The sequence below is a fragment of the Manis pentadactyla genome, chromosome 12, assembly GCF_030020395.1.
Source record: "Manis pentadactyla isolate mManPen7 chromosome 12, mManPen7.hap1, whole genome shotgun sequence".
In the NCBI taxonomy this organism is placed as follows: domain Eukaryota; kingdom Metazoa; phylum Chordata; class Mammalia; order Pholidota; family Manidae; genus Manis; species Manis pentadactyla.
The window spans coordinates 25538543-25610631 of NC_080030.1; the positions used below are offsets into that span (position 1 = coordinate 25538543).

Below are 72089 nucleotides of genomic sequence, written 5' to 3' on the forward strand. Positions count from 1 at the left end.
ACTAAGCAGAATGTCTTCAAAGTTCATTCATGCTGTAGCGTGTGTCAGAATATCCTCCCTTTTAGGTTCAATAAACTCCCATTGTCTGTGTACCATATTTGTTCATCCATTCATCAGTTGATAGGCAGTTGGGCTGCTTCTACTGTGTAGCCATTGTGAATAATGCTGCCATGAACATGGGTGTACAAATGCCTGTTCAAGTCCTTGCTTCCATTCTTTGGGGAATACATCTAGAAGTGGAATTACTAGATCATAAGGTAATTCTACATTTCATTTTTTGAGGAAATGCCATATTGTTTTCAACACAAGGTCATCTAAAAAGTTAAAATGAAAAAAATAAATTTATCAGTGCATGAAAACAGTGAATTCTTTAATGATGAAATATTTTTAATGAACAATAAAATGGAGCAACATATTTACCTAGAATTTGAGGTTGAAATCTCATTTATTCCACTGACAGTACAGATCACTCAGCAGACAAGTGCTTTACCCAAGAAATTGTAATTTCTCATAACTCTATCAAACGTGAAGTATCATAATTTCAACTCATGATCCTATGAAGTAAAAAAGTGCCCTGAACCTATTGAGATGAAATAGTAAAGGTGTTCAAAAATCTCAGGTCTGTCTGCACTGATGACAAACAGAAAAATGTTTAAAAATTCTATATCAGACGTGCAGTTTGAAATAGAATGAAGATTAAGAATCAGGAAACATTCAGGGGATCTTGAATGAAACATCTGATTGCATTTTACCATTATTTAGGTTTCAGATGTAGAACATAGTGACACAATAATTTAATATATATATTTATATATGTTAAATGTACCTATTATTTATTTCCATGGCAATACCTGATAATCCACTTGAGAGTGGATGATAATGTGTGAGAATTTGATAATCTTGACTGGGGGGTACATATTGATGTATATAATAAAAGTTAAGAATCATGATATCCATCAGCTTGGAAATGGAGACTTGAATCGTGATATGCAGTATAGAACACTCTACGATATTTAAAATGATGAGGCAAAGTGAGCGTCAGTAATCTTATGTTTAGTTAAAAAGACAATCATTAATGCATGCAGGGCATGACTGTACAGACAGCTTTAAAAGGCAAGAATGATTTATCGATTTTGCAAGAATAGTAGCTGATATAAGAAAAAGTGCTGCAGGATAATGGATATCAAGCTACTACAGCATTTCCTGCAGGGAAGGAAAAGAACCCAAATTGTACAAACCTCAAATGTACATTCTTCTTACTGCAATAGAAACACCTATAGGAAGGATATGGCATAGAGTGTGAATTTGCTAATGTTGACTGGAGGGTACCCAGTCCTCTGCCACCATTCTCTGCACTTTTTAATGCTTGAATAATCCCTCATAAATAGACTTATCAAAATCATTTAAAATGTATTTAAAATGTTTGCATGCTACAGAGTTTATATCGAGCAATTGTATCTACTAAAGATTTTCATTGCTTGTATTGATTCACATATCTAGTTTATTTTAGCAATTAATTTATTTTTATTGCCTTATGTCCATGCCAAATGGAAATTGATATGTTTGTCTTTCCTTCCTTTCCCTGTAATGGGGGATGCCTGGAGGGACTTTCAGCACAACAACCCATCCCTGAAATGGGCAGTTGGCACCCTAAGCATGTCCTCTCTTTCTTCCACTTCCTCAGCTGGCCACACCTACCTGGTCCATCCTAAGAGTGGAACATCCCAGCTGCTGTGGTTCATGGGAGAAAAAAAATCACAATGGGAAATATCACTATGCAGGTCCCATCCCAGGTACCATTGTGCTAGCTTGTCTAACCTCTTCATTTCTTATGGTTATGAGAGTTCTCAATATACAAACAAGAACACTGGTCTTCTTTCAAAAGTTGATGAGTTTTCTCCATTCACATAACAAGTTCTGGGGCCAGGATTAAACTCACATTGACTGATTTTATATTATACCAAAAAACTGGTTCTCTGATGGCCACGGTGTCCTCAGGAATCAGAAAACCTTGAGTGCACAAGACACACCTGTTAGGATGCATGGAGCTGGTGCTCTCTTACAAGTCTGTGTCTTCCCAGGACAAATTGTCATTATTTCTATCTACCTTTTCAGACTCCTATGCATTTCATCTTTCCCCATCAGCTGGGTTTGTTTTAACTATATGTCCTTTCTTGCATAAAGCTAAGGTCCTAAAGATGAGACAGATTTTGTAATTTCATTCTTATATTTTTGATTGCTTCAAAATGTTGAATATTCTGAAGGAATAAACTCACGTTGTCTTTATTCTGCTCCCATGTCTTGCCACAGTGTGTCAGACAGTCATTATCAATAGAATTTGGGCTGATTAAGTGAGAAGAGTGTAGAGAAGGAGAGAGACAAGAAGGGTAGAAGATCAAATCTTTCCTGGATTCCTGGTATGGATGAGCATGTTTCTATAACAGCAGCCCTCAATCATTAGCATAGGTCAGCAATATCTGAAGGACTTGTTAAAGCAGGTTACCGGCCAACAGCCCTGGAGCTCATCAGTAAGATGAAGTGGGATCCAAGGATTGGCATTTCTAACAAGTTCCCAGCTGCTCCTTTTGGTCCATGGACCATGTTTTATTTTCTTGTCACCCAATATTTTCCATAGACTCATTAACTACATGGATCCCAGAAAACAAACATATATTTCAGATTTCCTCCTTCTAGGATTGACAGAGAATCCAGAACTGCAACATTTCCTCTTTGGGCTCTTCCTGTCCATGTACCTGTCACCATTCTGGTTAAGTTGCTCATCATCCTGGCTTTCAGCTCTGACCCCCTTCTCAACACCCCCATCCATGTACTACTTGCTCTCCCACCTGTCCCTGGATGACATCTGTTCAAGCACAACCACAATCCCCAAGATGCTGGTGAGCATAGAAGCACAGAATCAGCACATCAGTTACACTGAATGCATTGCCCAGGTCTGCCTTGTCCTGATTTTTATCAGTTCTGAAAACTTTCTCCTTGCAGCAATGGCCAATGACCACTATGTGGCCATCTGCCATCCACTGAGGTACATGGTCATCATGAATCCCTGGCTCTGTGTTCTGCTCATTCTGCTCTCTCTGCTCCTTAGCACTTGGAGTGCCCTGCTCCACAGTCTGATGATGCAGAGGCTCTCATTCTGCAGGGACCTGGAAATCCCCCACTTCTTCTATGAACCTGCTCAGGTCACCAAACTGGCCTGCTCTGATACCCTCATCAATAACCTCCTGATATTTGTTGTGTTTAGCCTATTTGGGGATGTTCTCTCTGGGATCATTTTCTCTTATGCTCAAATTATCTCCTCTGCTTTGCTAATGTCAATAGGAGTAAAGTATAAAGCCTTTTTACCTGTGGGTCTCACCTCTCAGTAGTTTCCTTGTTCTGTGGAACAAAATTATGGGTGTACATTAGTTCTTCAGTTACTAACTCTTCCAGGAAGATTGCAATGGCTTCAGTTATGTATGTTGTTGTTCCTCAAATGATGAACCCCTTCATCTACAGCCTGAGGAACAGGGACATGAAGCAGGCCTTTAGGAAACTCATTAGGAGGCAACCTCACTTTGGTGATGTGTCATCATATTTGGATCAGGTTTCTAAAATGAGTAAAAGGGGAAGTTTTCTGTTCTAGAATTCCTAATTCTTCAATTATCCAGATCTTCTAAAATGAGTAGAAAACTTAATGTCTAAGAACATTCCAACTTGAAGCTTCAAATATGATTTTGCTGTTTGTCTATCTTTGATTTTTGACAAATGACTTCAGGTTTTTGTGGTCATCTATAGAGGTAGAACTTGAATCCTCGTATCCTGTTACAGTCATTATGCAGGACGACATTCTTAGAATAAAGTGGAGAAGGTGGAGAGGGGAGGGAGAGGCTATAAGCAAGACTGTGGTCTTAGGTAAAGACTTACCTCTTCCTTATTCCAAGACCAGGACCATGTGGATTTCTCTCCAGACTTAGGCAAGGGAGCCTACTTTCCTAACCCAAGTTGTTAATTGCTTGACGTCGTCTCTATTAAACTCTGCCTCTCTGGAGCAATATGTGAATCCACCACATACAGATTCATCATTATAACATTGATATAGTTAGATTATCTCAGTGTTTTGAGACAAATATGAGATTTGTAAACTTCAAGTTGAAGATGTCTTTGGTTCTAGCAAAATAAAGATAATCTGTTTCCAATATTCTTACACAAGAAAGAGAGATACTTTTCATTTTATGGACTTCAGAGTTTTGGAATATATGATGATAAGAGAATAGGGATTCATTCACTTCTCCATGAGGTTGCTTCATTCTGGGACTACCTGAATAGTGTATACCTGGTGGTAGCACCTACTTGAATAAGACTACCTGGTGGCAGCAGATGCAGGTGTCATATTTGGTCGTGATACCCAGACGACAGAAAACTGACTGTTCTCCCCTGGGTCATTTGATAACTAACTTGTCCACAGTGTCACAATAAGATAGCCCCTCAGTCTGACACTGAGAATAGACTCACACACCCCTTCTTAATCTAATTACTGGTGTGTGGAAAACAACTAGTGTGAAGGTCTTAGACTGACTAATCGGGTTAATTCCTGTGGGGCAATAGTCATACCCATTACAGGAATTTAACACAATAACTAACTCAATGGTACTCAAGAACATTTTACTGGTATCATAGGTTTTCATATTTTGTCCATATGCATAAATCTTATAATCCTTTTACACTCACATATTTTTACCATCTGCTTCAGTGTTTAGGTTTGTTTACCTTTATAGTGGTATTTTCTCATCTGAGTAATATAATCTGATCTATAATTACTGAGTAGGCAGGGTAATGGTTGTTAATCTTTTTTCTGATATCTTAGTTGCTCTGGCTCCTTCCCACTGATTCATTGAGAAGAATCAATCTGACCTTTTACTGATCACTTTAGTTAACACTTCTTACTATATTACCTACTCATCCTTGTGTAGTCCACACAGAGAAACATAATTGAGTGAAATGAATGGAATGACTGAAGTCTTATACCCCTGGCTCCATGATTACAGTTCTTCAGCAAAATTTTATGATATATCTTTATGAGGAACACAGTGTTTTTTGTGGAGGGGATGTTGAATGTTCTGAAGCTAGTATTACAACTGGAGAAAAGAAACTGATAGGATTAGATGCCGTCATTTTCCACAATTACAGAAATGTGGAACCAGAAACATCTTTCTGGATGTGTGTTAAGGAGAAAAAAATGGAGATCTCCCTGGAAAAATCAAGAAAGAGCCCTTCATGCGTGTGGAAGGGAAATACTGTTTCAGCCCCGCAATCAGTGGACAGCTCCCTGTCTGCTTCCCTTGGTGTCTTCTGTAGACTTTCCTCCACTGACATTCATAGAACACCTGCAGCAATGGATAACCTGGGGCCCTTGTTTATACCACAGGTTTCCATATCTCACCCAAGAACACCTGAGTGCTGGGGATGGTGTCCAAAGGATGAGTTTTTAAATAAGCACTTTGTGAGTTTCTGATGCACTCTGAGGTCTGAGAAATGTGACTTAAGTATTAAAAGAACATGGGAGGATGTATTTTTATTTTGGAAGATGAAAAGCCTTACCTTGATTTTACTTGTTGAAATATCAAATATGAAGTGATATTTAAAACAGATTTCTAGTTCTTAAATAGTAGCAGTATGATGAAAACAAATATACCCATTACCAGGTTAAGAATTAAAGCATTGCCCATACCTGAAGAATTTCCTCATCAACTTTCCTTTCCCAATCCAGTGATAACTACTCTCCTGAATTCTATGTTTATCATTTTTTGAAGTTCTACTAGGTTGAATTCTATGAAATTAGCAGTATTTTATCATGTTTACTCTCCACACTGGCATATTCATAGACTCAACCACATGTCATATATATCCCCATACACCCCTGTATATATTGCTATGCTAGTTATTAACTCTGTTTTAAAAATAATTTCCATCTTTTTGAACTTACTAAAAATTTATCTTATGGTTTGAATTCTGAGTCTGGGTTTTGTTTTGTTTCTGTTTTTGTTTTTGCATCATTTAGCCACCATGTTTCAAACCTGTTGTTGATGGTAGCCCTAATCTGTTCACTATCTGTGCCATGTAAGTGTCTATAATGTAAGGTTCTATCACAAAATAGTATCTTTTCTGATGTGGATAGAGATCTAGGTCATTATCTGCTAATACAAATATTTCTGTTTGAATAATCTTATACATGTATCCTGGTAGAAATGAGGCAAAATTTTATATTAAGAGTGGAGTTATTCAGTATACAGGAATACTTCCCCTCTGTAGTGCCAAAGAGATTTTCTGGGAGTTTGAACCAGTTTTCATTCCACAAGACTCTTCTGGAGATCTACACTATTTCTACCACATTTTCCTTAACTCTAACAATCAAGAGATTATAAAATATTATCTAAAAAATAATTTATGTTTATCTTACTGAGATTCGGAATATTGTCATATGTCATAGGCCATTTAATTTTATTCTGTGAAATATTTGTTTACAGGATTTCTATTGCCCTACCTATTTTTTTCATTCATTTTTAACAGCTCATTGTTTAATTGAGATAGTACATTTTTCTTAGCTATATGTATTGAAAACCACCTCAATAGATTGTGGTTTGTCTTGTAAATCTTTCTTAATGTGTTTTCAGTGAACCTAAATACCGAGTTGTAATATAGTTTAATTTTCCAATATTTTACTTGGTGGTTTATTCTCAATATATCTGGTTCCTACCAGCCATACTTCCCTCAAAATAAAAGATTTCTCAGTTGGGCTTGTATATTTGAGGCACAAATCCATTTGTAGTTGAATTTTATCTTTGAAGATAGGATACTATACTTACTTATGTCCCCATACCTTTTAATCAGTTCATCTATTTACTATAATCCCTCTTCAGCAATAGATAACCTATCCATTTATGTATTGGTTTTTCTCTGGGCTCTCCCTCTGGCCAATAAGTCTGTCATACCTCTCTCTGTCTTAATGACTGTATCCTAACAGTCAGGTACAAAACTGTTATAACAAACAGGCCCAAAATCTTATGGTATGTCCTCAAAGTCACATTGTATCACATACTGAGTGATCTTCTGACAATTTGCAATTTACTGCAACAATATTGACAACCAAGAACCATAATTCCAACCCATGGTCCATCATATGACAAATAAAAGTGTATTGAAGCCACTGATTTCAGAAAGTGGAAGTGAAATACTAAAAAAGAGAATCAATGCCTGTTACATCTGAGTACACAGAGTATAGAGGCAATTGATAAATACAATACTGACCAGCAGACTCATTAGTCAGTGAACCATACACAAAATTAGCCTTTAGTTTTTAAATTTTGGGGTACATTTCCTATAGCATCAATGTATTTCTCCAGGTAATATATATCCACGCATATAAGGAAACTATATTTTTGAGCTGATATATAGTACCAGTCTTCCTGATACTGTTATTAGAACAGGGTTGCACTTAAATGTTCCTTTGAAGCAAAGGATAGAATCTAATAACTGTAGGAAGATATACTTTGGTGGGCAGGTGACTTGAAAGCCATGAGCTAAACAACATGAAGGAAGAAGATGGCGTTTGTTTGCCTTCACCAGGTAAGAGATCAGACAAAACCAAGTTATTCACCTTTGAGCTTTGCTCTTCAAGTATTTGTGCTGTCCTGTGATCACATGAGTGTAACATGTTTGACTAATGAGGAATTTAGGATATTGAAGTCCCAAGGGACACAGAGACTGCAAATAGTCTTCCTATGACCACCCACTCAACAGTTGTGCCCAAGTCATATGCAACACACCTGAGCCTGACCCCAGTTACCATGATTTCTGCACCGAAACCCAACTGCTTCACTGTCTTTCCACGCTCCTTGAGTACATAGCTTTCCATTTTCGCCTTCACATACAGGAAATAACTAAATGCCATTCCTTATTTTTGGCACCCAGGTTATCTGGAAGTCCCTACTTTCTGTTTTGTAGGATAGACAGGTCTTTCTTCACCAGTATCGCTGGAGGGAACTGTGAGACAAATACATGTAGAAAATAGAATAGACCACCTGAAAGGTGCCTACCTAATGGTCTATCATGTTTTCCTGAACCTGTTTTCTTCTGCCTTTGCACCTTTCCATTGATTGTCCCTTGATAGCAAACATTTGGGGGCTTTTAAATTAAATACCCCTAGGAGTTTGAATTTTACTGTATCTTAGCTGAAATCATAAATACATTTGTCCCCAACCCATAAACTCTGTTGTCACACTGAAAATTGAATTCAGGAATCCTTATGCCAATAAGATAGAGATGCCCTTGCTGGTACTTAAAACAGCAGCTCAGGATTCACTAGCAAAGGAGTACGTGTACCTGTGTGCATTTTATGTTATGTGGAGATAGACCTGGCCAGGGAAGAGGCTAGATGGTGGTGGGTACCTGGCCTCAAACAATCAGGGATCAGCCTTCAGAAATTCCTCTCTTGGGTTGTCTTTGTCTATAAGGATTTGCAGAGCCCAGGGATCACAGTGACATGAAAAATAGTTGTCTAATGAGCAGTTGTCTAATGAGCTTTCAATACCAGTCCCCCAGGGATGTAGAGACTGTAAGGATTCAGCCCGTGACAACCTCCGTGAGCAGCACTTACCTAGTCAGGAGGCACACACCTGCGCTCCATGCTGGGATGACCTTTCCTGACCAGGAGCCTCCTGCCTCACTTGGTGTCTCTGCCCTTCCTGAGGACAGACCTTGCATCTTCAATATCTAGGTGGCATGTGAAGTGTTGTCCTGCACTGAAGCCAGTCAGGTAACTTAAATACTTTGGTGAGAACAGATGTGTAGTGCACCTGCATCTATGGGAAGCAGTGAGAGGGGTACAGACATGAAATGATCAGAGCCAAGCATCACATGGTCCCCAGCCTGTCTCTCTTCTCACTGACAGGTTACCATGTGCATTTGTACCAACAGCTTGTCCGTTCTCAGTTTGTTGATCTTCAATTTCTCTATAAAAGGTAAGAACAATTCTGGTCATTCAGAAACATATTGACTGCTGTATAACTTTCTGACATTGACTTGAGTCCTGGTGTGGTCATGGGAAGGGCTTTAGTTAGCTTTCTATTTTGCTACATTCCTGGATCTTGATACACCTCTTCCCAGAAGTGTGCTTGTATTACTACCATAGCTGGGCTAGAGGATGCTGGGAGATATCAGAATAACAGACTCATCCAGCTGCTTTCCGCATACACTTGCTTCTCTTTATAAAATTACCAAGAATTATATATGAAAACAGCTAAGATAGTGTAATACATTATTGAAAATACGACCACCCCTCCATTCATTCCAGAATTAGCAAATGTGGACCTTCTGCTGTATCATCTTCAGGTCTTTTCATGAAGTAATGAAATTATGTGCTTACAGAAGTTCCATCTCCTGTATCCCTGTATCCTTTCTCTGCCTTTCCAGAGACCACATCATCTGGAATGTGCATGTACCCCACGGGCATGCCAAATATACTGTAGAGTTCTGTTTATATAAAGCTTTCAAATCCAAAACAATGCAATTTTATAGAGCAATAATACCGAGCATAGTAATTTCAGGGGAATAACATAGATGAAGATCATGTAGTGGTTCCTTAGAAAAAAATAGGTATCAAGTTATGTCAAATACAGGATGTGTGGTCTTCACAGGTACCAGCATTATTTAACACAATAAAAACATCTGGAATGAAGACGGTGTAATGTGTAAAGTTTATCTTATTCACTGCTATTTACTTAGTCCTTCATTGTTATCTCTGTTTCATTTTTATTGAATAATCCATAATAAAACTTAACCTGAACAAGAGTCATATGCTCATTTCAAATGAATAATGATAAACCTGAGGCTCCTCTACTCCCTTCCTACATGATAAAGTTCCCAGCTAATGTTTCAGCTCAGTCTCTTCTCTGACATCTGTATTCAGCTCAGTGGGAATACTCTCTCCTTTCACCATATTTCCAGAACTTACCCCACCCCAGTACTTCCTTGTAAGGAGTAAAACATGCAGAATGCTCATGTTCATGACAGGAAAAATAACCCACAGTAGGAAAGGTGAGGATGAGGGTCCCATATGCTTGAACACCATGCTGGATGTCTTCTATTCATGCCTCATCATGGTAATGTACTCATGAGTTTTGATGAGCATTCACATTGTGCTGATTGGGACATGAAGCACTTCATACAAGTGAGCAATTTTCCCTATTTACAAAGCAAGTGTGGGTCTGGATTGAATTGAGGGTTTGAGTCTAAGTAATCCACCCAATGATGAAGGCTGTCATGAAGACACATCTCTTCTCCAGGCAATGAGGACCAATGCTTTAAAGAAAATAGCCTAATAGGATGCTTGATTATCTTGAAGATATTGTTTAAGTCTCTTACATGGTAATCTTTTGTCTTCCAAAGGCCAAGAATTGTTATTTTAGTCTCATTTATAGAAGAATACACTTTTCTTTTTCTCTCTCATTTAGCTGTTGTTTCTTTTTGATGATATTCCACCTGTCTCCTTGGGGAGGAAGTCCCCCTGGGATGACACAGATTCTCATTCACACTTACCAAGCTTCTCCTGGAATTAATAAATACTGCAGATGAAAGCATTTCCATGAAGGATCTTATGAGCTTCTGGTTGATAGGCAACATTTACCAGTCTTTTTCAAATGTAGAGTGTTTACTTGTATAGATGCTCTGACCTGCTACATCCTACTTCATGGGTATACGTGGACATACTCTATAGACAAGGTAAAAGGTTTGTGGCATGGCTCAGGAAGAAAAACTATAATTTTTTAGGGAAATTATGAAATCTGAAGTGTTGGTTTAGGAATGCCAATGCTGTATCATGCAGAGGCATTAACAATGATCATTCAACAGAGTCAGCTCAGCATTCAGATGATCTAAGATAATACTGAGTCTTTGACATGCACTGTGCACTTTGTGTCCCTGAGGTAACTTCACTTTCCCTGTTTCCCCGTGGATAAGCCTAGTGAGAATGTGTTCTAACACACTGCGATTTAGCAAGCCTTTCAGGGGACTCTGAGGCATGCAAATGTTTGGCTGCCCTACTCTGCAAGTGAGCTTGGAGAACTTCATTTTCATCATTCTCTTTGAGGCAATAAATATTTCTGCAGGAAAGACCATATCATGTGTTACAGTTTCTTCAGTTCAGCACTTAAGCAGGGTGTGAAATGGAGGTGGTAATTAATAAAAATTAGGGACATAAAGGAGTGGAGGGAGGTGAGAGATGGGGATGGAGGTGGAAATTAGCAGAAGGAAGGGTGAATATTCAACTGGTTTCACAATATACAGAGTTTTCTTTGTTTTTATTTAATCACTTGACAAACTTTAGCATACATGAAACCAACTGGAATATTTGGTCAACTTAGATTCCTGGTCTTCACCCCAGAGTTTCTGAGCACTAAGCCAGTAGTGGCATGAAGAATTAGCATTTCTCACAACATCCTTTGCATTGCTGCTGGTGCTCATCTGGGGACCATTTATATATTTTTTGTTTTCACTGTGTATTCCCATCAGATTCCTTAAATACATGGAACCCAGAAATCACTCAGATATTTCAGAATTTCTTCTTCTGGGATTGACAAAGGATCCAGAACTGAAGCCCCTCCTCTTTGGGCTCTTCCTGTCCATGTACCTGGTCACCATCCTGGGAAACCTGCTCATCATCCTGGCTGTCAGCTCTGACGCCCACCTCCACACCCTCATGTACTTCTTCCTCTGCAGCCTGTCATTTACTGACATCTGTATAAGCACATCCACAATCCCCAAGATGTTACTGAACATCCAAGCACAGAATCAGCACATCAGTTACGCAGGCTGCCTTACCCAGATTGGCTTTGTCCTGGGTTTTGGTGGATTTGAAAGCTGTCTTCTTGCAGCAATGGCCTATGACCACTATGTGGCCATCTGTCACCCGCTGAGGTACATGGTCATCATGAACTCCTGGCTCTGTGTTCTGCTGATTCTTCTCTCTCTGCTCCTTAGCACTGTGGTGGCCCTGCTCCTTAGTCTAATGGTGTCACGACTCTCTTTCTGCACAAACCTGGAAATCCCCAACTTTTTCTGTGAACTTGCTCAGATCATCAAATTGGCCTGTTCTGATACCTTCATCAATAAAATTGTGATTTATTTTGTGGCTGGCCTCTTTGGGGCTCTTCCCGTCTCTGGGATAGCATTCTCTTATGCTAAAATTGTCTTCTCTGTTTTAAGAATGCCATCAAGAGAAGGAAAGATGAAACCTTTTTCCACCTGTGGGTCTCACCTCTGCATTTTTCCTTGTTCTACGGGACAGTATTTGGTGTGTACATTAGTTCTGTCATCAGTGAGTTTTCCAGGAAGATGGCAGTGGCTTCAGTGATGTACATTGTGGTTCCTCAAATGATGAACCCCTTCTTCTACAGCCTGAGGAACAGGGACATGAAGGAGGCCTTGAGGAAACTCATCAGAGGGTTATCTTCTCTCTGTTTTTATGCCATCTACTCTAGAATCAAGTTTCTAAAGTGAGGGAAATTGATAGAACCACGAGGGAGCCATACTAACTGATTTATACCAAATTTTTTAATTTGTCTACAATAGTGAATGGCCAAGGACATTTCAGTTGTGGTTGACACCTGATTTTGCTTTCTGTCTATCTCCATGATGTTTTACACTTGATTTCTGTTTTCTAAATTTAAGTGCTTTGCTCCAGTTCTATGGAAGAAGAGCCTGAGGCAAAGGTTCTAGTTTTTTTTTTCTTGATCACTCATAGAAGAAGGAATATTGCTAAAATTACGTTGGAAAGTGAAAGTATTGAAAGAAGGCTGTGGTCATAGCTAGAGACCGGCTTCCACCTGAACCATGGTGTGTCATCCAATGACACCTACAGGATTATAGTGGAGTAAGGGAGCTGACTCCTCACATACCTATTTAGAAATGAATTAGACTGGTCACTGGTAAACTGCCTCTTTATGAAGAACAATGGCATCTACCATACTCAGTTTCATTATATATGAAAACTGCATAGTTAAATTATCTCAGTGGGTTTACATGATTGGGAGATATTTAAACTTCATCAGACGAATTCCTCAGTTCTGGTAAGAAAAAGTATCTCTATCTCTAATATGACCCAACTATAAGAGAGTTATCTCTCCTTACAGGGACTTCAGAGGTGGGGAATGTCTAAGACTTGGGGAGCAGGGATCCATTCAGTCCTTCATGTGTTGTCTTCTTCTAAGAATGGTTCTGCTAAGGGTCACCAGGTGGTGGCACCAAATGAAGAAACATCTGAAGACATGATGCCAGGAACAAAAAAACTGACTGTCCTTCTGAGTCATGTGATTAGAGAATTTTCCATGGAGTCACCTAGAAGATAACTCTGCAATGTTGAGTAGTGACCCTCATCACATCCTATTTGTCCACATCTTATTTCCAGTAAATTATTGTTCTATGTTGAAAGGGTGAGTGCATTTACTTTAAATTAGAGTCTTTGTGGAGGACGAGCTTCTCCCAGACTATCTGGGTTCAGCACTAAAGAGAACGATACATACCCTTTTGAGAAAGACAGAAGAAGAAAGCACCCAGAGAAAGGGAAGATGTAATGTAACTGAGGTGTCACGAATTGGATTCATGCAGCCATTATTTGATCCTTTCCTCCCCCCATTATTATGATAGAATTGACACTTAAAAATGTGTAAGATTGAGGGGTACAATGTGTTGCTGTGATATCTTTATGTTTAGCAAAATTATTACCACCATAGCATCAGCTAAAATCTCTAAGCTCTCACAATGACCTCTTTTGAAGAAAAATTTCTCTTTTAGAGAAATATTTGAGACCACATCAGTTCTATCCCCTTAGCAATATTCAAGAGCCCAAAATACCAATAACACAGCATAAAACCATCATGGTGCACATGAGATCCTCATAAACTAATCCTATACCTGGAAGGTGGTACTCTATGGTGAGCATCTCCTTACTTCCTCCAGCTCCTTTGTAACCACCAACTCTACTGTTTCTATGAGTTTGGTTAGTCATTTATCTGTTTACTTAGTATTTATTGAAATACAGCTGATACACAATATTATACTGGTTTTGGGTGTACAACCTGGTGGTTCACAGCACATGAGTTTGACTCTTACTTGTCCCATATGACAATGGGGCTTTAGGTGCTTTTGGTGTCATATAAAAACAATCATTGCCAAGAACAACATGAAAGAAACATCCCTGCATGTTCTTTTATAATTCTATGGTCTCAGGTCTCATGATGCCTTTAATCCACCTTAATATAATTTATGTGGGGGGTGTAAGATAGTGATCCAATCTCATTTCATTGCATATGGTGACCCAGGTTTCCCTAAACCATTTATTGAAGAGACAATCCTGAACCCACTGAGCAATCTCAGTGCCCTTGTCAAACACTGGTTGGCCATGTACATGTGGGTTTATCTGTGGGCTCCTGCTTCGGTTACATTAGTCTATGAGTCAGTTCCTATGCCAGGACTATTCTGCTTTCATTAATCCAGCTTTGTAAAAGAGTTTGAGAATAGGAATCATGATGCCTCCAGCTTTGTTTCTCTCAAGATTGCTTTCACTATTCAGGCTCTTTTACCACTGTAATCAGTTGTAAGTGTCCAGGTCAGTGGCATTAATCACACTCACATTGCTGTGTTTCCCTCACCACCATCCATCCATACAATTCTTCATCTCCCAAACTGAAATCAGTACGTATTGACAGTCCACCCTGGTCCTCTTGTCCCCAGACCTTGGCAATCTCATTCTAACTTCTGGGACTGAATTTCACTACCCTTGGAAGTAGAATCAGACACTATATATCGCCTTATGACTTAATTTACTAAGAAGAATCTCTTAAACGTTCATCCATGCTGCAGCATGTGTCAGAATTTCCTTCCTTTTAGATTCAATAAACTCCCATTGTGTGTACCATATTTTGTTCATCCATTCATCAGTTGATAGGCAGTTGGACTGCTTCTACTGTGTAGCCATTGTGAATAATGCTGCCATGAACATGGGTGTACAAATGTCTGTTCATGTCCTTGCTTCCATTTTATGGGGAATACATCTAGAAGTGGAATTACTATATCATAAGGTAATTCTACATATAATTTTTTGAGGAAATGCCATATTGTTTTCCACACAAGGTCATCTAAAAATTTAACATAAAAAAATAATTTATCAGTGCAAGAAAACAGTGAATTCATTAATGATGAAATATTTGTAATGAAAAATAATATGGAGTAACATGTTTACCTATAATTTAAAGTTGAAATATTATTCACTCCACTGAGAGTACAGATCTACCAGAAGACAAGTGCTTTACCCAAGAAGTTGTAATTTCTCTTAACTCTATCAAAGATGAAGTGGCATAATTTCAACTCATGATCCTATGAGTAAAAAAGTACCCTGAACCCATTGAGATGAAATAGGAAAGGTGTTCAAAAATATCAGATCTTTCTGCATTGATGACAGTCAGAAAAATGTTTAAAAATTATACATCAGAAGTGAAGTTTGAAATAGAATGAAGATTGAGGTGGAGCCAAGATGGAGGCGTGAGTAGAGCAGCGGAAATCTCCTCCCAAATCCACATTTATCTATGAAAATATAATAAAGACAACTCTTCCTAGAATAAAGACCAGAGGACACAGGACAATATCCAGACCACATCCACACCTGAGAAAACGCAGCGCTTCCCGAAGGGGGTAAGATACAAGCCCCGGCCGGTGGGAGCCGAGCGACACTCCCCCCAGCCCTGGGCGGGAGAAAAATAGGCAGAGCAGGAGGGAGACGGAGCACAGGACTGCCGAACACCCAGCCCCAGCCATCCGGGGCAGAGTGCAGACACAGTGCATGCGCAGGGGGCACTGGATACAAGGGAAACAGTGCAGCAAGAACAGTGAGTGGGCACCGGAGGCCGGGCACCGGAGGACACCAGAAAAGAGAGAGACCTTTTTTTTTTTTTTTTGCTGTTTTGTTTTGGCGAGCACTTTTTGGAAGTCTTAAAGGGATAGGGACCCCAATATTAGGAAAACAGGGCAGCAATACCGGCGTGCAGATGCCTGAGGCTGGCGCCGGAGAATAAAGAAAAACGAGCGGCCACTTTATTTTGTGTGTGCGTGTGTGTGTGTGTGTGTGTGGTCTTGTTTTGTTTTGGCGGGTGGTATTTGGAAGTCTTAAAGGGGCAGGGCAGGACACTTAATCCAGAGGTAGTGAATCCGGGGATCTCTGGGCACACTAACCCCTGGGCTGCAGGGAGCAGGGAGGCGCCTTATGGAGATAAATAGCCTCACAGCCACTCCCCCTCCAATGCGACTCCACCACTTTGGAGCAGCAGCCTGAGCCAGGCCACGATCACAGCAACAGCGGAGATAAACTCCATAGCAACCGGGCAGGAAGCAGAAGCCCTGTCTGCGCACAGATGCCCAGCACAAGCCACTAGAGGTCGCTGTTCTCCCAGGAGAGGAGGGCCACAACCCAACAAGAAGGGAAGTTCTTCCAGCCGTCTCTCGTCCCAGCTCTGCAAACTATTCCTATCACCATGAAAAGGCAAAACTACAGGCAGACAAAGATCACAGAGACAACACCAGAGAAGGAGAGAGACCTAACCAGACTTCCTGACAAAGAATTCAAAATAAAAATCATAAACGTGCTCACAGAGATGCAGAGAAATACGCAAGAAAAATGGGATGAAGTCCGGAGGCAGATCACAGATGCCAGAAAGGAGATCGAAGAAATGAAACAAACTCTGGAAGGGTTTATAAGCAGAATGGATAGGATGCAAGAGTCCTTTGATGGAAATGAAACCAGAGAACAGGAACGCATAGAAGCTGACATGAGAGAGATAAAAGGATCTCCAGGAATGAAACAATATTAAGAGAACTGTGTGACCAATCCAAAAGGAAAAATATCCGTATTATACAGGTTCCAGAAGAAGAAGAGAGAGGAAAAGAGATGGAAAGTATATTTGAAGAAATAATTGCTGAAAACTTCCCCAAACGGGGAGAGGAAATATTCGAACATAACAGCGAAATACACAGAACTCCCAACAGAAAGGATCCAAGGAACACAACACCAAGACACATAATAATTAAAATGGCAAAGATCAAGGACAAGGAAAGAGTTTTAAAGGCAGCTAGAGAGAAAAAGGTCACCTATAAAGGAAAACCCATCAGGCTAACATCAGACTTCTCAACAGAAACACTACAGGCAAGAAGAGAATGACATGATATATTTAATACAATGAAACAGAAGGGCCTTGAACCAAGGATACTGTATCCAGCACGACTATCATTCAAATATGATAGTGGGATTAAACAATTCACAGACAAACAAAAGCTGAGGGAATTTGCTTCCCACAAACCACCTGTACAGAACATCTTACAGGGACTGCTCTAGATGGGAGCACTCCTAGAAAGAGCACAGCACAAAACACACAACATATGAAGAATCGAGGAGGAGGAATAAGAAGGGAGAGAAGAAAAGAGTCTCCAGACAGTGTATATAACAGCTCAATAAGAGAGCTAAGTTAAGGAGTAAGATAATAAAGAGACTAACCTTGAACCCTTGGTAACCACAAATTTAAAGCCTGCAATGGCAATAAGTACATATCTTTCAATAGTCACCCTAAATGTAAATGGACTGAATGCACCAATCAAAAGACACAGAGTAACAGAATGGATAAAAAAGCAAGACCCATCTATATGCTGCTTACAAGAAACTCACGTCAAACCCAAAGACATGTACAGACTAAAAGTCAATTGATGGAAAAACAGATTTCAGACAAACAACAGAGAGAAGAAAGTAGGGGTTGCAGTACTAATATCAGACAAAATAGACTTCAAAACAAAGAAAGTAACAAGAGATAAAGAAGGACACTACATAATGATAAAGGGCTCAGTCAAAAAAGAGGATATAACCATTCTATATAAATATGCACCCAACACAGGAGCACCAGCATATGTGAAACAAATACTAACAGAACTAAAGGGGGAAATAGACTGCAATGCATTCATTCTAGGAGACTTCTACACACCACTCACCCCAAAGGATAGATCCACCGGGCAGAAAATTAGTAAGGACACAGAAGCACTGAACAACACAGTAGAGCAGATGGACCTAATAGACATCTATAGAACTCTACATCCAAAAGCAGCGGGATATACATTCTTCTCAAGTGCACATGGAACATTCTCCAGAATAGACCACATACTAGGCCACAAAAAGAGCCTCAGAAAATTCCAAACGATTTAAATCCCACCAACCAACTTTTCAGACCACAAAGGCATTAAACTATAAATAAACTGTACAAAGAAAGCAAAGAGGCTCACAAACACATGGAGGCTTAACAACATGCTCCTAAATAATCAATGGATCAATGACCAAATCAAAATGGAGATCCAGCAATATATGGAAACAAATGACAACAACAACACTAAGCCCCAACTTCTGTGGGACACAGCAAAAGCAGTCTTAAGAGGAAAGTATATAGCAATCCAAGCATATTTAAAAAAGGAACAACAATCCCAAATGAATGGTCAAATGTCACAATTATTGACATTGGAAAAAGAAGAACAAATGTTGGCTAAGGTCAGCAGAAGGAGGGACATAATAAAGATCAGAGAAGAAATAAATAAAATTGAGAAGAATAAAACAATAGCAAAAATCAATGAAACACAGAACTGGTTCTTCCAGAAAATAAACAAAATAGATTAGGCTCTAGCGAGATTTATTAAGAAGAAAAGAGAGTCAACACAAGTCAACAGTATCAGTAACGAAAGGAAAAATCACGACGGACCCCACAGAAATACAAAGAATTATTAGAGAATACTATGAAAACCTATGTGCTAACAAGCTGCGAAACCAAGGAGAAATGGACAACTTCCTAGAAAAATACAACCTTCCACGACTGACCCAGAAAGAAACAGAAAATGTAAACAGACCAATTACCAGCAATGAAATTGAAGCGGTAATCAAAAAAGTACCAAAGAACAAAACCACCAGGCCAGATGGATATACCTCGGAATTTTATCAGACATACAGGGAAGACATAATACCCATTCTCCTTAAAGATTTCCAAAAAATAGAGGAGGAGGGGATACTCCCAAACTCATTCTATGAAGCTAACATCACCCTCATTCCAAAACCAGGCAAAGACCACACCAAAAAAGAAAACTACAGACCAATATCCCTGATGAACGTAGATGCAAAAATACTCAACAAAATATTAGCAAAGTGAATTCAAAAATACATCAAAATGATCTTACACCATGACCAAGTGGGAATCATCCCAGGGATGCAAGGATGGCGCAACATTAGAAAGTCCATCAACATCATACACCAGACCAACAAAAAGAAAGACAAAAACCACATGATCATATCCATAGATGCTGAAAAAGCATTTGACAAAGTTCAACATACATTCATGATAAAAACTCTCAGCAAAATGGGAATAGAGGGCAAGTACCTCAACATAATAAAGGCCATCTATGATAAACCCACAGCCAACATTATATTGAACAGCAAGAAGCTGAAAGCATTTACTCTGAATTCGGGAACTAGACAGGGATGCCCACTCTCCCCACTGTTATTTAACATAGTGCTGGAGGTCCTAGCCACAGCAATCAGTCAAAACAAATACATACAAGGAATCCAGATTGGTAAAGAAGAAGTTGAACTGTCACTATTTGCAGATGACATGATACTGTACATAAAAATCGTAAAGACTCCACCCCAAAACTACTAGAACTGATATCGGAATACAGCAAAGTTGCGGGATACAAAATCAATACACAGAAATCTGTGGCTTTCCTATACAATAACAATGAACCAACAGAAAGAGAAATCAGGAAAACAACTCCATTCACAATTGCATCAAAAAAAAATAAAATACATAGGAATAAACCGAACCAAAGATGTGAAAGACTTACACACCGAAAACTACAAGTCACTCTTAAGAGAAATTAAAGGGGACACTTACAGATGGAAACTCATCCCATGCTCGTGGCTAGGAAGAATTAATATCATCAAAATATCCATCCCTCCCAAAGCAATATACAGATTTGATGCAATCCCTTTGAATCTACCAGCAACATTCTTCAATGAACTGGAACAAATAATTCAAAAATTCATATGGAAACACCAAAGACCCGAATATCCAAAGCAATCCTGAGAAAGAAGAATAAAGTAGGGGGGATCTCACTCCCCGACTTCAAGCTCTACTATAAAGCCATAGTAATCAAGACAATTTGGTACTGGCACAAGAGCAGAGCCACAGACCAATGGAACAGACTAGAGAATCCAGACATTAACGCAGACATATATGGTCAATTAATATTTGATAAAGGAGCCATGGACATACAATGGCGAAATGACAGTCACTTCAACAGATGGTGCTAGCAAAACTGGACAGCTACATGTAGGAGAATGAAACTGGACCATTGTCAAACCCCATATACAAAAGTAAACTCAAAATGGATCAAAGACCCGAATGTAAGTCATGAAACCATTACACTCTTGGAAGAAAACATAGGCAAAAACCACTTAGACATAAACATGAGTGACCTCTTCTTGAACATATCTCCCCGGGCAAGGAAAACAACAGCAAAAATGAGTAAGTGGGACTATATTAAGCTGAAAAGCTTCTGTACAGCAAAAGACACCATCAATAGAACAAGAAGGATCCCTACAGTATGGGAGAATATATTTGAAAATGACACATCCGATAAAGGCTCGACATACAGAATATATAAAGAGCTCACACGCCTCAACAAACAAAAAACAAATAATCCAATTAAAAAATGGGCAGAGGAACTGAACAGACAGTTCTCCAAAAAAGAAATACAGATGGCCAACAGACACATGAAAAGATGCTCCACATCGCTAATTATCAGAGAAATGCAAATTAAAACTACAATGAGGTATCACCTCACACCAGTAAGGATGGCTGCCATTCAAAAGACAAACAACAACAAATGTTGGCGAGGCTGTGGAGAAAGGGGAACCCTCCTACACTGCTGGTGGGAATGTAAGTTAGTTCAACCATTGTGGAAAGCAGTATGGAGGTACATCAAAATGCTCAAAACAGACTTACCATTTGACCCAGGAATTCCACTCCTAGGAATTTACCCTAAGAATGCAGCAATCAAGTTTGAGAAAGACAGATGCAACCCTATGTTTATTGCAGCACTATTTACAATAGCCAAGAATTGGAAGCAACCTAAATGTCCATCAATAGATGAATGGATAAAGAAGATGTGGTACATATACACAATGGAATACTACTCAGCTATAAGAAAAGGGCAAATCCAATCATTTGCAGCAACATGGATGGAGCTGGAGGGTATTATGCTCAGTGAAACAAGCCAAGCGGAGAAAGAGAAATACCAAATGATTTCACTTATCTGTGGAATATAAGAACAAAGGAAAAACTGAAGGAACAGAACAGCAGCAGAATCACAGAACTCAAGAATGGACTAACAGGTACCAAAGGGAAAGGGACTGGGGAGGATGGGTGGGTAGGGAGGGATAAGGGGGGGAGAAGTAGGGGGGTATTAAGATTAACATGCATGGGGGGGTAGGAGAAAAGGGAGGACTGTACAACACAGAGAAGGCAAGTAGTGATTCTACAACATTTTGCTATGCTGATGGACAGTGACTGTAAAGAGGTTTATAGGGGAGACCTGGTATAGGGGAGAGCCTAGTAAACATAATATTCGTCATGTAAGTGTAGATTAGTGATAGCAAAAAAAAACAAAAAAAAAAAGGGCATTTCCTGTGTGGTAACCTCCAATGAGTTCTACACAAGGGTATAAAGGGCATATAAAAGTGTAGGCAAAGGGTCTGTTTGTGTTTATACAGAGGATCAAAGCCTAATTTGGCTACCCCGAAAATGAACTAAGATACGATATGAAAAAGAACTTCCAACATCTGCACTCTCTGGAAGACTCATGCCAGAAGATGATCATCAAAAAACCCCAACAAAGATCCACGCACTGCTACAGCTGTAGATGCACTCATCCCACCAGTTCCTGGACTTGCCATGGGAATGAGGAAGGAGATATCTAAGCTGGCCTGTGCATACAGTAAAACAACAAAATTGGACTGGATCTATACTGTTGGAACTCAACCAAGAATTTGGAGAAGTGCAAATTGTAGCGCTCCAGTCTTACAACTACAAACTATTTATTGTTAAAAGAACATATGGCATGTGAACAGTCCCCAGGAATGGGTTGTTTTAATTTGTCTGATTTCTCTCAGACTGTTCAAGTTCATTTGGACAATATCCACCATATCATAGATAAGTTTTCACAAATGCCTAAGGTGCCTAACTGGTTTTCTTGGTTTCACTGCAGATGGCTGGTAATTACAGATATGCTTTGGTTATGTAACTATACTCCTATTATGTTAATGTGTGTGTGCAATTTAAGTAGTAGCTTAAAACCTATACATGCTGAAGTTACTCTACAAGAAGATATATCAAAGAAATAATCAATCTTCCCATGTTTTCTTCCGCCTGCTACTTCTATAGCTTTTCTTCTTCCTTCCTAATTACAACCCTTAAATAGAATTCGTGCCTCATATCAAATTTACCGAGTATCATAATTCTTCCAAGTGGTAAAGATACCTCAAGACAAATGCTGGGCATAGAAGCCACAGGGCATAAATATGCAAAGAAGTAAAAAGCTAACTTTTTCAAACAATAAGGCTTCTCTCTCACTTACCAACTTCACATTTCCCTGTATGGCCCCGGAAGATGACTGGTTAGCCAGAGACGGGTAAGATTCCTCAAGGGAGGAACAACCTAAGGCAGGCACAGTCGCAGGGGGGCCATCAGGTGAGAAATTGGGGATCAACAGAGGTGAGGCTTAGAACCTCACCCCCCCGTTCTGAGAGAAATCTTCTGCATACGTGGATGTTTTATTGCCCTGGTCTAGCTTGGATTAACACATAGTCTACAGGCACACACCTGATCATCTACATGTGCTCTCTTACAACACTAAACTATGTTTTCTACCTTTATCTTGTATCTACCTACCACTTCAGCATTTTATTAAAAATAATAATAATAAAGAGAGAAATGTGGTATCCACATATAAATCAAGTATAAAAACCAAATGAGTATTCATATTTGAACTGACTGTTTATAGTTCATAATGCATGAGCAAAACCGAAAGTTTCTGTGATGACTGCCCTTGTACTGTTCACTATGTAACTTATTCATTATGTAAGAATTTGTTCTACATGTAAAAACTTGTTTGTTATGCCTCAGAAGATTGGAGACTGACAAAAATTAGGGTTGGGGTGGAATAATGATTGTGCATTGAGCATTGACTCCCCTATACAGAATTTTATTGTCGTTAACAACCATTTGATCAATAAATATGAGAGATGCCCTCACAAAAAAAAAAAAAAAAAAAGGACAGACTTCCAATGGTAAAATAAATTAGTAACCAGGATGTAATGTATAGCATAAGGAATATAGTCAAGATATTGTAACAGCTTGGTAAGGTGATAGCTGGAACCTAGAATTATGTATATAAATGTTCTACCACTGTGTTGTACACTTGAAACTCATGTAATGTAATACTGTGTGTCAACTACCCTTCAATAAAAAATAATTATTAAAAAAAAAAAAAGAAAGAAAAAAGAATAGAGGAAGAAGAATAAGAAGAGAGATAAAGAAGGAATCATCAGACTGTGTTTATAATACCTTTGTAAGCGAGTTAAGTTAGATGGTTAGATAGTAAAAAAGCTACCCTTGAACCTTTCATAACCATGAATCAAAAGCCTACAATGGCAACAAGTACATACCTTTCAATGATCACCCTAAATGTAAATCGACTGAATGCACCAATCAAAAGACACAGAGTAATAGAATGGATAAAAAAGCAAGATCCATCTATATTTGCTTACAAGAGACTCACCTCAAGCCCGAAGATATACACAGACTAAAAGTGAAGGGATGGAAAAAGATATTTCATGCAAACAATGGAGAGAATAAAAAATGTGTTGAAGTATTTGTAAAAGACAAAATAGACGTCAAAATAAGAAAGTAAGAGATAAAGGCAATTACATAATAATAAAGGGGGCAGCCCAATATGAGGATATAACCATTATAAATATCTGCACCCAACACAGATGCACCTACATATGTGAAACAAATACCAGGAATGAAATTGAAATGGAAATCAAAAAACTATCCAAGAACAAAACCCTCAGGTCAGATGGAGACACTGCTTAATTTTACCAGACATGTAGAGAAGTCATAATACCCATTCTACTTAAAGTTTTCCAAAAAATAGAAGAGAAGGGAATACTTCCAAACTCATTGTATGAAGCCAGCATCACTTTAATACCAAAACATGGCAAAGACTCCACCATAAAAGAAAATTACAGACCAGTATTCCTGATGAACATAGATGCAAAAATACTCGATAAAATATTAGCAAACCAAATTCAAAAATACATCAAGAGGATCATACACTATGATCAAGTGGAATTCATCTCAGGGATGCAAGGATGTTACAACATTCGAAAATCCATCAACATCATCCACCACATCAGCAAAAAGAAGGACAAAAAACACATGATCATCTCCATAGATGCTGAAAAAGCATTTGACAAAATTCAACATCCATTCATGATTAAAACTCTTAACAAAATGTGGATAGAGGGCAAGTACTTCAACATAATAAAGGCCATAAATGACAAACCCACAGCCAACATCATACTTAACAATGAGAAGCTGAAAGTTCTTCCTCTAAGATAGGGAAAAAGACAGGGATGCACACTCTCCCCACTGTTATTCAGCATAGTACTAGAAGTACTAGCCACAGCAATCAGAAAAAACAAAGGAATAGAAGGCATCCAGATTGGTAAAGAAGATGTCAAACTGTCACTATTTGCAGATGACATGATATTGTACATAAAATAACCTAAAGACTCCAGTCCAAAACTAGGAGAACTAATATCTCAATTCAGCAAAGTTACAGAATACAAAATTAATACACAGATATCTGTTGCTTTCCTATACACTAATGATGAACTAGCAGAAAGAGAAGTCAGGAAAACAATTTAATTCACAATTGCAACAAAAATAACAAATACCTAGAAATAAACCTTACCAAGGAAGTGAAAGAACTATACTCTGAAAACTACAGGCCACTTCTAAGAGAAATTAAAGAGGACACTAACAAATGTAAATTCATCTCATGCTCTTGGCTAGGAAGAATTAATATTGCCAAAATGGCCATCCTGCATAAAGCAATCTACAGATTCTATGCAGTCACTATCAAAATACCAACAGCATTCTTCAACGAACTGGAACTAATAGTTCTAAAATTCATATGGAACCACAAAAGACCCCGAATAGACAAAGCAATCCTGAGAAGGAAGAATAAAGCAGGGGTATCTTGCTTCCCAATTAAAAGCTGTACTACAAAGCTGCAGTAATCAAGACAATTTTTTACTGGGCCAAGAAAAGACCCACAGACCAGTGGAACAGAAAGAATACAGAGTCCAGATATTAACCCAAACATATACAGTCAATTAATATATGATAAAGGAGTCATGGATATACAATGGGGAAAGGACAGCCTCTTCAACACCTGGTGTTGGCATAACTGGACAGCTACATGTAAGAGAATGAAACTGGATCATTGTCTAACCCCATACACAAAAGTAAATTCAAAATGGATAAAAAACCTGAATGTATATCATGAAACCATAAAACTCTTAAAAAGAAACAGACAAAATCTCTCAGACATAAACATGATCAACTTCTTCATGAGCATATCTCCCCAGGCAAGGGGAAGAAATGCAAAGATGAACAATTGGGACAATATCAAGCTGAAAATCTTCTGTAAAGCAAAGGAAACCACCAATAGAACAAAAAGGTGTCTTACAGTATGGGAGAATATATTCATAAATGACAGATCCAATAAAGGGCTGACATCCAAAATACATAAAGAGCTCACTCACCTCAACAAACAAAAAGAGAATAATCCAATTAGAAAATGGGCAGAGTAGCTGAACAGACAGATCTCCAAAGAAGAAATTCAGATGGCCCACAGACACATGAAAAGATACTCCACATCGCTAGTCATCAAAGAACTGCAAATTAAAACCACAATGAGATAGCACCTCACACCAGTAAGGATCATCACCATCCAAAAGACAATCAGCAACACATGTTGGCAAGGTTGTGGAGAAAGGAGAACCCTCCTACACTGTTGGTGAAAATGTAAACTAGTTCAACCAGTGTGGAATGTAGTATGGAGTTTCCTCAAAAAAGTCAAAATAGAAATACCATTTGACCCAGGAATTCCACTCCTAGGAATTTACCCTAAGAATGCAGCAGCCCAGTTTGAAAGAGACATATGCACCCCTATGTTTATTGTAGCACTATTTACAATAGCCAATAAATTGAAGTAACCTATGGGTCCATCAGTAGATGAATGGATAAAGAAGATGTGGTACATGTACACAATGGAATATTTTTCAGCCATAAGAAGTAAACAAATCCTACCATTTGCAGAAGCATGGATGGACCTGGAGAGTATTTTGCTCAGTGAAATAAGTTAGGTGGGAAGAGACAAGTATCAAATAATTTCACTCATTTATGAAGTGTAAGTACAAAGAATAAAACTGAAGGAACATAACAGCATCAGACTCACAGAAACCAAGAATTGACTAACTGTTACCAAAGGGAAAGGTAATGGGGAGGATAGGTGGGAGGGAGGAACAAAGAGGGAAAAGGGGCATTACGATTAGTAGACATAATGTAGGGGAGGGCACAGGGAAGTCTGTACAACACAGAGAAGACAAGTAGTGATTGTATAGCATCTTACTATGCTGATGGATAGTGACTGTAATGGGGTATGTGAGGGGAACTTGGTGATGGGGGAAGTCTAGTAACCATAATGTCACTCATGTAATTGTAGATTAATGATACCAAAAGAAAAAATATATATAAATTAATTAAAATTAAAAAAAATACTTAGGGAACTTTCGGGGGATCTTGACTGAAACATCTGAGTGCATTTTACCATTACTTAGGTATATTTTAAAATGTATTTTTTACACAAAATATAAACTATGTTTTCACACTTAAGTTTAGAATCAGTTTCCTCATATCACTAACTGGATTAGATACCGTAGCTTCTACAGAAACACACAGACTGGGTCCAATTTGAGAAGGCTGAACTTTCCACACGACAGGGTGTGTGCAATGGGAAGAGAGAAAAGGATGGTAAACATGGTAAACACCTGGCCTCACAGTGTAAGGAAGCAGGCATCCCAATTGCCTTCCTTCTAGAGTCTTGGTCTTTAAGGCTTTCCACTGTCCTGGGACCTAAATAATAATGAAGTATGTCTAATGAGGAGCTTTGGATGTTGAGCCCCCAGGGATGCAGAGGCTGCAAATAGTGGGTGTGACCACCTCACTCAACGGCACTGCCCAACCAGGAAGCAACAGCTGAGCCATCTCCCTGCTATGGTCCCTCTTACCCAGAAACCCAGGATTTCACTGTGTCTTTCTGCCTTTTGCAAAGGCAATCCTTATGTCTCCATTATTCAGTTTCCAGGAAGCATATCAAGCATCATCCCGCAATGATGCCACCCAGGTAACATAATGTCCACTAGACAATGCTCTGATGTGAGGTCAGGATTTAGGAAACATGCATCTTGACAAGCTGCCAGGAGTGCTCCTGCCTAAGCTGATCGGCTTCACCTGAAGCCACATATGTCCACCCACAAGAAGAGCTGGCGTCGTGTTGGCTGCCTGACTGTGAGGTCTGAGCAGGAGGAGAGCACACCCAGACCCACAGACCAGGCTGCCTCCTTTGTCTACTAGTCCCTCTGCATTATTTTGCACTATAAGAGCAGCAAAATATATTGGGAATGCCACTGTTAGCCCCTTTCCAGAATTACCAAACATTGGCATTCTGCTATTATCAGCTTCATGCCTATGCTTTTTAATCAACAAATTTTTAGAAATACAGAAAGCACCCCTTTCAACTTCCTTTTCATTCCTGACTCCATCCACAGTCAGCACCAATGTGATGGTATTCCTCAGGCATGCTTTCATATTGTGTTTATATATATATGTTTGTTTAGTTTGAATACAGTTGATATACAATATTATGTGGGTTTCACATGTAGAACATAGCAATGCAATAATTATATACATTACTAAATACTACTGTGATATATAATTTTTGAATTACATATTATTTATTCTGGTGACAATAATATAATATCCTCAGCTGGGAAATGGAGTCCTGAGTCAGGATGTACAATATAGAATAATCCAAGTAGTTAAAAAGAGTGAGGTAGGCTGAGCATCAATAAATGTATGTTTAGAAGGAAAGCCAATTGTAAATACAGGCAGAGAATGATTCTGTGCATGCACACCTATTTAAAAAGCAAGAACAATACAGTTGGTTTTGTGAGAATAGTACCTTATATAAGAAAAAGTGCAGGTGGATAATGGATATCAAGCTAGTGCAGTGTTTCCTGCTGGGAAGGAAAGGAACCCAAATTGTACAAACCTTTATGTGGGGCTTCAGATATACCTCTTGTTCACTACAATAAAAATACCTCTTCAAAGTATGGGGAAGAGTGTGAATTTGCTAATGTTGGCTGGAGGGAACTCAGTCATTAACCACCATTCTCTGTAATTTTTAATGCTTGAATAATCACTCAAAGAAACACATCAAAGTCATTTTAAACATATTTAAAATGCATGCCGTAGACTTTCTATCAAATTATTTTTTCTACTGTAAGTTTTCATTGTTTGTATTGATTCATGTATCATGTTCATTTTACTATTTAATTCATTTTCGTGTTTTTATATCCATGCCAAATTGATTGTTGGTATTTCCTTTCTTTCCTTGTACATGACCAATATTCCTGGAAGAACTTTCAGTCCATCAACCCATCCCTGAAATGTGCACTTATCACCCTAGGCATGTCCTCTCCTTGTTCTTCTTTCCACAACAGGTCCATCTTAGGAAGGAAACAAGCCAGGTGCTATGGTTAATGAAGAAAAAATGTTGCAATAGGAAATGTCAGTATGTGGGTCCCGTTTGTGGTCCCATGTGCTGGTGGGTCTAATCTATACACTCTTTATCATTATGAAAGTTCCATGCTGGGATTCTTTCTTCGCAGTTAAAAAGTTTTCCCAGCTCCGACACAAGTGCAGGAGCCTGGATTAAAGTCACAGTGTCTGAGTCTACATATTATGCCAAAGACCAGTCCTCTGATCTTCTCTCCTCAGGAGTCGGAGAACCTCGGGTGCACAGGACAAGCCTGTTAGGATGCCTGGCACTGGTGCTCTCTTATGCATCTGTGTGTTCCCAGCACACAATGTCACTCTTCGTATCTGTCTATTCAGTATCTTATGCATTTCATCCTTTCCCATGCAGCTGGGTTTTTTTTTTTTACCATATAATGTCTCTCACATTAAGGGAAGATGATCCTGAAGATGAGACAGATTCCGTAATTTCATTCTCATCTTTCTGATTGCCTGGAGGTGTTGAATACCCTGTGGGAATAAACCCATGTGGCCTTTATTCTGCTCTCAGGACTTGCTGAAGTGTGTCAGACAGTCATTCTCAATAAAATGTGGGCTGATGGACCTGTTTTTGAATGAAGAGCAATAAAATGAGGGTAGAGAAGGAGGGAGGGAAGAAGGATAGAGAGAGATAAAAGGAGAGGAAAAGATTTTTGTATTACCTGGGGTTGATGGGATGCACAAGTGTGTTTCTAGGATAACAGTTCTCAGTCATTAGCGTAGGTCAGCGTTATCTGCAGGGATTTTTAAAACATGTTACTGGGCACCAGCCCCGGGATATATCATCAATAATACAGAGCAGGACCCAAGGATTGGCATTTCTAACAAATGCCCAGATGCTGTGGCTGATAAACAGACCATGTGTTTTATTTTCTTGTCACCCAATATTTTATATAGGTTCATTAACTACATGGATCCCAGAAATCACACAGATGTTTCAGAATTCATCCTCCTTGGACTGACACAGGATCCAGAACTGCAGCCACTCCTTTTTGGGGTATTTCTGTCCTTGTACCTGGTCACCGTCCTGGGAAACCTGCTCATCATCCTGGCCGTCATCTCTGACCCCCACCTCCACACCCCCATGTACTTCTTCCTCTCCCACCTGTCCCTGGGTGACATCTGTTTAAGCACAACCACAATCCCCAAGATGCTGGTAAACATCCAAGCCCAGAATCAGCACATCAGTTACACGGGCTGCCTCACCCAGATCTGCTTTGTCCTGGTTTTTATTGGTTTTGAAAACTGTCTCCTTGCAGCAATGGCCTATGACCGCTATGTGGCCATCTGTCACCCCCTGATGTACACGGTCATCATGAACCCCCGACTCTGTGTTCAGCTGATTCTACTCTCTCTGCTCCTCAGCATCGTGGATGCCCTGCTCCATAGTCTGATGGTCTTGCGACTGTCCTTCTGCACAAACAGGAAAGTCCCCCACTTCTTCTGTGAACTTGCTCAGGTCATCAAGCTGGCCTGCTCTGATACTCTCATCAATAACTTTGTGATATTTGTTATGTTTAGCCTATTTGGGGGTCTTCCTCTCTCTGGGATCATTTATTCTTATGCTCAAATTGTCTCCTCTGTTTTGCAAATGCCCTCAGCAGGGGGAAGGTATAAATCCTTTTCCACCTGTGGGTCTCACCTCTCAGTTGTTTCCTTGTTCTATGCAACAGGTGTGAGTGTGTACATTAATTCTGCAGTTGCTGGCTCTTCCAGAAAGGCTGCAGCAGCCTCAGTGATGTACACTGTGGTCCCACAAATGATGAACCCCTTCATCTACAGCCTGAGGAACAGGGACATGAAGGGGGCCTTTAGGAAACTCATCAGGAGGATCACTCTCCTTTAATGAGATTGTCATCCTATTTGTGTCAGGTCTAGAATGAGTCAAGAGAAAGTCCTTATGGTGTTTCAGAGTGTCTAGTTTTTCAATTACTAAGATTCTTTAAAATGACTAGAAAACATGATGGCTAGGGGCCTGTCAACTTAGGCTTGAAATATGATTTTGCTCTTTGTCTCACTCTGGGATGATTGACAAATAATTTCAGCTGTCTAAACTCAGTTCTGGGCCATGTTCCATACCTGGGCCCTGGGATCCTGTTACAGTGTGCTGGGGAGAACATTCTCAAAATAAAATGGAAGATGGTGGTTAGGGTAGCAAGAGTATGTAAGCGAGGCCATGGTCCTAGGTGGGAATTAGCATCTGCCTTATTCAGTTGTCAGGACTGTGTAGATCTTTTCCCAGATTTAGGCCTACTGACAGGAAGGGAGCGGACTTTCTTACCCCAATTTGGTCATTATTGAGACATATTTCTATTAAACTGTTTCCCAGAATGATATCAGAACCCACTAGACAGGGAAAAGACAGGGGACATCTCCTGTCCAGTTAGAGCAGGATAAGGGCCTCAGGAAAGGACAAAAACAGGATGCTTACTGAGAGCCTCAGGAATGTGCAAAAACATGATGCTTGCGGTGTGAATGTCCTTGCATTTTCTTTCATTTTGATGGCAGATAGGCACGAGCATGCTAAATTTGGTAATATAGACAACTTTCAAAGAGATTCATCGAAACAATGGACAGCATTCCAGTGGGGACCCATAGATATTAGGAACTCTGCTATGTCTGGGATATACAAAGACCAGACATGGGCACTCTTGTCTCCTCCCAGCATGCACTGAAAGTTCTGTATTTATGCTTTCTCTGAATAAAAAGCCTTTTTCTCCTGCTTTCTTGCCTTGAGCATTTGCAAAGTTCATTCTTTGACTCTGTGAACAGGAAGCCAGTATCACCACTATACTCAGTTTTGCCTTACACAGTATTGGTATGGTTAGGTTACCTCACTTGTTTGAGTTGATTTTGAGATATATGAACTCAAGCTGAAGAAGTCTTCAGTTATTAAAAAAAAAGGTATAATTCTTCTCTATGGACATGCTACCAAATTATTGGAAGTATAACACAATTTATCATTTTACAGGAAAGATGATTATCTAGTAACGCCATTTTCTCCACCCTTTTCTTCTCATGAGCATGACGACAGTTGAGAACCCTTATTCTTCTGTGTATATGTGACAATCAGCCAGGCAGGTTCTCTGAATAACCTGGCAGGGTGCTGCATATGTAGATGTAGGGCTTTCATAAGATCCTACAGCTAATGCTATTTGACAGGAAGCATTTGACAAAGTAAACAATTTGTCTTTTCTTTTGACAATGTACTACTGCCATTCAAATCTTTCTCACAATCCATAGCAGAACCTGTCAGCTGATGTCACCAGGGTCACAACCCACAGACCTTCCTGACCTTCAGTCCCCCTTTGCTTCAGTGACCTAGGCCTAACTTGATGAAGAGTTCTTCCCAGCGGTTGCACTCCATAAATCTCATGAGTAGAAGATTAGGTTATGAGTCATGCCACATTTCAAGTGCTGGAAGTGTTCATAGTTAATACATGTTTGGGGGATGTTCAGGGGAGGAAAAATTTCCCTCATGAAAAATTAAACATTAACCATTAATGTTTTTAATTCAATGGTGTTAGGTACCTTCCTGCTATTGCAACTCTGGGGCTCTTTTTCCCAAATATTTTGCATCTCCCAATAGAAACTTTGTAACTGTCAAGGCAACACTGCCAATTTCCCCTCCCTCCAAAACTTGGTAATTTCTAAATAACTTTTTGTGTCTATGAATCTCTTTGCCTTAAAAATAAAACAGCCATTTTTTTAATAGCAAAATGGATTTATTTGGGAATAACATAGGATTTCAATTTGGGCCATGCAGGCAGGGAAAAACCATAGTCTAGTGCAACAAACAAAGGACAGGAGCCTTATTTTATGGAAAAGGAGAAGGAAGTTGACAAGGGTTGTTTTGTGGTGAAGCAGGAGCACAGGGTGATGACAGTTGCTCTTTGGGTGAATTGCAGGGCAAGTTGGTCTCTCGAAGGACATGCAATGTGCATCATTTCTCTGTTGGAATCTGCAATTGATGGGGAGTGCTGCTGCTCCAGCTTCTAGCTTCCTGATTCTCCTTAATGAGGTTTGCTTTTATTCCTTTTCACATATAGTACAATATATATCTTCTGGTGTCAGGCTGACTTTGCTCAGCATAATGTTTTCAAGGTTCATCTAGATTGTGCCATGCATCAGAATGCCATTCCTTCTCACAGCTGTATAATATTCCATTGTGGGGATGGTCCACACTTTACCTATTCATTGGCTGATGGACATGGGTTGTTTCCACATATTGGCAGCTGTGACTAACACTTCTTTCATTATTGATAAATGAATATCTCTTTGAGCCCCTATCTCAGTTCTTTATAGTGTACAGTTATACTCTAAAGTAGAATTGTTCAGTCATCTGATAATTCTGTTTAGCTTTCTGAGGAAACAACAGATTGCAGATTCTTTTCCATAGTGGCTGTAACATTTTCTCATTCCCACTGGCAATGCATTAGGGTTGCCAAGTATTACACAAAAGTTTAAATTTGTGATGAATTCCAATGTAGCTAGTTTTCTGTTCATCGTTCATGTTCGCAGTGTAATATCTATGTGTGCCAGTCACAGTTATTTAGACATTCATAGGGTTGTGAATGTATTTAGTGTATCCAAAACTATCACCTCTATCTAGTTGTCGTATATTTTCATCACCCCACACACAGGCATGCACACACACACATCCCACACCCATCACACACTGCCTTACAGATCCTGACTTGAAGTGACACAGCCTGGGCACTAAGACCTTATAAATACCCTGCCTTGATATCCCCTTTCTGGAACACTATTGAGATTCTGTCAAGATGGGCTTCTCCCTTGCTGCATTAGATCTAATAAACTTAGCATGCCTCTTCTAGAGCATTTTCCTGGTGGTGTTTTGAAGCATCAACAGCTGACAGCACCTTTAAGACAATTGGTTCCATGGTCCTTTAAAAGTCCAGTTGGGGTACAGTGACACCTGTGAGATGGCACTGTGGAAGGGTCTAGCACTTATTTCCTCCCAGAAACATCAATTGAAACAATTATCCAGGCAGGACAATAACTTCCCATGAGCTCGTGAGTCCAGTTGAAGGATTGTAGCACTGAGCAAAACACAGAAGTAAGAAAGGATGCATAGAAGTAAGACAGGTTTACATCACCTCTGCCACCCCTCCTGAGGCCAGGCTGCCTGAACAGACTCCCTCCTGGTGACAGAGGGAGAAGGCAGTGAACCACCAGCCTCACTATTTGGGCTGGCACAGATGCCCACCATCGTCAGGCTGGTTCTCCTTGCCCCAGGACCCAGCCACCCCAGCACCAGGGGGGCTCCAGCAGCCCCAGGCTCCAGACAGGCTCCCCCATCCAAAGTGACTGACCTCAGACCCTGGTCCTGGCTCACCTCAGGGCCAGGCCAGATCCCCTTTTGCCAGGTCTGCCCCAGCACTGGGCTGAATGCCCTGACCCCAGACTCCTGGCCTGTCCCAGCCCCCGCCCATTCCTGTGGATCTATAATCCAGACCAGCTACCCCAGACACAGGCTCCCAGCACACTGTGGCACTGGGCCATCACCTGTGGTCCTGGATACCATGGCCCAGGCATGCCCCCAGCCCACCCTTGCCTCTGGTTGAACCCCATTGCTCCAGGCCCAGGTGGGGTCTCAAGCACACAGGCTTTGACTCTCCTCAGTGCTGAACTGGCCCCTACACCCAGGCCAAGTGCCACACACCCAAACACCAGGCCCACCATCCCGTAATGATCCCCAGTGCCAGGATCCAGGCCATCCCATTAATGCTCAGGGGCCAGGCCCACACATGAATCCAGGCTGGTCCCCATGTATCTAAACCCCAGTCCTGCCCACCTGCTGACTCAGGGCATAGCATAAGTGTGCCAAAAGATGCCAGTTCTGTTGGTCAAACATGGTGTAATATTGACAGTTTCATAAGACTCAGCCTAGTACTATGTTCTTTACCTTTGTCTTTAATTATAGGTTTTTAAATTAAGGGTTTTTAAAAACTGGCACTTAATGTATCAGTCAGTTCCATTGGTGTTTATTGAGTGGACACATGATCCAATTATCTTGCAATGAACCCATAAAACTGAATTCCAACAAATGCAAAGGTAGACTCCCATGATGCAACCCTGGGTCCTGCGCAGCCCCCCTCTCTGTGTGTGCCCATTAGGGGAGATTCTATTTGCTGCCTTAGCAGAACCAGGAGGAAACCATGGTGTCTCTATAGAGAATTGCCCCCTTGAGGGGAAGGCAATTGGAAGCAGTCTTGTTTCTTGGTGTTATATCACTGGGTAAATGTAGGGAGATGTTTCTTGGTTCCTAAAGTGGTGAGGAAGACTGGCTTCAAGGAAGAATGGAAACCTCCTCTGTGACCAGCCCTGGATCTTGGAGAGACAGAGTTTAGGAGACCAGGGGAGCTTATTCCCCAAGGACAGGAAAGTTGGTAAATATACAACTTGTCCCAAGTTGCGTCCTGAAGACCTAGAATAGTCAATTTGGGCTTCCTGCTGCCTTGTCCCAGTCCCCATAGGAAACTGAACTATTCTGGGAATGAAGGCAAAATTGGACATTTTGTCTAACAAGGAGCCTTGGGAATTGATTTCTCATGGGCCCAGAAACTGTAAATATTCCCTCTGTTCCTACCATTTAATCTTCTAGCCCGGCTTTTCTACTTTGTACCAGGGTTATGTCTACCTGTGCCTCTATGAGGCATCCTTCTGCCTCCCAGATCTAATGCCACCACCTCGGTCCCCTCCTGGAGGCAGAGTCAGCATCTTATTGTCCCTCACCAGGGAGGGCACTGAACCAAGTTTGATTCATGCCTCTGTGCTGATGTCAAGGAGAGGAAAGATAGCCCAGTAAGTGGACTTGGAGGACCAAGGAGAGAAAGGAGAAAGACAGAGAGAGGGAGAGAGAGAGAGAGAGAGAGAGAGAGAGAGAGAGAGAGAGAGAGAGAGAGAGAGAGAGAGAGAGTAGGGGAGAAGGGGAGGCTGGGCTCCACAAGCAGTAATATCTGTGGTGCAAAAGCTGGTGAAATTGGCAGAGGCCGTGCAAACCATTAGTTTTTTCTTCAGTGGTGAAATCTGCCATGTGTGTTGGCAGAGCAAATCTCCAGGAACTGGGATCACCTGCCTGTTCTGTGGCTGCTACTGTATGGCTTTTCTTCCTTTTTTTTAACTGTCTCTGTACTTTTCACCTTTGCCAGTTTGTGTGGGATAAGATGTGAGTCCTGTGTGGGGAACCCCAAAAGGCTGGAGAAGCTGGTTGTTCACCTCACTTTTCATTTCCTGGTTGAAGGGAACTCTTTCTGGCTGGAAAGGTCTGTCGTGGTGCTGAGCAATGCCGGCTTGAGGAATGGGTTGACGTTGGCCAAATGGACCTGTTGCTACAATTTCTTAGGTGGACTCTAGAGCACTCACAGGCCTGTTTTTGTTCACAGATAGCTCTTTAGCGTTGATCTTTGTCAGGGAACAGAGGGACAGAGGTACAGAGGGACAGAGAGACCCTTATGTTGCCACTTTGATGTCTCAAGCTTCCTGGCTGCTTTTAATCAATATTGGATGGTTTAAAAATATCCTGTAGTTATAATGAAACATAAACCTGACTGTAAAAGTTCTCAGTGAGTCTTCCTAGCAAGTCATTGAACCTCAGGGGATTCCCCAGACCTTCAGCTGTCAGACGTGTGGATGATCTAGTGAACTGTGTTTGCTTTAATTACATAGTGCACCAACTCTCTACAGTTTGCATCCATGGGATTCACTAGCATGACTTGAACTCAATGGAAAAATACCTGCTCATCCTTCCACACTGATTCTTGGATGGCTTCAGTGTCACCCTATGCATGGCACTGCAGCTCTGTTGTGATCAGTCCCTGGAGGTCGAAGTTATCCATAAAATTTAGATGTGATGTATCCAAACCCTAGGAACCAACTCACAGAATGCATTCAGAAATGTAAACTAGCAAGAAACAAGCTTAGTTTCCATGCACTCACTTCCTTATTCCTTTCTGTAATAGCTCAAATGGAGGTGGAGGAAAATGTCATAGCAAATCTTGACACCAGTCCAAGTCTGGATTTGGGGCAAAGGAAGTTCACACACTAGGTGAATTGCTGACCACATGGGCCCTGATAGGAACAGATACTTACTCTGGACTGGGCTTTACATCCTGGGTGGCAGATAAAGATGTTCAAATTACTGGAAAAGAACTGAAGCAGAATATAGTGTACCAACTTGGACCACTGAATCACATCAGAAGAAGCACATTTTCAGCCTCAGGGTAATAGTGTGGGTCAGAGAGAGCATTTGAAACAGTTGTATAAAACAAATGAGGTACATGAAGGCATGAAGTGCAGGCTTATACACCTTCCCAAAGATGATCTCACTCCATCCTGAGGGGTCTGGGGGATACCTCCTCCAGAATGGTTGCTCCACCTTTCCTAGAAATCAAGAAAAGTGAGATTGGAGGAGGATGGTGTATGACTATGTGATTCTCCCTCACATCATCCTGCCTTAATTTTTTCCTTTCTGATGCAGTGGGTGCCAGGTTCAGACATGACCCCTAATCAAGAGACTGTAAGAACACTTTTATTTACTTTTAAAAATACTTTAATAGAATTATAGTTGGCATATTATATTCTATTAGTTTCAGGTGTACAACATAGTGATTTGACATTTATATACATATGAAATGCTCACCACAATAAGCATAGTTGTCATCTGTCACCATGCAGTTATTTCAACATTATTGACTATATTCCCTGTGCTGTACCTTTCATCCCCATGACATTTATTTTATAACTGGCATATTATACCTCTCAATCCCCATCACCAATTTGCCAGGAGCCCTTCATCTGGCAATTACCAGTTTGTTCTCTGTATTTATGAGTCTGTTTCTGTTTTTTTCTGTGTGTTTGTTTTAGATTCCACATCTAAGTGAAATTATTTGGGTATATATATGGTAGTTCTCTTTGCCTAGCCTATTTCACTGAACATGATGCCACCTAAGTCCCCCGATATTGTCACAAATGGCAAGATTTCCTTCTTTTTATGGCTGAGTAATATTCCATTGTGTATATGCATCACATCTTTCTCCGTTAATCTAGAGATAGACAGTTAGGTTACCTCTATGTGTTGGCTCTTGTAAATAATGCTACCAAAGGGGTGTAGATATCTTTTCAAGATAACATTTTCATTAAGAAACTGTAACTATACTTTGAAATCTTTATGGCAGAATTCCTACGATCCTGATGATTTAGAATTTTGCCTTCAACCAAAATTCAAAATTTTGGGTACACCAAAAATTTGGGTGTGCACTTCAGCAAAATCAGGATTTACCACTAATGCAGCTATTTCACCTAGTAGTCAGTATAGCTGCTGCTTCTCTGCTTATGTAATTTTGGCCTTTATAAATGGGAACAGGCAGAGGGAAGGCACTTGATTGGCTATGATTTCTGCCTACCCTCCAGACCAGCACAGCGGCAGAACAAAGGTCTGAACGATAGGCAAAACAAAATGATAAATGGATAAATAGAGGAACACAGGCATACCTTATTTCAGCATGCTTTATTTTATTGCACTGGGCAGATATTTCATTTTTTTACATATTAAAGATTGATGACCCCTTTGCCTCAGGCAAGTTCATTGGTGCCATATTTCCAACAACATTTGCTCACCTCATGTCTTTGTGTGTCAGTTTAGTACCTCTCACAGTATTTCAAGCATTCTCATTGCTATTGCATTTGTGGTGTGGATCAGTGGTCAGCAATGACCATTCGCTGAAAGCTCACATGATGGTTAGCATTTTTTAGCAACAGAGTATTTTTAAAATTAAGATGTGTACATCATTTTTAGACGTTATGCTTTTGCATATTTAGTAGACCACAGTATAGCCTAAACATGACATTTATGTGTCTTGGGAAACCAAAACATTCATTTGACTTGTCTGATTGATATATTTGCTTTATTGTGGTTTTCTGGAACCAAAGCTGCAATATCTCTATGGTGTGCCTGTAGTAATTAAGGGCAAATGAATAAATAAATAGATTAGGCAGTGAGGGAAATACAGTATTACACTGGTGGCTTGGGACAGGGCCTGCGTGAAGGCTGCTATTGTCTCTTAACTCAATTATACCAGATGTCTGAAAGAAAACAGTCCTGCTTTTGGAACCAAACACAGTCAAATGGAAGCCTGCAACTCTGACTACTGTGGTCTGGGTGACGCTTTGGTCATACATTGTGATCATGGGCTAGATTAATTTCTTGTGACCAAGTGGAACTCTAGTAAGGTTTCCATTGTCTTTGAGTATTATTTTTTAGGTTGCATCTATTGCCATTCTACAAAACTGTATCAGGAAATTGCAGTAAAGCCTCTTTGCTGTGTAATAGTAGTGGAAAATGACTGGCCTGAGGAAGAGCTGAATTTTGCAAAACATTCATTACTTTCTAAGCTCAATTATTTTGTACGAGTTTCTAGTGTAATGTATAAATGAAGGTAGATCAAAGGAGAAAAACATGAAAATGGATGTGACGACTTTATAGGATGGATTAACCATTTATTGAAATTTATCCATATTCTACATTGGCAACACCAGATGTTAAGCATATGATCTTTTTGCTGTAAGAGTCTTAGATAAAGATGTGGGTGAGGGGATTGCCTGTGTGATAAAGAATTTATCCTCGCTCTAAAAGCTTCTGGGAGGTAATCTCTGAGTTCCAGGAATGTCATGCTTGTTAAGAAGGTCTTGGTTTTCATGGAGATCCTGGGTCATACACTGTGTGACCTGGGGTAGGGATTGGCTATACCAGATAGTCTTAGGGAGGCAATGGCCCCAACAGGAAGTCATAATGTGATTTTGAGGGGGGATTTGAGTCATGTCTTATTGGCTGACATGAGTCATGTGGGCAATCAATCATGCCTATTGATGGAGCCTTAGTAAAAATTCTGAGGCTCAGGAAAGCTCTCCTGATTGGCAATATTCTGAGTGCATTGAAAGTAATACAGTCTATGAGGCCTGGGAGGAGCAAAAATAAAGATTCTATATTGGGTTGTTTTTTGGACTCTGCCTTGTGTGAGTCCTCTATTGGATGATTTTAATCTGTACGCTTTAGCTGCAATGAATGAAACCATGAGTATGACAGTTGTATGTCTCTCTAATAATCATCAAATTGTGAGTTGTTAAGGGAACCTCTTAAACATGCATTTCATGTCCCATTGGAGGCATCTTTTGGAATATATTCCTTCTAACTTAATTGTAGGCCAACTACCACATCCTGATTCCCAGCATTTTGTGATTCTCATGTATAAGTATTCACACAGTGATCAATTTTAAGTTACCGTGAGTACAATTAATTAAACTTCAAGTATCAGTTCTTGTGAATTAGTGTGAGTCAACTTCCACATACCTTCCCTGTTCCAAGTGGTTTGATCGAAATCTGTTTATTTCTAGCATACCCATAGTACCAATCTTCAAGTTTATTTTATATCCATTATTTAGTCATTACGTATAATCTTTTATCATTGATGCTTGACATAAAATGTGTAAAATACCCAATATTTCAATTCTGAAAATGAATATAAGAAACTTATAGAATTTTTATTATAATTACCTCTCTTATACTATCTGTGGTCACCTAATATTTTAATTCACCTTGTTCACATACATTTTATGATGACTATGTTTTACAGACTCAGTGGTTTGTTTAAAATTATCCTACCAATATACCAATTTCATAATTCTTCGAGGCTTCTTGGACATCACTTACTCTGGATTCAGTTTATTTTAACCTGAAGCATATCCTTTTGTGGTTCTTTCAGCAAAGATCCATGCATGCTACCTTCTCGTATTCTTTATCTGAAATCGGAATATTCGGTCAAGGTCCCCTGAAGTAAGTCTTGAAACCTGTACTTTATTAAGAGCTCAAGGTCCAAAACATATATAACCTAGTGTTGCAAAGAGCACAGGTAGGAAATTCAGTAAGAACACATCTAATTTTCCATAATAATATTCATAGCATTCATGTACCTTCCCTATTTCAATAGTTCCAGAGGAGTCATGCCAATGGAAGCAAGGAACCACACAAGTCCATCAGAATTCATCCTCATGGGGCTTTCTGATGATCCAGAGCAGGAGTATCTCCTCTTTTCTCTGTTCCTTTGCATGTATGTGGTCATGGCCATGGGGAACCTGTCCATCATGCTGGCCATCAGCTCAGATGCCCACCTCCACACCCCAATGTACTTCTTCTTAGCCAATCTCTCCTTGGTTGACTTTGGCCTGGCCACCAACACTGTTCCTAAGATGCTGGTGAATATCCAGACCAAGAGCAAGTCCATCTCCTATGCCTGCTGCCTGACCCAAATGTACTTCTTCCATTTTTTTGGTATTGTTGACAGTGTCTTAATAGCCATGATGGCTTATGACAGGTTCGTGGCTATATGCCACCCCTTACACTATACCACTGTCATGAGTCCCCGCCTCTGTGCCCTGCTGGCCAGTACCCCATGGGTGTTTTCCTGCTTCATCTCCCTCACTCACATCCTCCTGATGACACGCTTGGTTTTCTGCGGCAACAATGAGTTGACTCATTACTTCTGTGACCTCACCCCGCTTCTCAGGCTTTCTTGCACTGACACCTCAGTGAACAAGATGTTTGTGCTCATCGTGGCTGGGCTGGTGATTGCCACACCTTTCCTCTGCATCCTGGCTTCTTATGCTCGCATCATCATTACCATCCTGCAGGTTCCCTCTGCAGGTGGCAGGAAGAAAGCCTTTTCCACCTGCAGTTCTCACCTCTCTGTGGTTGTCCTCTTCTATGGGACCACCATTGGGGTCTATCTGTGTCCCTCATCTGTACGCACAGCCATGAAAGAGAAAGCCTCTGCTGTGATGTACACTGCAGTCACTCCCATGCTGAACCCCTTCATCTACAGCCTGAGGAACAGGGACCTGAAAACGGCCCTGAAGAATCTCATCAACAAAAAAATCACCTCATCTTCCTGAACACAAGGACACCTGGGAACTTCCCAGAAAGTATCATCACAGCATCGAGGGTCTTGGACAAAAGTGTGGAATTGCATGGTTTGGAAGAGTTGAATTTTGAGTTGCAGAAGTTTAAAATGAAACCTCAAGGTGATCTTGTAACTATTTTCTCAATTACCGGGACCAGTAAGGGTCCTAATGGGGTATGCTTCAAGGTGTCTTCCCAGAAATATCAGTCTTGTCTTACCAGATTGGATTTATACTTGTTCTGAATTCATTTAGCACTCAACAAATGTTTGTTGAGTACTTATTCTGGGCTTGGTGTTCCATGCTGGTCATAAAATGGTGATCAGGAGAGACAAGACACCTACTGCTTGGAGTTTATTGTTGGGTGGGAGAAGATACTGGACACTTAATTATAATAGAATGAAATGTGAACTTGGCAGGAAGGATAGGATACAATAGGAGCACGCAACAGTGTGTAAGGGAGAATCAGAGAAGGCTTTTCTGGGAGAGGTGATTCTAAACCAGAAAGGTTATAATGATGTTTTTCAGGCATATATGAAGAGGTGGATGTCACACAAAGAAAACAGCATGTGAGAGAGCAGGTGAGAGAGCAGGACATAGAGAGAGAGAAGGATGTATTCATGAAGTCAAAGATCAACATATGGTGATAACTCAGGGATGCCAGGTCGAGAAAGCATTAGGGCCCTCCTAAGAGTGTGGACTTTCTCCTGAGAAGCAGGCAGTTAGTTTGACTTCATGGGACCAATGTGAAGGAGCACGTGGATGAGATGCATGGCCTCCCCATCCTCACCTCAATCCTGTCATCTCAGGAAGGGAGCAAGATGATGTGTGCTAGATCAAAATCATACAAGGTGAAGGAGAAAGACTTTCAGACCATTCACGGAGGAAATGCAGAACCACCACCTGATGGCACCAACTTCACAGCCAAAGAGGAAAGTACCCATTAACTGAATCCTGTCTCTAACCAATAGAAAGTGGAGGCAAGTCTCAGTCACCATCTGTGCCTGTAGGATGCATATCGGTAGTTACACTGCTTATAACAGGAATGAGAGCTATTTGTTGGGTGTTTTCCTTAAGCAGTTTTGACACATTTCTTACACTGGCTCATTTCATCATTTAAACATCTGTATGAAGGCAATACATTTCATTTATGGCTACTGTGGAGTAATCCTAATCTGTTTATGGAGACAAAACAAAAAAAGGAATGAGCAGTGACTTCTCATGGGCCATAAATTTTTAAAATATATTCTCTATGGAAGTATAGTTGATATGCAATGTTATAATGGCTTCAAGTGTACAACATAGGGATTCAGCAGTTACACACATTATTAAATCTTCATTCAAACTAGTGTAGTTATTATCTGTCACCATAAAATGATGTTACAGAACCACTGACTATTTTCTCTACGCTGCATCTTAGTCTCCATGACTAATGTATACTGTGATTGAGATTTTGTGCCTCATAAATTTCCAAATGGTGCTAAGGAGCTGACATCATCTGAAGCAGAAGGGCTTTGAATAATAAAACATAAAATCTGCTCATGTTACTTTCTTTCCAGGAGAATTAAATTCAACTTGTTCTCAGTTGATCAAAGAGACCTCCAGACATGGCCCTGTTATAGACTGGAAAGATAATGCTTTCTGGTGGGTAGCCTGGTGAATAAAACTCAGAATTGAAGAATATTGGAGTCTGCCAATGGGAGCAAGCCCATGAGGCTGATCAGAGCACTTTTGGAAATAACCAAAAATCTGGTGGAAGCTGAGCCATGACTTTCTTCCCTCCTAAGTTTTCTATATTTTCCTGCCATATGTTTGTGGGTAGAGTTGACCCTTGAACAACACAGGGATTAGGGGTATCAATAGCCCTGCATTGTTGAAAATCTGGGCATAATTTTTGACACCCCCCAAAACTTAACTACTAATAGGCTGGTGTTGATGGGATGGATGCTTTATTGATGACACAAACAAGTAATTCACACATATTTTGTATGTTCTACATACTATACGACATATCCTTACAATACAGAAAGACAGAAAATGCTTTTTCAAATTGTCACAAATCTCCAAAAAGTTTTCCAATATATTTATTGAAAAAATATCTGCATATAATTGGACTTGAGCAGTTCAAATCCTTGTTGTTCAAGGGTTGCAATGCTGTTGGGATGGCTGGAAAGCTGGGGAGGATTATTAGAACTTTGGGGCTCATAGAATCTTGTGAAAACCTTTTTCTCTGTATCCAGCTAGAGCTGAGGCACTAATTTAGCTCCCTCCACCCACTATGCAATAAAGGATGCCGCACACCAATAAAAATCTAAAATTCTGTCAGCCAAACTACCTCTGTCACGTTTTGTGTTAAGTCAAGGCCAGGACTCCAGGAGAGATCTGTCCTGGTCACCCTTACAACTTTCAACATTTGTTGCCATCAACATATGTTTTCTCCATTCATTCAGCAAATATTTACCAAATGCCTACTCTATGCATTGGCAATAAAGCAGTAAGCCAGTGACTGCAAAGGTTTAGTGCAAGGGGGTTTTTCAGTGAGAGGTAAAACTGTTCTGTATATTAATATCAGAGTAATGATTTTAAAGGTGCAGAAATTCAAATGGTGCTCTACCTTCATGATCCCACAAATCTATGCATGGGATTAAATTCCCAAGAACTATACATGAGGAAAAAAAAGTGTTTTTGTCAATATTAATTGAAAAATAAAATTAAACAATAGAAGACAAAGCAATCATACCCAGTCCAACAGGGAAAATAGAAGTAAACAGAAGTAATGCATGTGTCAGATAATGACAGAAGTGAGAAGAAATTCAAAGGCAGAAGAGAGGGTATGGCAGAGACAGATAGAGAATATTTTAATCTGGGAATTTTTGAGGGAAACCAGTCTGTTAGGATGACTTCTGAGACCTGAATGTATTTCTATCACAGAGGAGGAAACAGTGTGCCAGAAGGGAATTACATAGGCAAAGTCAAGAAATAGCATTTAAATAAGTTGAGTTGTCTGTGGGATTTTTTTTAGATTTGTTCCCTTCTCAAACTTGGTATAAAATCCTGCAAGTGTTATAAACCTAACATATATCTTGGCTTAAGACACCAACAGTATTATCTCACAGATTCTGTAGGTCAGGAAACTGGGAGTCACTAAGCTGAGTGACTTGGTCTGACTCTCAATGCAATCAAGGTGTCAGCAGAGATGTGGCCACACATGGCCAAGTGGGACTTGGGGTCACTCCCAAGTCACTGTGAGTAGGTATCAGTTTTTTGCTGATCGAAAACAGCAGGGACTGGACATAGGGACCTCCCCATAGGACAGAGAGAGGCAGAGAAACAGAGAGGCAGAAAGACATACACAGAGAGAAAGCAAGTCAACAAGTCCAGCCCACAGTTGAGAAGGAGGCATTCGGCTGGAGGAAATATCCGGGGGCAGGTCTTTGGGAACTTAGACATCTTAGAGTCTGCCTGACCCACCAGCGTTCTCCTGGCTGCCCTCCTTTCAGGAGGACTGCCTGCTGTGTCATGGAGGTGGAGGGCTCACTCAGAGCTGGACTTTGCACTGGTCTGGATGCTCGGAATACATGCAGTTCCAAATTGAGACACAGAGGGGCAGCAGAAGCACGCAGCTAGAATGTCTCATGCCCTTCAAGTCCCTTGAGCAGAAATCCAGAGACCATCTGTGTATCTGGTACAGACCTAGCTAATCATGGCTCCTTACCCCATTCCCACAGGGAAGCCACAAGCTCATTTTACCAAGGGCTTCCCAAGTTTGGCACATTAGAAGGTGGCCTGAAAGTGTCCCAGATTTCCCATTCTTCCCACCCCTAGTGTTAGGCAGGAAAATATGTATGAGCGGGGTGGAAAGAGATAAAGACCAGAAACCTAAATTAATCAATTAAAGCTCAAAACGCCAAGAGCAACTTGGCCTGGAATGTTTGAATATTTCCCAGATAAAGGAAGGTAACTCAGCATAGCCATGTCTTTCTTGTGTTAATCATGCAGGCCCACTTACTTTCTTTACCTTTACATATATGCTGATTTTTTATCCTTCCAGCCCTAGTTAAGTACTTTGTAACCTTAGCAACTAATGTAGCCTGCAGGCCCAGCCATAAACAACACAGTAAAAGACAGGAAAGATTTCACTTTAAAAATTGTATTTTAATACCCAGAAAATTAAAAATGTAAGATTCTTAACTTACTCTTTAGCAAATAGGCAATAACTCAGCCTGCCTTGGGGGCTGTGCAGGTAGCCTGTTTGATCTGCTCCCAAACCTAGATGCCAGTATCCCAGGGAGAAATCAGAGCAGGAACTTCCCTGTGTTACATTAATTCTAAGTGCCCAAAGACCACTCAACAAGTATGCACCCCCAGCCCTTAGTCACATTCCTAAAGAATCCTTTAAAGGGGGAACACCCAGCCTTTCAGGGTGCTCCTCTCTCTGGGGACACACACACTTTCTAAGTGGGTAAACTTTTAATCTTAAACTTTTTCTCTTCAAAACTTTCAGGGTGCCTCTCCTTGCTGAGGTTGACTGCTGCACTTCTTCTCTCTTTAAGTTACTTTAAATGAAACTTTAACTCTGCTTCACTACTGTGTCTCTGCTCTTCAATTCTTTGTCATGGTGGGGACAAGGACTGAGGGAAATACACACTGATCCCCAACACTAAGACTCCCTGACTCTTTGCACCCTCTTCCCACCCACCTGGACAGGGCCACCTGGGCTCCAAATGCAGGAACCCAACAGAGCTGCTGCATAGGGAGATCTTTCCAGAGAGGGAGAGAGAGATATAGAGGTGGTGTTTGAGAGACTGAGGAAGGTACTGCAATTGTGATTAAAAATAAAACACTAGGAAGGGGAGGAGACAAGATGGTTTCATGAGTAGTTCAGTGGAAATCTCATCCCCAAAACATATATATTTTTGAAAATACAACAAATACAACTATTCCAAAAAGAGAGACCAGTGGATACAGTACAACAGCCAAGCTACATCTATATCTATATGAACTCAGCATCACACAAAGTGGGTCAGATACAAGCCACAGCCCGGCAGAACCTGAGCACTTCCCCCCACACCCCAGCTCACTGGCAGAAAGAAAGGAATTGGAGCAGGGAGGGAGTAAAAGCCCAGGACTGCTAAACAACCAGCTCTAGTAATCCACACCAGGAGCACAGACACACGGTGCATGCTGTGCTGGATATTAGAGAAACAGAAAAGCAAAACATGCTAGTGGGCCTCACAAGTGGCTTGCTTGGGACAAAAGAAAAGTGAGTGTTTTTGAAGGTGTTAAAGGAACAGGGGCATCACAGCTGGACAAAATCATCCTGGCACACTCAGCCCAGAAGCTGGGAATCTTAGGGAATTTTAAGCAACCTAAACCCCTGGGCAGCAGTACAGTTCTGAAGCTCCTCATGGCAATAAACAGCCTGCCAGTTGTTCCCCTGGCTAACATGGACACCGACACACCGGTCCAGTAGCAGGAGAGTGGCTGTGCTCACCCATGGAAGCAGTGCCAGAGGGCTGAGGAGAGGCCCACATGCACTGGTGGTGGTGACAACAGAGGGGCCTGGGAGCAGACCAAGCAAGCTGGTGGTTGCAGCAGCAGCAGAGTAGCCTGAAGGAGGCTGTGGCAGTGGCAGCTGAGCAGCCCATGCAAGCCCAGGATGGCAGTGTCCAAGCAGCCTGGGAGTGGCTTGTGCAAGCCCACAGCAGCAGTGGCAGAGTGGCCTGGGATTATGCATGCCCCAAAAGCCACCCACAACCACCTCTGGATGCACAGTTGCCCAAGCCAGACCCAAAGGCTGCTGCCAGCACACAGGAGAACATACCCAGCATGTCTGCCACTCCCCACAGGGCACTCCACCACCTTGATGGAGACCCCGCCCACAGCCACTTAGGGGATTAACCTGGGGGATTCTCCAGGAATGCGGGTAACCAACAAAGGGATCAGAGAAGGGCAAGGTGATCAGCAAGCAGGAAAGTACTTTGTTCTCCCAGCTGACACATGTGCTACCTGCCTACAGCTACCTTTATCACCATGAAAAGGCAGAAGAACTTGGTTTGGTCCAGAATTAACCAGACAATCCTTGTCATAACCATGTTGATAGATCTGCAGAGAAATATGCAAGAGTTAAAGGGTAAAATTGGGAGGAAGAATACATAAATAAAACAATCTCTGTAAGGACTTAAGAGCAGATGGGATGAGGTGCAAGAGGCCATCAGTGGAATAGAAATCAGAGAACAGGAACACAGAGAAGCTGAGGCAGAGAGAGATAAAAGGATGTCCAGTAATGAAAGAATATTAAGAGAACTGTGTGACCAAACCAAATAGAACAATATCCGCATTATAGGGGTACCAGAAGAAGAGTAGAGAGAAAAAGAGATAGAAAGTGTATTTGAAGAAATAATTGCTGGAAACTTCCCCAAACTGGGGGAGGAAATAGTCTCTCACACAACAGAAGCCCACAGAACTCCCAACATAAGGGACCAAGGAGGACAACACGAAGACACATCATAACTAAAATGGCAAAGATCAAAGACAAGGACAGAGTATTAAAGGCAGCCAGAGAGAGAAAGAAAGGTCACCTACAAAGGAAAACCCATCAGGCTATCATTGACTTCTCAACAGAAACCTTACAGGCCAGAAGAGAATTGTATGATACATTTAATGCAATGAAACAGAAGGGCCTTGAACCAAGGATAATGTATCCAGAATGATTATCATTTAAATATGAAGGATGGATTAAACAATTTCCAGACAAGTGAAAGTTGAGGGAATTTGCCTCCCACAAACCAACCGTACAGGGTATTTTAGAGGTACTGCTCTAGATGGAAGCACTCCTAAGGCTGAATAGATGTCACCAGAGAAAATAAAATTACAGCAAACAAAGCAGACAAACCCAATACAAACTAAAGGGAAAAAATAAAATAAACTACTCACAAAAGCAGTCAAATGAAACACAAAAGAGCACAGAATAAAACACCTAACATGTAAAAAATGGAGAAGGAGGAATTAGAAGGGAGAGAAATAAAGAATCATCAGACTTCATTCATATTAGCTCAATAAGTGAGTTAAGTTAGGCAGTTAGATAGTAAAAAAGTGAACTTTGAGCCTTTGATAACCACGAATGTAAAGCCTGCAATGTCAATAAGTACATATCTTTCAATAGTCATCCTAAATGTTAATGGAATGAATGGACCAATCAAAAGACACAGAGTAACAGAATGGTTAGAAAAGCAAGACCCATCTATATGCTGCTTACAAGAGACTCACATCAAACCTAAAGACATACACAGACTAAAAGTCAAGGGATGGAAAAGATATTTCATGCAAACAATAGGGAGAAAAAAAGCAGGTGTTGCAGTACTGGTATCAGACAAAATAGACTTCAAAACAAAGAAAGAAACAAGAGATAAAGAAGGACATTACATAATGATAAAGGGGTCAGCCCAACAAGAGGATATAAACATTATAAATATATATGCACCCAACACAGGAGCACCAACATATGTGAAACAAATACTAACAGAATTAAAGAAAGGAATAGAATGCAATGCATTCTTTCTAGGAGACTTCAACACATCACTCACTCCAAAGGACAGATTCACCAGACAGAAAATAAGGACACAGAGGCACTGAAAAACACACTAGGTCATATGGACTTAATAGACTTCTACAGAATGCTACAACCAAAAGCAGCAGGATACACATTCTTCTCAAGTGCACATTGAACATTCTCCAGAATAGAACACATACTAGTCCACAAAAAGAGCCTTAGTAAATTCAAAAAGATTGAAATTCTACCAACCAACTTCTCAGACCACAAAGGCATAAAACTAGAAATAAATTGTACAAAGAAAACAAAAAGGATCACAAACACATGAAGGTTATCAACAAGTTTCTAAATAATCTGAATCAGAGAACAAATTAAACAGAGATAAGCAATATATGGAGACAAGTGAAACTGACAACATAAAGCCCCAACTTCTGTGGGACTCAGTGAAGGCAGTAGTAAGAGGAAAGTATATAGCAATCCAGGCCTATCTAAAGAAGAAAGAACATTCCCAAATGAATAGTCTAAAGTCATATTTATTGAATTTGGAAAAGAAGAACAAATGAGGCTCAAGTCAACAGAAGTCAGGACATAATAAAGATCAGACAAGAAATAAATAAAATTGAGAAAAATAAAATAATAGAAAAAAATCAATGAAACCAAGAGCTGGTTCCTTAAAAAAATAAACAAAATAAGAAAGCCCCTAGCCACACTTATTAAGAGAAAAAGAGAATCTACATACTTCAAAAGAATCAGAACCCAGGAAGGAAAAATCACAATGGACACCACAGAAATACAAAAAATTATTAGAGAATAATATGAAAATCTATATGCTAACAAGCTGGAAAACCTGGAAGAAATGGACAACTTCCTAGAAAAATACAACCTTCCTCGACTGACCAAGGAAGAAACAAAAAATCTAAACAGACAAGTTACCAGGAATGAAATTGAATCTGCAATAAAAAAACTACCCAAGTACAAAACCCTTGAGTCAGATGAATTCACTGATAAATTTTATCACACATATAGGAAAGACATAATACCCATTCTCCTTAAAGATTTCCAAAAAATAGAAGAGGAGGTAATACTTCCATTCTCATTCTATGAAGCCAGCATCACTCTAAAACCAAAACCAGGCAAAGACCCCACCAAAAAATAAAATTACAGACCAATATCCCTAATGAACATAGATGCAAAAATACTCAACAAAATATTAGCAAACCAAATTCAAAAATGCATTAAGAGGATCATACACCATGATCAAGTTGGATTCATCTCAGGGATGCAACGATGGTACACCATTCTTAAATCCATTAACATCATCCACCACATCTACAAAAAGAAGGACAGAAACCACATACTCATCTCCATAGACGTTGAAAAGCATTTGACAAAATTTAACGTCCGTTCATGATAGAAACTCTCAAAAAATGGGTATAGAGGGCAAGTAGCACAATATAATAAAGGCCGTATATGACAAACCCACAACCAACATCATACTTTACAGCGAGAAGCTGAAAGCTTTTCCTCTAAGATCAGGAACAAGAGAGGGATGACCACTCTCTCCACTGTTATTCAATATAGTACTGGAGGTCCTAACCATGGGAATCAGACAAAACAAAGAAACACGAGGCATCCAGATTGGTAAAGAAGAAGTCAAACTGTCACTATTTGTAGATGACATGATATTGTACATAAAAAACCGTAAAGACTCCATTCCAAAACTACTAGAAGTAATATCTCAATTCCACAAAGTTGCAGGACACAAAATTAACACACATAAATCTGTTGCTTTCCTATACACTAATGATGAACTAGCAGAGAGAGAAATCAGGAAAACAACTCCATTCACAACTGCATCAAAAATAATAAAATGCCTTGGAATTAACCCAACCAAGGAAGTGAAAGACCTATGCCCTGAAACTGCAAGACACTCCTAAGAGAAATTAAAGAGGACACTAACAGATGGAAACTCATTCTATGTTCTTGGCTAGGAAGAATTACTATTGTTAAAACAGCCATTCTTTTTAAAGCAATCTACAGATTGAATGCAATGCCTATCAAATTACCAACAACATTCTTCAATGAACTGGAACAAATAGTTTTAAAATTCATATGGGTGGAGGGGCGGAAGATGGCGGCGTGAGTAGAGCAGCGGAAATCTCCTCCCAAAACAACATATATCTATAAAAATATAACAAAGACAACCCTTCCTAGAATAAAGACCAGAGGACACAGGACAATATCCAGACCACATCCGCACCTGAGAGAACCCAGCGCCTCACGAAGGGGGTAAGATACAAGCCCCGGCCTGGCGGGAGCCGAGCGCCCCCCCTCCCCCCAGCTCCCGGTGGGAGAAGAGCAAGCAGAGCGGGAGGGAGACGGAGCCCAGGACTGCCGAACACCCAGCACCAGCCATCCGGGGCAGAGAGCAGGGCGCTCGATAATAGGAAAAAAGGGCAGCAAGAACAGTGAGCAGGCACTGGAGGCTGGGCGACAGAGGACATAAGAAAAGCGCGCGACCATTTTTTTTTTTTATTCTTTTTTGCTGTTTTGTTTTGGCGAGCGCTTTTTGGAAGTCTTAAAGGGATAGGGACCCCAATACTAGGGAAACAGGGCAGAGAGACAGGTGAGCAGAGGCCTGAGGCTGGCACCGGAGAATAAAGAAAAACGAGTGACCACCTTTTTTTTTTTTAATTAAAAACTTTTATTTTTTTTAATTAAAAAAATTTTTTTTCTTTTTTTTTGGTGGTCGTTGTTTTGTTTTGGTGGGTGCTTTTTGGAAGTGTTAAAGGGGCAGGGCGGGTAACTTAATCCAGAGGTAGGGAATCCGGGATCTCTGGGCACCCTAACCCCTGGGCTGCAGGAAGCAGGGAAGCCCCTTACGGAGATAAATAGCCTCCCAGCAGCTCCTGCTCCAACACGACTCCACCATTATGGAGTAGCTGCCCGAGCCAGGCCACGCCCACAGCAACAGCGGAGATTAACTCCATAGCAGCCGGGCAGGAAGCAGAAACCCTGTCTGCGCGCAGCTGCGCAGCACAAGCCACTAGAGGTCGCTGTTCTCCCAGGAGATGAGGGCCACAAACCAACAAGAAAGGAAGTCCTTCCAGCCGTCACTCGTCCCAGTTCTGCAGACTATTCCTATCACCATGAAAAGGCAAAGCTACAGGCAGACAAAGATCACAGAGACAACACCAGAGAAGGAGAGAGACCTAACCAGTCTTCCTGAAAAAGAATTCAAAATAAGAATCATAAACATGCTGACAGAGATGCAGAGAAATACGCAAGAGAAATGGGATGAAATCCGGAAGGAGATCACAGATGCCAGAAAGGAGATCGCAGAAATGACACAAACTCTGGAAGGGTTTATAAGCAGAATAGATAGAATGCAAGAGGCCATTGATGGAATTGAAATCACAGAACAGGAACGCATAGAAGCTGACATAGAGACAGACAAAAGGATCTCCAGGAATGAAACAATATTAAGAGAACTGTGTGACCAATCCAAAAGGAACAATATCCGTATTATACAGGTTCCAGAAGAAGAAGAGAGAGGAAAAGAGATGGAAAGTATCTTAGAAGAAATAATTGCTGAAAACTTCCCCACACTGGGGGAGGAAGTAATCGAACAGACTATGGAAATACACAGAACACCCAACAGAAAGGATCCAAGAAGGGCAACACCAAGACACATAATAATTAAAATGGCAAAGATCAAGGACAAGGAAATAGTGTTAAAGGCAGCTAGAGAGAAAAAGGTCACCTATAAAATGAAACCCATCAGGCTAACGTCAGATTTCTCAACAGAAACCCTACAGGCCAGAAGAGAATGGCATGATATATTTAATACAATGAAACAGAAGGGCCTTGAACCAAGGATACTGTATCCAGCACGACTATCATTCAAATATGACGGTGGGATTAAACAATTCCCAGACAAACAAAAGCTGAGGGAATTTGCTTTCCACAAACCACCTCTACAGAACATCTTACAGGGACTGCTCTAGATGGGAGCACTCCTAGAAAGAGCACAGCACAAAACACACAACATTTGAAAAATCGAGGAGGAGGAACAAGAAGGGAGAGAAGAAAAGAATCACCAGACAGTGTATATAACAGCTCAATAAGTGAGCTAAGTTAGGCAGTAAGATACTAAAGAGGCTAACCTTGAACCTTTGGTAACAACGAATTTAAAGCCTGCAATGGCAATAAGTACATATCTTTCAATAGTCACCCTAAATGTTAATGTGTTGAATGTACCAAACAAAAGACACAGAGTAACAGAATGGATAAAAAAGCAAGACCCATCTATATGCTGCTTACAAGAAACTCACCTCAAACCCGAGGACATGTACAGACTAAAAGTCAAGGGATGGAAAAACATATTTCAAGCAAACAACAGTGAGAAGAAAGCAGGTGTTGCAGTACTAATATCAGACAAAATAGACTTCAAAACAAAGAAAGTAACAAGAGATAAAGAAGGACACTACATAATGATAAAGGGCTCAGTCAAACAAGAGGATATAACCATTCTAAATATATATGCACCCAACACAGGAGCACAAGCATATGTGAAACAAATACTAACAGAACTAAAGGGGGATATAGACTGCAATGCATTCATTCTAGGAGACTTCAACACACCACTCACCCCAAATAATAGATCCACTGGGCAGAAAATAAGTAAGGACACGGAAGCACTGAACAACACAGTAGAGCAGATGGACCTAATAGACATCTATAGAACTCTACATCCAAAAGCAGTGGGATATACATTCTTCTCAAGTGCACATGGAACATTCTCCAGAATAGACCACATACTAGGCCACAAAAAGAGCCTCAGAAAATTCCAAAAGATTGAAATCCTACCAACCAACTTTTCAGACCACAAAGGCATAAAACTAGAAATAAACTGTACAAAGAAAGCAAAGAGGCTCACAAACACATGGAGGCTTAACAACACGCTCCTAAATAATCAATGGATCAATGACCAAATCAAAATGGAGATCCAGCAATATATGGAAACAAATGACAACAACAACACTAAGCCCCAACTTCTGTGGGACACAGCAAAAGCAGTCTTAAGAGGAAAGTATATAGCAATCCAAGCATATTTAAAAAAGGAAGAGCAATCCCAAATGAATGGTCTAATGTCACAATTATCGAAATTGGAAAAAGAAAAACAGATGAGGCCTAAGGTCAGCAGAAGGAGGGACATAATAAAGATAGAGAAGAAGTAAACAAAATTGAGAAGAATAAAACAATAGCAAAAATCAATGAAACCAAGAGCTGGTTCTTCGAGAAAATAAACAAAATAGATAAGCCTCTAGCCAGACTTATTAAGAAGAAAAGAGAGTCAACACAAATCAACAGTATCAGAAAGAGAAAGGAAAAATCACGACGGACCCCACGGAAATGCAAAGAATTATTGGAGTATACTATGAAAACCTATATGCTAACAAGCTGGGAAACCTAGGAGAAATGGACAACTTCCTAGAAAAATATAACCTTCCAAGATTGACCCAAGAAGAAACAGAAAATCTAAACAGACCAATTACCAGCAACGAAATTGAAGCGGTAATCAAAAAACTACCAAAGAACAAAACCCCCGGGCCAGATGGATTTACCTCGGAATTTTACCAGACATACAGGGAAGACATAATACCCATTCTCCTTAAAGTTATCCAAAAAATAGAAGAGGTGGGGATACTCCCAAACTCATTCTATGAAGCTAACATCACCCTAATACCAAAACCAGGCAAAGACCCCACCAAAAAAGAAAACTACAGACCACTATCCCTGATGAACGTAGATGCAAAAATACTCAACAAAATATTAGCAAACCGAATTCAAAAATACATCAAAGGATCATACAACATGACCAAGTGGGATTCATCCCAGGGATGCAAGGATGGTACAACATTCGAAAGTCCATCAACATCATCCACCACATCAATAAAAAGAAAAACAAAAACCACATGATCATCTCCATAGATTCTGAAAAAGCATTTAACAAATTTCAACATCCATTCATGTTAAAAACTCTCAGCAAAATGGGAATAGAGGGCAAGTACCTCAACATAATAAAGGCCATCTATGATAAACCCACAGCCAACATTATATTGAACAGCGAGAAGCTGAAAGCATTTCCTCTGAGATCGGGAACTAGACAGGGATGCCCACTCTCTCCACTGTTATTTAACATAGTACTGGAGGTCCTAGCCATGGCAATCAAACAAAATAAAGAAATACAAGGAATCCAGATTGGTAAAGAAGAATTAAACTGTCACTATTTGCAGATGGCATGATACTGTACATAAAAAACCCTAAAGACTCCACCCCAAAACTACTAGAACTGATATCAGAATACAGCAAAGTTGCAGGATACAAAATCAACACACAGAAATCTGAGGCTTTCCTCTATACTAACAGTGAACCAACAGAAAGAGAAATCAGGAAAACAACTCCATTCACAATTGCATCAAAAAAAATAAAATACCTAGGAATAAACCTAACCAAAGAAGTGAAAGACTTATACTCTGAAAACTGCAAGTCACTCTTAAGAGAAATTAAAGGGGACACTAACAGATGGAAACTCATCCCATGCTCGTGGCTAGGAAGAATTAATATCGTCAAAATGGCCATCCTGCCCAAAGCAATATACAGATTTGATGCAATCCCTATGAAACTACCAGCAACATTCTTCAATGAACTGGAACAAACAATTCAAAAATTCATATGGAACCACAAAAGACCCCGAATAGCCAAAGCAATCCTGAGAAAGTAGAATAACGTAGGGGTGATCTCACTCCCCAACTTCAAGCTCTACTATAAAGTCATAGTAATCAAGACAATTTGGTACTGGCACAAGAGCAGAGCCACAGATCAATGGAACAGACTAGAGAATCCAGACATTAACCCAGACATATATGGTCAATTAATATTTGATAAAGGAGCCATGGACATACAATGGCGAAATGACAGTCTCTTCAACAGGTGGTGCTGGCAAAACTGGACAGCTACATGTAGGAGAATGAAACTGGACCATTGTCTAACCCCATATACAAAATTAACCTCAAAATGGATCAAAGACCTGAATGTAAGCCATGAAACCATTAAACTCTTGGAAGAAAACATAGGCAAAAACCTCTTAGACATAAACATGAGTGACCTCTTCTTGAACATATCACCCCGGGCAAGGAAAACAACAGCAAAAATGAGTAAGTGGGACTATATTAAGCTGAAAAGCTTCTGTAAGCAAAGTACACCATCAATAGAACAAGAAGGATCCCTACAGTATTGGAGAATATATTTGAAAATGACACATCCGATAAAGGCTTGACGTCCAGAATATATAAGGAGCTCACACGCCTCAACAAACAAAAAACAAATAACCCAATTAAAAAATGGGCAGAGGAACTGAACAGACAGTTCTCCAAAAAAGAAATACAGATATCCAACAGACACATGAAAAGATGCTCCACATCACTAATTATCAGAGAAATGTAAATTAAAACTACAATGAGGTATCACCTCACACCAGTATGGATGGATGCCATCCAAAACACAAACAACAACAAATGTTGGCGAGGCTGTGGAACCCTCGTTCCACAGGGGAACCCTCCTACACTGCTAGTGGGAATTTAAGTTAGTTCAACCATTGTGGAAAGCAGTATGGAGGTATTTCAAAATGCTCAAAACAGACTTACCATTTGACACAGGAATTCCACTCCTAGGAATTTAACCTAAGAATGCAGCAATCAAGTTTGAGAAAGACAGATGCACCCCTATGTTTATTGCAGCACAGTTTACAATAGCCAAGAATTGGAATCAAACTAAATGTCCATCAATAGATGAACGGATAAAGAAGATGTGGTACATATACACACTGGAATACTACTCAGCCATAAGAAAAGGGCAAATCCAATCATTTGCAGCAACATGGATGGAGCTGGAGGGTATTATGCTCAGTGAAACAAGCCAAGCGGAGAAAGAGAAATACCAAATGATTTCACTTATCTGTGGAATATAAGAACAAAGGAAAAACTGAAGGAACAGAACAGCAGCAGAATCACAGAACTCAAGAATGGACTAACAGGTACCAAAGGGAAAGGGACTGGGGAGGATGGGTTGGTAGGGAGGGATAAGGGGGGGAAATGTAGGGGGCTATTAAGATTAACATGCATGGTGGTTAAGAGAAAAGGGAGGGCTGTAGAACTCAGAGAAGGCCAGTAGTGATTCTAAAACATTTTGCTATGCTGATGGACAGTGACTGTAAAGGGGTTTATAGGGGAGACCTGGTATAGGGGAGAGCGTAGTAAACATAATATTCATCATGTAAGTGTAGATTAGTGATACCAAAAACAAAGCAAAAAAAAAAAAAAAAAAGGGCAGTTTCTGTGTGGTAACCTCCAACGAGTTCTACACAAGGGTATAAAGGGCATATAAAAGTGTAGGCAAAGGGTCTGTTTGTGTTTATACAGAGGATCAAAGCCTAATTGGGCTACCCCGAAAATGAACTAAGATACGATATGAAAAAGAACTTCCAACATCTGCACTCTCTGGAAGACTCATGCCAGAAGATGATCATCAAAAAACCCCAACAAAGATCCACGCACTGCTACAGCTGTAGATGCATTCATCCCACCAGTTCCTGGACTTGCCATGGGAATGAGGAAGGAGATATCTAAGCTGGCCTGTGCATACAGTAAAACAACAAATTTGACTTTATCTATACTGTTGGAACTCAACCAAGAATTTGGAGAAGTGCAAATTGTAGCGCTCCAAAGTCTTACAACTACAAACTATTTACTGTTAAAAGAACATATGGCATGTGAACAGTCCCCAGGAATGGGTTGTTTTAATTTGTCTGATTTCTCTCAGACTGTTCAAGTTCAGTTGGACAATATCCACCATATCATAGATAAGTTTTCACAAATGCCTAAGGTGCCTAACTGGTTTTCTTGGTTTCAATGGAGATGGCTGGTAATTACAGATATGCTTTGGTTATGTAACTATACTCCTATTATCTTAATGTGTGTGTGCAATTTAAGTAGTAGCTTAAAACCTATACATGCTGAAGTACTCTACAAGAAGATATGTCAAAGAAATAATCAATCTTTCCATGTTTTCTTCCGCCTGCTACTTCTATAGCTTTTCTTCTTCCTTCCTAATTACAACCCTTAAATAGAATTCGTGCTTCATATCAAATTTACCGAGTATCATAATTCTTCCAAGTGGTAAAGATACCTCAAGACAAATGCTGGGCATAGAAGCCACAGGGCATAAATATGCAAAGAAGTAAAAAGCTAACCTTTTCAAACAATATGGCTTCCCTCTCACTTACCAACTTCACATTTCCCTGTATGGCCCCGGAAGATGACTGGTTAGCCAGAGACGGGTAAGATTCCTCAAGGGAGGAACAACCTAAGACAGGCACAGTCGCAGGAGAGCCATCAGGTGAGAAATTGGGGATCAACAGAGGTGAGGCTTAGAACCTCACCCCCCCTGTTCTGAGAGAAATCTTCTGCATACGTGGATGTTTTATTGCCCTGGTCTAGCTTGGATTAACACATAGTCTACAGGCACACACCTGATCATCTACATTTGCTCTCTTACAACACTAAACTATGTTTTCTACCTTTATCTTGTATCTACCTACCACTTCAGCATTTTATTAAAAATAATAATAATAAAGAGAGAAATGTGGTATCCACATATAAATCAAGTATAAAAACCAAATGAGTATTCATATTTGAACTGACTGTTTAGAGTCCATAATGCATGAGCAAAACCGAAAGTTTCTGTGATGACTGCCCTTGTACTGTTCACTATGTAACTTATTCATTATGTAAGAATTTGTTCTACATGTAAGAACTTGTTTGTTATGCCTCAGAAGTTTGGAGACTGACGAAAATTAGGCTTGGGGTGGATTAATAATTGTGCATTGAGCATTGACTCCCCTATACAGAATTTTATTTTCATTAACAACCATTTGATCAATAAATATGAGAGATGCCCTCACAAAAAAAAAAAAAGGACAGACTTCCAATGGTAAAATAAATAAGTAACCGGGATGTAATGTATAACGTAAGGAATATAGTCAAGATATTGTAACAGCTTGGTAGGGTGATAGCTGGAACCTAGAATTATGTATATAAATGTTCTACCACTGTGTTGTACACTTGAAACTAATGTAAGGTAGTACTGTGCTTCAACTACCCTTCAATAAAAAATAATTATTAAAAAAAAAATTCATATGGAACCACAAAAGACCCTGAATAGCCAAAGAAATTCTGAGAAGGAAGACTAAAGCAGGGGGCATCTCACTTCCCAACTTCAAGCTCTACTACAAAGCCACAGTAATTAGGACAATTTTTTACTGGCACAAGAAAAGATTCACCGAGCAGTGGAACAGAATACAGAGTCCAGATATTAACCCAAACATACATGGTCAATTACTATATGGTAAAGGAGCCATGGACATACAGTGGTGAAATGACAGCCCCTTAACAACTGGTGTTGGCAAAACTGGTCAACTACATGTAAGAGAATGAAACTGGATCATTGTCTAACCCCAGACACAAAAGTAAATTCGAAATGGATTAAAAACCTGAATGTTAATATTGAAACCATAAAAGTCTTATAAAATAACATAGGCAAAAATCTCTTGGACATAAACATAAGCAACTTCTTCATAAACATATCTCCCTGGGCAATGGAAAGAAAATAAACAATGAACAATTGGCACTTGTCAATCAAACTGAAGGTCCTTCGTACTGGAGGTCCTTGCCGTGGCTAGGACCTCCAGTACTAAACTTGTTCATATCAAACTGAAAAGCCTCTGCAGTACAAGGGACACCTCCAAGAGAACAAAAAGGAATCCTATAGTATGGGAGAATATATTCATAAATGACAGATCCGATAAAGGGTTGACACCCAAAATATATACAGAGTGTATGCATCTCAACAAACAAAAAGCAAAAAATTCAATTAAAAAATGGGCAAAGGAGCTGAACAGAGAGTGCTCCAAAGAAGAAATTCAGGTGGCCAACCGACACATGACAAGATGCTCCACATAGCTAGTCATCAGAGAAATGCAAATTAAAACCACAATGAGATATCACCTCACACCAGTAAGGATCGCCACTATCCAAAAGACAAACAACAGGAAATGTTGGAGTGGTTGTGGAGAAAGGGGAACCCTCCTACACTGCTGGTGGGAATGTAAACTAGTTCAACCATTGTGGAAAGCACTATGGAGTTTCCTCATAAAGCTCAAAATAGAAATACCATTTGACCCAGGAATTCCACTCCTAGTAATTTACCCTGAGTAAGCAGAAGCCCATTTTGAAAAAGAAATATGATCCCTATGTTTATCGCACCACTATTTATAATAGCCAAGAAGTGGAAGCAACCTAAGTGTCCATCAGTAGATGAATGGATAAGGAAGATGTTGTACATATACACAATTGGAACATTATTCAGCCATAAGAAGAAAACAAATCCTACTATTTGCAACAACATGGATGGAGCTAGAGGGTATTATGATCAGTGAAATAAGCCAGGCAGATAAAGACAAATACCAAATGATTTCACTCATATGTGGAGTATAAGGACAAAGAAAAAACTGAAGGAACAAAACCACAGCAGAATCACAGAACCCAAGAATGGACTAACAGTTACCAAAGGGAAAGGAGGACTGGGGAGAATGGGTGTGAATGGATGGATGAGGGAAGAAAGGAGAGTGGGTATTACGAAGAGCATGTATAATGTTGGTGGGGCATGGGGAGGGCTGTGCAACACAGAGAAGACAAGTAGTGATTCTACAGCATCTTACTATGCTGATGGACAGTGACTGTAATGGGGTTTGTGGCGAGGGGGACTTGGTAATGGGGGTAATCTAGTAAACATAATATTCCTCATGTAATTGTAGATTAATTATACCAAAGTAAAATAATAAATCAATTAAAAAATAAGACACTAGGAACAGCAAAAATTTGTGGAGTCGCAAGTTCAGAAGAGACCATGAGTCAGGTCATGGTGAGATAGGGGACCGTGGTATATTCAGAGAAGTAAGTGTGAGGGCCCCCGGGAAAAGCAGAACAGAATATTTACAGTCAGAGCAATGTAACACGGTGCAAAGAAGTCCCTGTTGAAACTCTGTGTTAAGCATTATGCAAAGTCAAGGTCACACTAATTCTCTAGGGAAAAGATACCTGACTAAGAATATAGACATTTTCAGTGAGATCAGTTAAAGGTCAAAAGGCCAGGAGCAACTTGGCCTGGAATGTTTGAGTGTTCTGCAAGGGTATCTTGGCATGACCCATGACTTCACTGTAAACAGCCCTTGCAAACAAACAATAGCCCAGCCCACCTTGAGGGCAGGGAAGGTGGTACAAGTCCACAACCCTAAGCCTTTTTTTTCATGTTCCCCCAAATCCTCAATTGCCTATAAAACCCCTAGACAACGCTCCTTCACAGACTTTCTTGTCTCCTCCTTCAGTGAGCTGGGAACTCTGTCCTTTCACTTTATCTCTAAATAAAAGCCTGTACGTGAGTGTTTGTGAAGCTCATTGTTCAGCTTAGTGAGCAAGAACCCTGGCATCAAGGGCATAGTATCAGCTTTATTTGAGAGCTAAGGTCCAAGGCAGATTTGGGGAAGGCAGTCATGGTGAAGGTGCAGAGACAATAATTACAGAGAAATGGCATGATTAGGACGCTCAATGTTCCCTTTGCAGATATTCATTGGGCACCTATGATGTTCATGACAAGTCTTAATCCTGGGAATGGATTAATTGGGGAACCAACAAGCAAAAATATCTCTGCCTTCCTGGAGCTAATATTCTAGTGTGAGAATCCATGAATATAATCAATCAGTACATTCAGGAAGATGTGAGGTTATGTTTTTTGAGGAATGTAAAAAATATAGGGTCATATTATAGTTTTTAAGAGCTTTATTGAGATATAGGTCACATACCCCTACATTGACCCATTTAAAGTATACAGTGCAATTGTTTTTAATATATCCACAGACCTGAGCAACCAATCAATGTTTAAATATTTTATTACCTGAAGAAGAAACCTCATACTCCATTACACCCCTACTCTCTAACAGCCAGCCCCAGGCAACCACTGGTCTATTTCTTGTTTTGATATCTAGACATTTTGTTTGAAAGGGATATCCAATGTGTGGTCTTTGGGACTGGCTTCTTTCCCTGGGAATCCTGTTTTCAAGGTTCATCCAGGCTGGAACAAATATCAACAGCTGTGTAATATTCCATTATACACTGGATCTGTGATCAGATATACCGCATTTTTTTCTCTGTTCATCAGTTGACGGGCATTTGGAATTTTTCCACTTTTTGTTTATTATGAACAACACCAGACTTACAAGGGCAAGTTTTTGTATATACAGAATTGTTATTTTTATAATTATTAGTATCATTATTAAGATAAAATGAACAGAGAACATGATGTTCATTCCAGGCATACAACATAATGATTAGGTATTTGTATAGATAGAGAAATGATCAGCACAATAATTCTCATTAGCATCCACCCCTGTCGTTCAAAAGTTTTTCTTGTGGTGAGAACTTTTAAGATTTCTCAGCAACTTTCAGAAGTGCAATATGGGATTACAAACAATAGGTCCCTATGTTGCCACGCTATACCTAGGACAGGGTGGTTTAAAATTAAGGCTTTAGGGAAGCCCTTGCTAAGAAGGTGGCATTTGAGGAAAGATCATAAAAAGCTTGCTTAAAAAGTAATAAAATAAAGACCCTATAAAGGGAGGGAGGGAGCCATATGGACGTCCCAGGACACAGACAGTACAAAGCTAAGGTGAGCACAGGCTGGCATGTACCCAGAACCACTCTGAGAGCAGAGACTGGAACTTAGCAGCAGAGCTAAAGAATTATCAGCTTTCTTAGCACCAAAAGACAACTTGAGCAGTTCTCAGAGATGACGCAGACCTGGCACAGGGCTGGGAAGTAGAGGGATGGGGAATAATGAGGGCAGGTAAGGCCTGAGTCATCAGCAGCAGGAAGTCTGTTGGGGGAAGGTTAACCTTTGGGTCAAGCCAACCAGGTGGGGACTGTGTAACCAGCCCAGGGGACTGACCTGGACTTTAGAAAATGAATCTGGTGATGCCCCAATTCACCCTTTATGGGGAGTTGGAACCCCACCCACCCTTGTTCTGGGGTCTTCTCTGGCACTCAGGCCTGAGTTGCAAAGACATGCCAGCTTCCTGGCACAAGTCATGTGTGGGATTAATATATAAATCAAGTATAGAAATCAAATGTATAATCATATATGACTTGCTTGTTATTCCTATAATTCCTGATAAGTGATCAGGAACAGAACAAACAAGACCATAATAGTTTCTGTGACATAATTGCCCTTGCTATTGTTCTAATACCTTGTAAGATGTCACACCCCAGGAGACTGGAGACTCTGAGGATTAAGTTTAGAGTTAGTTAATGGTTGTGTATTAAGTCTCCCACACAGAATTCTATTGTTGTTATGTTGCATTTGCTCAATAAATACAAAGGGTGCCCTCTCAGCATCACTCTTGCGCTGTTACACCTTGAGTCCCCTGGTTGGCCCTTTCAGATCTTCGATATCTCATCACGTCTACTCCCTTGCCTGCTTGTCAGAAGCAGGGAGGGAACCGACATCAGGTCTCTGATATCATAAAGGAACCACCAAGGAACTGTTGAATGAGATCAAATATCCCTCCTAGGCTTGGTCTCCTTGAGGGAGGGGCTCCACACTCTGCCCCTCCTGTTTCTTCAGCCCCAGTGCCCACAAAACCTAGAAAGCCATCAGCATTCACTGCCCACAGGCTCTCTCAGCACCTTGGGGGCACGGGTTGGGTAGAGGCTTCCCCAAAGAATCCCTGAATAAGATGTAACCATCCAGAGAGAGTCAGGTTTCAGGGAATTGGAGGAATATCCTCCAAGGAGTCCCCAGAACTAGGTGAGAGAAAAGCAAGATCTGTTTCCTTTGGAAGAGCACAGCTTCCCCAGGATGCAGATTCTAGCGGGCTGAGCTGTTAGCAGTAAGATGTCAGGTCTCCTCCCGTCCTTTGGCAGGAAAGATGGAAGACAGTCCTCTGGAGAAATAAGACACCTTAAAGCAGCTTCCCGTACCCTCCCTCTCAGGGGAACAGGCCCTACTGAGAATTGCCTCCTCACTGGAGAAATGCCATTTCCAACAGCCATGATTTTGGAACTCATTTCTCTGATTCAGTGAATCAGAAATGTCCGTGGTCCAGTGCACAGACTCTGGGGGACAGCTGCCAGGACTGAAATCCTGGATCTACCCCTTGCCAGCTGGGTCACCTTATGCAAAGCGCTTACCCACTCTCTGCTCCATGTCTCTCTGTGAAATGGGGATAATAGTGATTTTGGTGGCATCCACCTCATTGGAATGCAGAATAATTAAACACGGCTATGTGCACAGAGCATTAAGTGCAACATGTGGCAGACAGTAAATGCTCAATTATCACTAGTATTATTGATGACTCCCATCAGCAATTTTCCAGGGGTATATGGAGCTGCTTAGACTCTGTTTGAGGGTCAGTAGGAATATAAAAAATTGGGGGCCAGGTCTGGATGGTAAGCAAGACGGGCAGGCAATTCTGATGATCTGTGCTTTTTCCATTTGACTGCAAGGCTGATTCCCAGCTATGAGGCAGGAAATTAAGGGCATCAGGTATCTGGGTCTCATGGGGAGGAAGAAGTGTGGTTTGTGGGCTTTGGGGATGAAAGTAGGGGCTTAGGGAGGATGGGGAGGCCACTGCCTGACTCTAGTGGGGGAAGCTGTTTTCGGAACCCCTTGGTCAAAGGCCTCTGAAAGCCTGAAGCTTCCAGCAAACACACATGTGGTAAATGAATTTTGTCCTGCTGTGGTAATACAATCAGCAAGATTGAATGGTTATGTCTGCCTGGGTCTGAGCAAATGGAAAGTATGGTGTATATGCTGGCATCTTCCTTCTCTGTTGTAGACCTCTCTCTTTCATTTATAGAGCATATGTGAGGTCCCAAAGGATGTGATGGAGATGAACAAGGCCTGGACTGCAGCTGTGCTAATGGCAAGGACTGGCACAGAAGTGGCTCTCAGCCCAACCTGGATTGGGAGGCAGGGGAGAGAGGGAAAGTTTTCTGGGAGACTGTCCTGCACTGCGTCAGGCAGGTGAAGTGGGGAGGGGTGGATAAGCAGAAAGAGAATTCCAGGAAATTGGTACAGAAGCCAGAAATCACAGTTGCCCTGTTTGAGAAACTGGTAAAAATGTTGACAGGGTCTACTAGGCAGGTGACTTAGAAATTTCTTAAAAAATTAATTTCCTTAAAAGCATAGAACTGAATTTATAATTTTGTTTAATTTTAAGTCAACTTAGAAAACTGAGACTTGATTTGGTGATTGTAAGACCTTTACATACATTTGGAAACGACTGGGTTTAGGAAGCTACACTTTTTTAAACCAAAGATTCCATGAATTTTAAATATTGATGAAGTCATTCCAATGAAAATGTAACACCTGAATTGAGATATACCTACATGTGAAATACACAGTGGATTTTGAAGAACTTTGAAAGAAAAAGAAAAGAAAGTAAAATAAGTCATTAATAATGTGTTATGCTGACTACATGTTGAAATGATATTTTTTCTATGGTGGGGTCAACAAAATGTATTATTTTTTTAAAGAGAAAGGAATATTATCAGAAAAATGTACTTCCATAGCTGATCATCTGATACCCTTTAAAAGATCAAAATTAAGGATATGTAAAGCATGCATTAATTGTTGATTTGCAGTTAGTTTTATCCTACCAGGGAGTAATCCCCCTTTTCTTTCTATTTTTTTTGTTATAATTAATCTACAATTACATGAAGAATATTATGTTTACTAGGCTCTCCCCTATACCAAGTCCACCCACAAACCCCATTACAGTCACTGTCCATCAGCATAGCAAAGTGTTGTAGAATCACTACTTGTCTTCTCTGTGTTGCACAGCCCTCCCCTTTCTTCCACCCCCCCCCACATTATGCATGCTAATCATAATACCCCGTTTCTTCTCCCGCCCATTATCCCTCCTTACCGACCCATCCTCCCCAGTCCCTTTTCCTTTGGTACCTGTTAGTCCATTCTTGGGTTCTGTGATTGTGCTGCTGTTTTGTTCCTTCAGTTTTTCCTTTATTCTTATACTCCACAGATGAGTGAAATCATTTGGTATTTCTCTTTCTCTGCTTGGCTTATTTCACTGAGCACAATAACCCCTATCTCTATCCATGTTGTTGCAAATGGCAGGATTTGTTTTCTTCTTATGGCTGAAAAATATTCCATTGTGTATACGTACCACATCTTCTTTATCCATTCAACTACTGATGGACATTTAGGTTGCTTCCAATTCTTGGCTATTGTAAATAGTGCTGTGATAAACATAGGGGTGCATCTGTCTTTTTCAAACTGGAGTGCTGCATTCTTTGGGTAAATTCCTAGGAATGGAATTCCTGGATCAAATGGTAAGTCTATTTTGAGGATTTTGAGGAACCTCCACACTGCTTAACACAATGGTTGAACTAATTTACATTCCCACCAGCAGTGTAGGAGGGTTCCCCTTTCTCCACAACCTTGGCAACATTTGTTGTTGTTTGTCTTTTGGATGGCAGCCATCCTTACTGGTGGGAGGTGATATCTCATTGTAGTTTTAATTTGCATTTCTCTGATAATTAGTGATGTGGAGCATTTTTTCATGTGTCTGTTGGCCATCTTAATTTCTTTTTTGGAGAACTTTCTGTTCAGTTCTTCTGCCCATTTTTTAATTGGATTATTTGCTTTTTGTTTGTTGAGGTGGGTGAGCTATTTACATATTTTGGATGTCAAGCCTTTATCAGATCTGTCATTTACAAATATATTCTCCCGTACTGTAGGATACCTTTCTGTTCTATTGATGGTGTCTTTTGCTGTACAGAAGCTTTTCAGCTTAATATAGTCCCACTTGTTCATTTTTGCTTTTGCATTCCTTACCTGGGGAGATTTGTTCAAAAGAGGTCACTCATGTTTATATCTAAGAGATTTTTGCCTGTGTTTTTTTATAAGAGTTTTTTGGTTTCATGACTTACATTCAGGTCTTTGATCCAGTTGGAATATACTTTTATGTATGGGGTTAGACAGTGATCCAGTTTCATTCTCTGACATGTAGCTGTCCAGTTTTGCCAGCACCATTTGTTGAAAAGACTGTCATTTCCCCATTGTATGTCCATTGCTCCTTTATTGCATATTAATTGACCATATATGTTTGGGTTAATGTCTGGAGTCTCTAATCTGTTTCACTGGTCTGTGGCTCTCTTCCTGTGCCAGTAACAAATCATCTTGATTACTAAGGCTTTGTAGTAGAGCTTGAAGTTGGGAAGTGAGATGCCCCCCACTTTATTCTTCTTTCTCAGGATTGCTTTGACTATTCGGGGTCTTTGGTGTTTCCATATGAATTTTTGAACTATGTGTTCCAGTTCGTTGAAGAATGTTGCTGGTAATTTGATAAGGATTGCATCAAATCTGTATATTGCTTTCAGCACGGTGGCCATTTTGACAATATTAGTTCTTCCTAGCTAAGAGTATGGGATGAGTTTCCATTTGTTAGTGTCCCCTTTAATTTCTCTGAAGAGTTTCGTGTACTTTTCAGGGTATAGGTCTTTCACTTCTTTGCTTAGGTGTATTCCTAGGTATTTTATTTTTTTTGATGCAATTGTGAATGGAGTTGTTTTCCTGATTTCTCTCTCTGCTAGTTCATCATTAGTGTATAGGAAAGCCACAGATTTCTGTGTGTTAATTTTGTATCCTGCAACTTTGCTGTATTCTGATATCAGTTCTAGTAGTTTTGGAGTGGAGTCTTTAGGGTTTTTTATGTATGATATCATGTCATCTGCAAATAGTGACAGTTCACTTATTCTTTACCAATCTGGATTCCTTGTATTTCTTTGTTTTGTCTAATTGCCATGGCTAGGACCTCCAGTACTATGTTGAATAACAGTGGGGAGAGTGGGCATCCCTGTCTTGTTCCCGATCGCAGAGGAAAAGCTTTCAGCTTCTCACTGTTCAGTATGATGTTGGCTGTGGGTTTATCATATATGGCCTTTATTATGTTGAGGTACTTGCCCTCTACATCCATTTTGCTGAGAGTTTTTATCATGAATGGATGTTGAATTTTGTCAAATGCTTTTTCAGCATCTATGGAGATGATCATGTGGTTTTTGTCCTTCTTTTTGTTGATGTGGTGGATGATGTTGATGGATTTTTTAATGTTGTACCATCCTTGCATCCCTGGGATGAATCCCAGGTGGTCATGGTATATGATCCTTTTGATATATTTTTGAATTTCGTTTGCTAATATTTTATTGAATATTTTTTCATCTACATTCATCAGGGATATTGGTTTGTAATTTTCTTTTTTGGTGGGGTCTTTGCCTGGTTTTGATATTAGGGCAATGTTGGCTTCATAGAATGAGTTTTGGAGTATTCCCTCCTCTTCTATTTTTTGGAAAACTTTAAGGAGAATGGGTATTATGTCTTCTCTGTGTGTCTGATAATATTCCGAGGTAAATCCATTTGGCCCGGGGGTTTTGTTTTTGGGTAGTTTTTTTATTACTGTTTCAATTACTTTGCTCGTAATTGGTTTGTTTAACTTTTGTGTTTCTTCCTTGGTCAGTCTTGGAAGGTTGTATTTTTCTAGGAAGTTGTCCATTTCTTCTAGATTTTGCAGCTTGTTAGCATATAGGTTTTCATAGTAGTCTTTAGTAATTCTTTGTATTTCTGTGGAGTCTGTCGGGATTTTTCCATTCTCATTTCTGATTGTGTTGATGTGTGTTGATTCTCTTTTTCTCTTTTTAAGTTTGGCTAGAGGCTTATCTATTTTGTTTATTTTCTCAAAGAACCAGCTCTTGGTTTCATTGATTTTTGCTATTGTTTTAAAGTTCTCAATTTTATACATTTCTTCTCTGATATTTATTATGTCCCTCCTTCTGCTGACTTTAGGCATCATTTATTCTTCTGTTTCCAGTTTCAATAATTGTGATGATAGACTATTCATTTGGGATTGTTCTTCCTTCTTTAAGTGTGCCTGGATTGCTATACACTTTCCTCTTAAGACTGCTTTTGCTGCATCCCACAGACGTTGGGGCTTTGTGTTGTTGTTGTCATTTGCTTCCATATATTCCTTGATCTCTATTTTAATTTGTTCATTGATCCATTGATTATTTAGATGCATGTTGTTAAGTCTCCATGTGTTTGTGAGCCTTTTTTTTCTTTGTAGAATTTATTTCTAGTTTTATACCTTTGTTGTCTGAAAAGCTCTTTTGTAGAATTTCAATCTTTTGGAATTTACTGAGGCTGTTTTTGTGAGCTAGTATGTGATCTATTCTTGAGAATGTTCCATGTGCACTTCAGAAGAATGTATGTCCTGTTGCTTTTGGATGTAGAGGTCTGTAGATGTCTATTAGGCCCATCTGTTGTATTGTGGTGTTACGTGCCTCCGTGTCCTTACTTATTTTCTGCCCAGTGGATCTATCCTTTGGGGTGAGTGGCATGTTGAAGTCTCCTAAAATGAATGCATTGCATTCTATTTCCCCCTTTAGTTCTGTTAGTATTTGTTTCACATATGTTGGTGCTCCTGTATTGGGTGCATTATTATTTATAATGATTATATCCTCTTGTTGGACTGAGCTCTTTTCATTATGTAATATCCTTCTTTATCTCTTTTTATTTTCTTTGTTTTGAAGTCTACTTTTTCTGATACTAGTAGTGCAAGCCCTGCTTTCTTCTCTCTGTTGTTTGCCTGAAATATGTTTTTCCACCTTTGACTTTTAGTCTTTGCATATCTTTGGGTTTGAGGTGAGTTTCTTGTAAGCAGCATATAGATGGGTCTTGCTTTTTTATGCATTCTATTACTCTGTGTCTTTTGATTGGTGCATTCAGTGCGTTTACATTTAGGGTGACTATTGAAAGATATGTACTTATTGCCATTGCAGGCTTTATATCCGTGGTTACCAAACATTCAAGGTTAGCCTCTTTAGTATCTTACTGCGTAACTTAGCTTGCTTATTGAGCTGTTATATACACTGTCTGGAGATTTGTTTCTTCTCTCCCTTCTTATTCCTTCTCCTCCATTTTTTATATGTTGGTTGCTTTATTCTGTGCCCTTTCATGTTTCCTTTAAGTGCTTTTAGTGGGTAGTTGATTTTATTTTTTGCCTTTAGTTAATATTTGTTTGGTCTGCTTTCTTTGCTGTGATTTTATTTTCTCTGGTGTCATCTGTTTAGTCTTAAGAGTGCTCCCGTCTAGAACAATCCCTCTGAAATACCCTGTAGAGGTGGTTTTTGGGAGGCAAATTCCCCCGACTTTTGCTTGTCTGGGAATTGTTTAATCTACCCTTCATATTTAAATGATGATCGTGCTGGATACAGTATCATTGGTTCAAGGACCTTCTGTTTAATTTCATTAAATATATCATGCCTTTCTCTCCTGTCCTGTAAGGTTTCTGTCGAGAAGTCTGATGATAGCCTGATTTGTTTTCCTTTGTAGGTGACCTTTTTACTCTCTCTGGCTGCCTTTAATACTCTGTCCCTGTCCTTGATCTTTGCCATTTTAATTATTATGTAATCTCCTTCCAGACATCTTTAATCTCCGTCTGGACTTCTGTAATCTCCCTCTGGACTTCACGCCTTAGCTCCTGTATATTTTTCTGCATCTCTGTCAGCATGTTTATGATTTTTATTTTGAATTATTTTTCAGGAAGATGGGTTAGGTCTGTGCCTTCTCAGGTGTTGTCTCTGTTATCTTGGTCTGCCTGAAATTTTGCCTTTTCATGGTGATAGAGATAGTTTGCAGAGCTGGCACGAGTGACGGCTGGAAGAATTTCCCTTCTTGTTGGTTTGTGGTCTTCCTCTCCCCCTTTGTGAGGCACTGGGTTCTCACAGGTGTGGATGTGGTCTGGATGTTGTCCTGTGTCTTCTGGTCTGTCTTTTAGGAAGAGTTGTCTTTGTTGTATTTTCAAAAATATGTGTGGTTTTTGGAGGAGATTTCCATTGCTCTACTCACGCCGCCATCTTGGCTCTGCCTAACAAAATGTATTATTAAAATTAATTTTACCTGTGTCCTTTTAGTTTTCTAGGTGTGACTACTAGAAAATTTAAAATTTCTCAATGGCTCACATTATAGTTCTGTGGGATTGTGCTGGGTTAAATGTGTCTGATCCGTTTCATGAAGCGAAGTGTGCTCTGGAAAAAACAGTAGTTTGTCAGGAGCATATATAAAAGGTACCACATGCCAGGATAAATACTTTTGTTTACTAATAATAGTATTAAGTGTATATATATATTGAGTAGTTAATTACTATGTTCTAGTCCTATGTTTTTGGCTTCTCCACCATGGCAGCCTGGACATTTTATTCCAGA

At 40.2% G+C, this 72089-nt stretch overlaps 2 protein-coding genes and 2 pseudogenes across 2 annotated transcripts; all 4 read left to right on the forward strand.

Annotated features, from left to right (window-relative positions):
• The first annotated feature begins 2825 nt into the window (after positions 1-2825).
• On the forward strand, positions 2826-3643 carry LOC130679786 (olfactory receptor 7G3-like; annotated as a pseudogene).
• A 7935-nt stretch (positions 3644-11578) lies between these two features.
• LOC130679787 (olfactory receptor 7G1-like) lies at positions 11579-12552 on the forward strand (annotated as a pseudogene).
• Positions 12553-30021: 17469 nt separating this feature from the next.
• Positions 30022-30957, forward strand: LOC130680119 (olfactory receptor 7G2-like). Its single transcript, XM_057490243.1, has one exon. The coding sequence runs from the start codon at positions 30022-30024 to the stop codon at positions 30955-30957; it is 936 nt and encodes a 311-aa protein (XP_057346226.1).
• Positions 30958-41132: 10175 nt separating this feature from the next.
• LOC130680117 (olfactory receptor 24) lies at positions 41133-42080 on the forward strand. The gene has a single exon (XM_057490240.1). The coding sequence runs from the start codon at positions 41133-41135 to the stop codon at positions 42078-42080; it is 948 nt and encodes a 315-aa protein (XP_057346223.1).
• The last annotated feature ends 30009 nt before the right edge of the window (positions 42081-72089 follow it).

What these genes read in the sequence shown, in the direction of transcription:
- LOC130680119 (XM_057490243.1), top strand. Translation starts at nt 30,022, where the DNA reads ATGGATCCCAGAAATCACACAGATGTTTCAGAATTCATCCTCCTTGGA.
- LOC130680117 (XM_057490240.1), top strand. Translation starts at nt 41,133, where the DNA reads ATGCCAATGGAAGCAAGGAACCACACAAGTCCATCAGAATTCATCCTC.